Source organism: Globicephala melas, chromosome 4 (genome assembly GCF_963455315.2).
Source record: "Globicephala melas chromosome 4, mGloMel1.2, whole genome shotgun sequence".
Classification (NCBI taxonomy): Eukaryota; Metazoa; Chordata; class Mammalia; order Artiodactyla; family Delphinidae; genus Globicephala; species Globicephala melas.
This window is the reverse complement of record NC_083317.1, coordinates 135,819,849-135,883,801: the sequence shown is the minus strand read 5'-3', so window position 1 is coordinate 135,883,801 and position 63,953 is coordinate 135,819,849. Positions and strand designations below refer to the sequence as shown.

General features: G+C 47.3%; 1 protein-coding gene across 1 annotated transcript; it reads right to left on the bottom strand.

The window, feature by feature from the left end:
- Window positions 1–7,794: 7,794 nt before the first annotated feature.
- Window positions 7,795–47,265, bottom strand: GALNT15 (polypeptide N-acetylgalactosaminyltransferase 15). Its single transcript, XM_030876370.3, is given in 11 exon segments — window positions 7,795–8,222; window positions 8,224–8,313; window positions 10,913–11,056; window positions 14,951–15,055; window positions 15,646–15,777; window positions 16,512–16,706; window positions 17,995–18,112; window positions 24,508–24,675; window positions 28,677–28,881; window positions 30,287–30,453; window positions 46,046–47,265. Coding segments are annotated over 11 exon segments (2,250 nt in total). The 5' UTR covers window positions 46,723–47,265; the 3' UTR covers window positions 7,795–7,973.
- Window positions 47,266–63,953: the final 16,688 nt, after the last annotated feature.

Sequence of the window (63,953 nt, the reverse complement as noted above, 5' to 3'; positions counted from 1 at the left end):
ACCCTCCCTATCCCACCCCTCCAGGCGGTCACAAAGCACCGAGCTGATCTCCCTGTGCTATGCGGCTGCTTCCCACTAGCTATCTACCTTACGTTTGGTAGTGTATATATGTCCATGCCTCTCTTTCACTTTGTCGCAGCTCACCCTTCCCCCTCCCCATATCCTCAAGTCCGTTCTCTAGTAGATCTGTGTCTTTATTCCTGTCTTACCCCTAGGTTCTTCATGACATTTTTTTTCTTAAATTCCATATATACGTGTTAGCATATGGTATTTGTCTTTCTCTTTCTGACTTACTTCACTCTGTATGACAGACTCTATGTCTATCCACCTCATTACAAATAGCTCAATTTCGTTTCTTTTTATGGCTGAGTAATATTCCATTGTATATATGTGCCACATCTTCTTTATCCATTCATCCGATGATGGGCACTTAGGTTGTTTCCATCTCCGGGCTATTGTAAATAGAGCTGCAATGAACATTTTGGTACATGACTCTTTGAATTATGGTCTTCTCAGGGTATATGCCCTGTAGTGGGATTGCTGGGTCATATGGTAGTTCTATTTTTAGTTTTTTAAGGACCCTCCATACTGTTCTCCATAGTGGCTGTATCAATTTACATTCCCACCAACAGTGCAGGAGGGGTCCCTTTTCACCACACCCTCTCTAGCATTTACTGTTTGTAGATTTTTTGATGATGGCCATTCTGACCGGTGTGAGGTGATACCCCATTGTAGTTTTGATTTGTATTTCTCTAATAATTAGTGATGTTGAGCATCTTTTCTTTTTCTTTTCTCTTTACTACTTTTTTTTGAATTTTTGAATTTTACTTATCTTTTTATACAGCAAGTTCTTATTAGTCATCAATTTTTTTACACATCAGTGTATACATGTCAATCCCAATTTCCCAATTCATCACACCACCACTCCCACCCCCACCCCCCCACTTTCCCCCTTTGGTGTCCATACGTTTGTTCTCTACATCTGTGTCTCTGTTTCTGCCCTGCAAACTGGTTTGTCTGTACCATTTTCTAGGTTCCACATATATGCATTAATATACAATATTTGTTTTTCTCTTTCTGACTTACTTCACTCTGTATGATAGTCTCTATATCCATCCACATCCCTATAAATGACCAATTTCATTCCTTTTTATGGCTGAGTAATATTCCATTGTATACATGTACCGCATCTTCTTTATCCATTCATCTGTCGATGGGCATTGAGGTTGCTTCCACGACCTGGTTATTGTAAATAGAGCTGCAATGAACATTGGGATGCATGTGTCTTTTTGAATTATGGTTTTCTCTGGGTATATGCACAGTAGTGGGATTGCTGGGTCATATGGTAATTTTAATTTTAGTATTTTAAGGAACCTCCATACTGTTCTCCATAGTGGTTGTATCAATTTACATTCCCATGAACAGTGTAAGAGGGTTCCCTTTTCTCCACACCCTCTCCAGCATTTGTTCTTTGTAGATTTTCTCATGATGCCCATTCTAACTGGTGTCAGGTGATACCTCACTGTGGTTTTGATGTGCATTTCTCTAATAATTAGTGATGTGGAGCAGCTTTTCATGTGCTTCTTGGCCATCTGTATGTCTTCTTTGGAGAAATGTCTATTTAGGTCTTCTGCCCATTTTTGGATTGGGATGTTTGTTTTTTTAATATTGAGCTGCATGAGCTGTTTATATATTTTGGAAATTACTCCTTTGTCCATTGATTCGTTTGCAAATATTTTCTCCCATTCTGAGGGTTGTCTTTTCATCTTGTTTGTAGTTTCCTTTGCTTTGCACAAGCTTTTAAGTTTCATTAGGTCCCATTTGTTTATTTTTGTTTTTATTTCCATTACTCTAGGAGGTGGATCAAAAAAGATCTTGCTGTGATTTATGTCAAAGAGTGTTCTTCCTATGTTTTCCTCTAAGAGTTTTATAGTGTATGGTCTTACATTTAGGTCTCTAATCCATTTTGAGTTTATTTTTGTGTATGGTGTTAGGGAGTGTTCAAATTTCATTCTTTTACATGTAGTTGTCCAGTTCTCCCAGCACCACTTATTGAAGAGACTGTCTTTTCTCCATTGTATATCCTTGCCTTCCTTTGTCATAGATCAGTTGACCATAGGTGCCTCGGTTTATCTCTTGGCTTTCTATCGTGTTCCATTGATCTATATTTCTGTTTTTATCAGTACCATACTATCTTGATTACTGTAGCTTTGTAGTATAGTTTGAAGTCAGAGAGACTGATTCCTCCATTCCGTTTTTCTCTCTCAAGATTGCTTTGGCTTTTTGGGGTCTTTTGTGTTTCCATATGAAGTGTAAATTTTTTTGTTCTAATTCTGTGAAGAATGCCATTGATAGTTTGATAGGGTTTGCACTGAATCTGTAGATTGCTTTGGGTAGTATAGTCATTTTCACAACATTGATTCTTCCAATCCAAGAACATGGTGTATTTCTCCATCTGTTTATATCATCTTTGATTCCTTTCACCAGTATTTTATAGTTTTCTGAGTACTAATCTTTCATCTCCTTAGGTAGGTTTATTCCTAGGTATTTTATTCTTTTTGTTGCAATGGTAAATGGGATTGTTTCCTTAATTTCTCTTTCTGATTTTTCATTGTTAGTGTATAGGAATGCAAGAGCTTTCTGTGTATTAATTTTGTATCCTGCAACCTTACCAAATTCATTAATTAGTTCTAATAGTTTTCTGGTGGCATCTTTAGGATTTTCTATATATAATATCATGTCATCTGCAAACAGTGACAGTTTTACTTCTTCTTTTCCAATTTGTGTTCCTTTTTTTGCCTTTTCTTCTCTGATTGCCATGGCTAGGACTTCCAAAACCATGTTGAATAAGAGTGGTAAGTGGACACCCTTGTCTTGTTCCTGATCTTAGTAGAAATGCTTTCAGTTTTTCACCATTGAGAATGATGTTTGCTGTGGGTTTGTCATATATGGCCTTCATTATGTTGAGGTAGGTTCCCTCTATTCCCATTTTCTGGATAGTTTTTATCATAAATGGGTGTTGAATTTTGTTGAAAGCTTTTTCCGCATCTATTGAGATGATCATATGGTTTTTCTTCTTCAATTTGTTAATATGGTGTATCACATTGATTGATTTGTGTATACTGAAGAATCCTTGAATCCCTGGGATAAATCCCACTTGATCATGGTGTATGATCCTTTTAATATGTTGTTGGATTCTGTTTGCTAGTATTTGTTCAGGATTTTTGCATCTATGTTCATCAGTGATATTGGTCTATAATTTTCTTTTTTTGTGATATCTTTTTCTGGTTTGGGTATCAGGGTGATGGTGGCTTTGTAGAATGAATTTGGGAGTGTTCGTCCCTCTGCAATTTTTTGGATGAGTTTGAGAAGGAATGGTGTTAGCTCTTCTCTAAATATTTAATAGAATTCGTCTGTGAAGCCCTCTGGTCCTGGACCTTGGTTTGTTGGAAGATTTTTAATTACAGTTTCAATTTCATTACTAGTGATAGGTCCGTTTATATTTTCTAATTATTCCTGGTTCAGCCTTGGGAAATTGCACCTTTCAAAGAATTTGTCCATTTCTTCGTGGTTGTCCATTTTATTAGCATATAGTTGTTTGTAGTAGTCTTTTGTAATCCTTTGTATTTCTGTGGTGTCAGTTGTGATTTCTCCTTTTTCATTTCCAATTTTATTGATTTGTGTCCTCTCCGTTTTTTTTCTTGATGAGGCTGGCTAAGGGTTTATCAGTTTTGTTTATCTTCTCAAAGAACCAGCTTTTAGATTTATTGATCTTTGCTATTGTTTTCTTCATATTCTATTTCATTTATTTCTGCTCTGATATTTATGATTTCTTTCCTTCTACTGACTTTGGGTTTTCTTTACTCTTCGTTCTCTAGTTGCTTTAGGTGTACAGTTAGATTGTTTATTTAAGATTTTTCTTGTTTCTTGAGGTGAGGTTGAATTGCTATAAACTTCTCTCTTAGAACTGCTTTTGCTGCATCCCATAGATTTTGGGTTGTTGTGTTTTCATTGTCATTAGTTTCTATGTTTTTTAAAATTTCTTCTTTGCTTTCTTCAGTGATCTCTTGGTTATTTAGTAATGCACTGTTAGCCTCCATGTACTTGTGGTTTTTACAGGTTTTTTTCCTGTAATTGATTTCCAATCTCATAGCATTGTGATCAGAAAAGCTGCTTGATATGATTTCAATTTTCTTAAATTTTCTGAGGCTTGATTTGTGACCCAAGATGTGATCTATCCTGAAGAAATTTCCATGTGCACTTGAAAAGAAAGAAGTGTATTCTGCCACTTTTGGGTGGAATGTTGCATAAATATCAATTAAATGTAACTGGTCTATTGTGTCATTTAAAGCTTGTGTTTCCTTATTTATTTTCTCTTTGGATGATCTGTCCATTGGTGTAAGTGGGATGTTAAAGTCCCCTACTATTATTGTGTTACTGTCGATTTCCCCTTTCATGGTTGTTAGCATGCCTCATATACTGAAGTGCTCCTATGTTGGGTCCATAAACATTTATAATTGTTATATCTTCTTGGATTGATCCCTTGATCATTATGTAGTGTCCTTCTTTATCTCTTGTCTTTGTTTATCTCTTGTAGCAGTCTTTATTTTAAAGTCTATTTTATCTGATATGAGTATTGCTACTCCAGCTTTCTTTTGATTTCCATTTGCATGGAATATCTTTTTCTATCCCTTCACTTTCAGTCATATGTGTCCCTAGGTCTGAAGTGGGTCTCTTATAGACAGCATATATATGGCTCTTGTTTTTGTATCCATTCAGCCAGTCTGTGTCTTTTGGTTGGGGCATTTAATCCATTTACATTCAAGGCTATTATCGATATGTATGTTCCTATTACCATTTTCTTAATTGTCTGGGGTATGTTTTTGTGGGTCTTTTTCTCCTCTTGTGTTTCCCGCCTAGAGAAATTTCTTTAACATTTGTTGTAAAGCTGGTTTTGTGGTGCTGAATTCTCTTAGCTTTTGCTGGTCTGAAAAGCTTTTGATTTCTCCATTGAATCTGAATGAGATCCCTGCTGGGTAGAGTAATGTTGGTTGTAGGTTTTTCTCTTTCATCACTTTAAGTATATCCTGCCACTCCCTTCTGGCCTGCAGATTTTCTGCTGAAAAGTCAGGTGATAACCTTATGGGGCTTCCTTTGTATGTTATTTTTCCCTTGCTGCTTTTAATATTATTTCTCTGAATTTAATTTTTGTTAGTTTGATTAATATGTGTCTTTGTGTATTTCTCCTAGGTTTTATACTGTATGGGACTCTCTGAGCTTCCTGGACTTGGGTGACTATTTCCTTTCCCATGTTAGGGAAGTTTTTGACTATAATCTCTTCAAATATTTTCTCAGACCCTTTGTTTTTCTCTTCTTCCTCTGGGACCCCTATTATTCGAATGTTGTTGCATTTAGTGTTGTCCCAATGGTCTCTGAGATTGTCTTCAATTCTTTTCAGTCTTTTTTCTTTATTCTGCTCCTCAGCAGTTATTTCCACCATTTTGTCTTCCAGCTCACTTATTCATTCTTCTGCCTCAGTTATTCTGTTATTGATTCCTTCTAGTGTATTTTTCATTTCAGTTATTGTGCTGTTCATCTCTGTTTGTTCTTTAGTTCTTCTAGATCTTTGTTAAATATTTCTTCTATTTTCTCAATCTGTGCCTCCAATCTATTTCTGAGATTCTGGATCATCTTTTCCGTCAGTACTCTGAATTCTTTATCAGGTAGATTGACTATTTCCTCTTCATTTTTTTGGTCTTGTAGATTTTTACTTTGTTCCTTCATCTGTGACATATTTTTTTCCCATCTCATTTTTTTTTCCTTTTCTTATGAGTGGGGTTGTGCTCCTGTCTTTCTGGTTGTTTGGCCTGAGGCTTCCAACACTGGAGTTTGTAGGCTGTTGGGTAGAGTTGGGTCTTGGTGCTGAGATGAGGACCTCACTCCAATGAATATTCCCTGGATTCTGAGGTTCTCTGTTAGTCCAGTGGTTTGGACTTGGAGCTCCCACCGCAGGAGCTTTGGCCTGACCCCCGGCTTATGAACCAAGATCCTGCAAGCTGCGTCGGGTGGTTAAAAAAAAAAAATGGAGAACCATAACAAAGTAAAAAATAAAATTAGACTAGGAAACTAACAGCTGTGTTAGTTTCCTAGACTAAAAATAAAAATATAGATGAAACAACAACTGGAAAGTAAAACAGAACCACAATAGTAAAAAAGAGGAAGAGAAAAAAGAAAAGGTGGAAAAGGCCTTGGCTGTGGAGGGCAGGGCCTGAGCAGGGGTGAGGTTTGAGCAGTGAGTGGGGCCTATGCTTAGGATCCATGGGGCTGGAAAAGGCGTGGGGGTGTGGTGGGTGGGACTTAGGCTCAACAGAACAGAAGGGCCCAGGTGTGCCCCTGCCTCTGGTCTCAGAGGGTGGGGGACCTCACCTGGGAACCCAGCAGGTTTCCTGGGCTTGAGTGGGTGGGGCAAATGCCCTCCACTCCTCCGGTCCCAGAGGGCTTGTCCCGCCTGCCTCTCCTGATCTCCCCAGCCTCCCTCCTATGCACCCAGGACCCACACACCCAGAGGGGACTTTGGAGGTTGGGAGACTGGCCTGGGAGCTCAGCAGGCTCCCTGTGCCTGAGTGGGTGGGGCAAACCCTCTCTGCTCCTTTCCTACTCCTCTGGTCCTGAAGGGTCCCTCCCGTCTGCCTCTCCTGTTCTCTCCCGGCCTTGCTCCTATGTCCCCAGGACCAACTCAGCCCAGAGGGGACCTCTGAGGGCATAGGACCCAGCCTGAGAGCCCAGCAGATTTCCCCGGCCGATTGGGCAGGGGAAATGCTGGGCCCCTGATCTGAGCCCCTGAGGTCCCTCCAGGAGTGGGAACCCCTCCCCCCTCTCAGCCACCCTTCAAGGGTGCCAGTCCTGTCTAGCGTCCACTTCTCCTTCCCCCTCAGTCCCCCCATATCCTACTGGTTCGCTTGGGGGTTCTTCCCATCTCCTTGGGTGTCGGGGTCCCTCACCCAGCACCATGTCTTCTCAATCACAGAACCACCCCCACTCAGCAACTCTTACAGCCCAACTGGGTGGGCCAAGTCACAACAAGAGGGCCATTCAGCTTTTGCTAGCATGGGCTCTGCCCTGATGGAGATGTGTTCTTCTATGACTGAATGTTCAGGTGTGGGCATATTTGAGGGTCCCAGACATTTCCTACCGGCTCAGAGTCAGCCCTTTCATGGACATTAACACCCACCTCTAGTTCCTCTCATAAGAATTTTGGCTCAGACGCTGGCATTTCCCTCCCAGGGAGGTTTACCTTTTTGCAAATGTTGCTCATTCTGATCCAATCAGCGCAAACCCTGTAACAGGGCATCAGGAGAGTTTCTGAACTGTACACGCTTCTGTTAGTGGGAGTGTTCAATCTAAGCTGACCCAACACCAATGATTAAAGAAAAGAATATTGCATGAGAATCCGATTGTGGTTAATCTAGATAGAGAACAGCAAGGGCAGGGTGAATGGAGATAGAAAGTTCTGAGGAAATTCTCATTAACATGAGAACATCTTATTCCAGGTCTACTGACTCTTTTCAGCTACTAGGCTGAGCTGAAGAATTGGGTCAGAGCTCTCTCCAACCCTATTTTCTCTCAGTAGCTTACTTCCCTTCCTTCCTCTGAGCTATGCCTCAACCAATGAACATGAAATGTGTCCTCATAAGCCTATTGCAATGGTTTTTGGATGTCAGGACTTTGCACTTTCTTCATGCTTTAATTTTCATGGCTGGTGACACAGACAATCCAAGATAAGGCCATTTGAAATAAACTGATCAATCAGAATTGTGTATCCTGAAGGTGTTGCCAGGCTCTTTCCTTAGTCAGAGATAAAAGCAATTATTTACTGCTCAATGGAAAAAAAACCCCAAGAATCTTATGTACCATGTAATGATCATCTACCAGTGATGAAGACATTGAGACAATGGGTCCATGTTTTTCTTTTTCTAAAACAGCCAGTGGTCAATGAAGTAAGGTACGGGAAGGAAAGACTTCCCATATTCATTTGTGGAGTTTTTGTTTCTACTATCACCACTGCACAAATACAAAGGGTCTCCTTCATGATATGCACATGCTCCTGTTGTTCCCTTAAGTTGAACCTCTATGGTCACATTTCTCTTTTCCTTCTGTTGGTAGCATTCATTGTTCATCCACGGTGCTGACATTGTCAAATCGCCACAGCTGGCTGGCTTTTCCATCACACTCACGTAAATACAAATCTTTATTGTTTTCCTGCATCACAGCTTCTATGCATTTCCCAGAAAGAATGTGAACAATCATTCCATTCTGAAAAGAGAGAAGAAAAGAAAAAAAAAAAAGAAAATGAGTTGGTCCCCCACAATCAGTCAGCAAAGAAGGAAATTTCTAAGATTTGTGCTAATCATTAAGAGAATAATAAAGGTGATATGAACTGGCCTGGTAAGGAATTGGAGTATTTTGGTTACTATATAATATAATTTAGGTAACCCTAAAATTTAAATATCATACAGAGCCTTGGGGTCATTAATTCAATTATTATTATTGTGGTTGGGTAATTATGCCATTTCTTGGAGAGTTCTGGCTAGTAAAATGCCAGTGTAAAGATCATGTTCAATCATTATACTGTATTGTTGACATTCATTGTTATCACTGTACTTGTAAATTTCTGCTTTCAAAAGGATTTAATTTAATCTCTGCCCTCTGTTAATCCTGCAATTTAGTACTGCTGCCACCAGGCTGCAGTATACAGTAAGACTTTAAGGATACACTGAAGGCCTGAGTCAGCCATGTTTGGAAGACCATAGCTGCTTCCTGCCCAAAATCTACCAAACTTAATACTGAATGTAGCCATCCCCTTTTCAAGAAGAAAATCAATTTCTTTATGAAAAGTTAAACAACCTTAACCAACAGTGCAGATAATGTCCATTTATTTATTTAGAGATATAATTCACATGCCCTAAATACAACTCAGCGGATTTTAGTATATTCACAAAGTATATGCAACCATCACCTCTATCTAATTGCAGAAAATTTCATCACTGTAAAAAGAAATGTACTATCCATTAGCAGTCACTTCCCATTCCTGCTTCCTTCCAGCCACTGGAAATCATTAATCTAGTTTCTGTGTTTATGGATTTGTCTCTTCTTGACATTTCATATAAATCGAATCATATAATATGTGGCCTTTTGTGACTGACTTCTTTCACTTTGCATGGTATTTTCAAGTTTCATCCATATTGTAGCACAAAATAGTACCCAATTGCTTCCTTTCTTTCTTTCTTTTTAGTGGTAAAAATATGTAACATAAAACTTTCTACCTTAACCATTTTTAAGTGTAAAATTTAGTAATGTTAAGTATATTCACTTTGTTGTGAAACAGATCTCCTTTTCTGAATGAAGAACTTTTTCTTCATTCAAAACAAACTCTATACCCATTAAACAACAACTTCCCTCTCCTCACTTCCCCTCGTGCCTGGTAACCACCATTCTATTTTCTGTTTTTATGAATATGACTTCTCTATATATTTCATATAAGTTTAACCATACAGTATTTGTCTTTTTGTGACTGGCTTATTTCACTTAGCATAATGTCCTCAAGCTTCATCCATGTTGAAGCAAATGACAGGATTTCCTTCTTTCTTAAGGTGGGAAAATAGTCCATTGTATGTATATAGCACATTTTGTTTATTCATTCATCAATCACTGAACCCTTGGGTTGCTTCCACCTATTGACTATTGTGAATACTGCTGCTATGAACAGTATCTTGCTCCTTTTTATGGCTGAATGAGAATACTTTTTTAAAGCCTTATTTTTTAATGCCTGAAAGATGCTGGGTGTATCTTAGTCACTAATACTTTACATATTATTTTTAAATGCTGTTTCTAAATCTATCTTATCCAGAGGACTTGCTTAGAATGATCCTTTATGATCATTCATAAAGGGCCTTAACTTGGTTTCTAAGAATTCTTTGAGCATGTGTGGGCCCCCTGAGGCCTAGGTTCACTTGTCACCAAAGCCCCAAGAGCTTTGTTCTCAACTGTTTATCGTGAGCTCAGCTTAAGTTTTACACTATACGATTTTCCTCTTTCACAGCCTGCTTTAAGAGTACCGATGCATGGAGTTCTGCTTAGTTATTTAATCCCCCCCCCCCATTATTCCCAAGCAAAAGTTGAAGAAAAGCATGTTTAAAAAAAAAAAAGTTGAAGAAAAGCATGTTTAAAAGATGTGTGTATTAATCTGTTTGTTTGTATACTTGTACCCTAACTCATTTCAGAAGGGATTTGAGGTGATGGACAGTTATTGTTGATACTGTCACCTTCCAATCCCAATCCTGTAAACGGCTCACTCTCCCTAAATACTTACACTCCTCCTATTTCCTAATACTTACACTCCTATTTCCTCTTTATTGATGCATAACCTCTGGAAAGGATCTCAAGCTTCTCTCTGGAGTCATGGGAATCAAAGCCTTACTAAACTGATGAAATGCTCAGAGTGGAATTTGCAAAGGAAGAAAGAACGATCTACATCCTCATCTATCTGGTTGTGGAACAGGAGGCAGGCCTTTCCATTGCCCCTAAAACCACACCACCAACGTGGTTGACTGCTTCTGTAACACGCTCCATGGTCCTACTTGTGACCTAAGCTAATAAACTTTAAAAAGAGGCTGTCTCCTCTCTCCACCATATCAAGACCAGAGCTATACAGAAACCTGGCAAATCAGTACATTTCAAGATGCTGGTGGTTAACTTTGCTGCAAGGTTGGCTTCCCCCTGAGGCCTTAGTGCCAAGCCACTCAGTTCAACAGCAGGGACACAGGCTTGTATGGTAATACTTGACCTCTTGGAAGAGCCTGAGACACGCACCAGCCAGCCGCCCCGCTGAATCCTTCCTAGCTGGGTTACTTACCTCCTGGTAGTCCCAGTGCTGCCGATGGATGTCAGGGCCTCCCTTGGTGCAGTTCTGCAGAATCACCTGCTCTCGCCTGACATCGAAGCACAGGCGGTGGGGGCTGCCATAGTGGATCTCCTTCCTGCCCATGTGATCCAGGTGCTGGGACAGAGGGAAATGGCTGTTAGCACAGCTAGAAGGAGATCCTCTCCAAAGCTGGAGGTAAAGGAAGGAGAGCTCATTGCAATAGGGCTGAGGTCTGGGGGCAACCTTCAGATTCTACTGGGGTCAGCAAGACCCTATCTCATAGTCAAGTCCACAGATATGATGCTGGACTAGCCCTGGCCTCTGAAATCTCCACATTCCATCTACTTTTGCATTCATATTTATACATTCTGGAAAGTTCCTCCATTATTCTATTTACTGTATCATAGGTGAGGCCATAAAGGATGCTGTGTGTTTTGTGAGGGTACAGTTGGAAGGGCAGATGAGGAAACTCCTGAGGCCCGAGTGGATCTCTTTCTGGAGACGTCTGTGCTGGCCCTGCAAGTGATTTTCCTTCTGTCTTTTGTATCTGCTGACTCTCGCTCATGGTTTGCATTTCCTCCTGGGTTCCGTAGGACTGGATCATGCATTCCTTTGCAGAGGGGCTTTAGCTGCGGGAAGCTCGTGGGCCCAGGTTGGAAACACATCCCGATAAAACCATTTTCCGTTTGTTCCTGCTAAATGCAGCCTGAACTAATTTTTACGCTAACTTTGTGGCTGGGAGACGGGGTTGGCTTCATGGGCATGTGACCTGTGTAACTGCAGGGGCCTCATGCTTAGAAGGGTTTAATGTTCTTGGTGTAATATATTTGGTTTAATGCTGATACTGTCTAGGAATTCTTAATAATTGTTGAGTGATAGGTCTCACCATCTTCATGTGCACTGAGCCCAAGAAGTTAGGTAGCCAGTCCCACCTGAGGATTCCCAGACAACCCAGTTCCTATAAATTTGAACCCTAAATCCACGTCGGACACAAGCTTGTGGTTAAAAATTTTCAGGGAAGAGTCATTTTCTCCAGCGCAAAGACCTGTCTACAGACCTGCTTCCTTGTCATCTTCTGGTGGCAATAGGTAGTCTTTTCTAATCCCGGTTTTCACAGATAGGTTACTCTGTGAAGGTCAAAGCTGGCTTTGTATGGGTGTCCCATTTCCAACCCCTCATCTGTCATGGGCTGAAGATGGGCTTTTGTCACTATCTCCTGCTTGGAACCAATGCCTCTGGGTTCCTGAGGTTTGACAGAAACTGTCCCCTTCACCCTGCAGGAGAGCTTGGCCATGGCCCTATGACTCTATTTCAGTTGCCTCTGGATTCGGGGCCCCTGGAGATTTCCCTTTGTTATAAACATAGTTACTTATGCATAAAAGAGGGTGTTTCTTCTTTTTTATATGGCATATGGTGCTTTCAGCTTAGCAAGTTCACAATTTTTCTGGATACAGAAGCCCTTGCTAATCCCCACCTCCCCACCAAGAATGTAAATAAATAAATAAATCCAAAAGCTAACATTCTTTTTGCACCATTATCCCCAGTTGCAGATGAGGAAACCAAGACTCAGAGAGGTTAAGAGGCCTGCCTGATGTCACACAGCTAGAAGGTGAGCTATTTCCACCATCACAGAGCTATCTCTCTGTCCTCCTGTGCCAGGTGTGAGTGCCCATTGGGGTGTTCTAGAACATTGGTAAAAGGGCAAAACTGAAAGGGGACAAATGGATACTGAGAACTTGCTTCCCCGGGTGTCCTCCAGGCCCAGGGCCTTCCCCTAGGGTCCCAGAGCCTCGCCAGTCCTGCCTGCAGGGCTGGACCCTCCAAGACTTGTTCTGCCTTTCACCCCAGGCTCTTGGGGCCTCACCTGACTCGTTTGATCAATATCTCCAGGAAGTTACACTTTGTTGTTTGTTTTTTAATACAGGCCTTTGGGGTAGGACAACTTATGCAAAGGCCCCATCACAGGCTGAAAAGAGAAAGATTTGGGGGGCGGGCTAGACTTTCCAGGTTGTCATCCAAGTTTTGATAAGAAGTGGACACACCAACCTTCATCCGGCATCATGGGGACGTCTCACGACCTGGGCAGTTATTCCTGAGATGGAAATTTGAAGAGAAGAAATACCCTAACATAGAAGGAGACCTTCCTGATATCCAAGGAGCCCACATGGTGCCGGAAGGACCCTCTGTCTCTAGATTCTTCCCCTGACTCAGTGTGGATTTCAGACCTGATTCAGGTCCCTTCTGGCCATATGTACCCACGAGCAGGACCTCTGGCTCAAGGAGAGACTCTCCCTGTGGTCAGTGCCTGCCAGTCACTTTCAGTGTCGCCCTTTGGGCCATAAACTTTTGTTGTCACAGGGCAACCCCGCCCTTCCTCGGTACCGAAGGGTCCAGCCATGCTGCAGAGTGAGGCCCCGGGAAATCCATGGAGTTGGTCTCCAGTGCGCCCCAGGAGAGCTCATGTGCTCTTTCCCTCCCATCCCCAGGGGCGTTTGTACCCTCTGCCTTCCTCCTGACCATGCAGTGGAAGCCTTTCTCCCTGTGGAAGGAGTTTCACAAACCACATTGCTCTGTGTGTGGGAAACGTTCCGAATGAGGCCACCGCTCTGAAACCCGATGACCCCATCTGTGTGTAAGGTCTCCTCTGACAAGTGAGGCAGAGGGTCACCAGAGGCCATGAGCCTTGTCTACCCAGATCCAGCCCTCTCCCCACTTCACACACACACACACACACCCCAGGCTCCTGTGATGCCCTAAAGTTCCCCCTCTGGCCCAGAAGTATTGGCCCCCATAGATCCCCATTAAATGCCCGAAAGACACAGCATAGCTACTCTGGGCAGGACTCGGCGTCAGAAGCCTGGAGTCTTAGGAACACAGTCACGAGCTATGGGTTTGAGGCACTGCTGCAAATGGGTAACATTTTCCAGGGTCCCCTCGATTCCTCAGTGTTTCTGTGCCTATAGTGCCTGCTCGGTGACCCACTTTCTCCATCTCTGTTTCTAGTTGGCTAACGATCTTGAGCTGGTCCAGATGTTTCAGAAAGGTGCCCTGGTGGAAATTTGCCTGCACACAGGTTTTCTTTGACCTCTGTTTATAGATTTTTAATTTAAATGGGGAGCTTTTCCATTTTATAAATAAGTTCATTTGTATCATTTTTTTAGATTCCACATATAAGAGATATGTTAGGATATTTGTCTTTCTCTGTCTGACTTACTTCACTTAGGATATTCACAGAACAGAAACAGACTCAGACATAGAAAACAAACTTATGGTTACCAAAGGGGAAAAGAGGGGAGGGATAAATTACGAGTTTGGGATTAGCAGATACAAACTACTATATATAAAATAGATAATCAACAAGGTCCAACTGTATAGCACAGGGAACTATATTCAATATCCAGTAATAAGGTATAATGGAAAAGAATCTGAGAAAAATTATATATATATATTTATATATGTATAACTGAATCACTGTGCTGTACACCAGAAACTAACACAACATTGTAAATCAACTATACTTCGATAAAAAGAAAAGAAAAAGAAAAAAATGGGGATCTTTTCCATAAACTCTGTATTTCCAGTGTCTTTTAAATTTTTGGATGATCTTGTAATACTGGATCTGGTTTCATACAAAACGAAAGACATTTACTGAGGCTGGGGCAGGCGCTCCTCTGTGACAACAGCCTCTGCCCAGCTCCCCGTGTTTGTTTCCTTTATCCACTTAAACCCTGGAGACACACCTGAGTTTGAAGCCCCTGGACTAGCCACTCTCCAAGCCTTGGTTTCCTCATCTGTCAGATGAAGACATTGGCTAAACAGCCTCGCCATGTCCCTCGAGCTCAGATGCTCATATTCTCTGATGGGTCCACATTTGGGCTTGGGGCTGGGGCAGGTTGGGGAATGGGTCGTCAGAGTGGGGGACCATGCACAGTCAAGGGACATGGAACCACTGAAAGGAGATGCCCCACAGGGAAGGGAGGGCCATCCCAGCAAAGACCCCTTGCAGGTCTGAGAACACTGACCACCCACCTGCTGCTGCTGGCTGTCACTGCAAGGAGCTAGCATCATGGCACAGCCCAGGACGTCCCCTTCTGCCAAGCAGTCTGCACAGAAGCCAAGTCCGGTGTTGTGGAGCTGTAAGCAACGTTCACAGAAGTGAATCCCGCCCTCTGCTGCAAAGATGCCCTCTGTCGGCCACTCCTTCACCCTCTGCAGTGTAGCTCAAGGTTCCATGCTCAGATCATAAAAATGATCGAGGTCAAGCTGAAGCCAGTGACCCTAAGGACAGGCCTCCTGAAGGAGGTGACAGCACCTGTCCTGGTGAAGGGGCCCTGGGACGGGTTATGGGGCAGCCCAGCCACCCCCCGCAAGGAGGCCCTGCTGAGCTGGGACTGGGTGGCCAGGGTCATGGAAGAGCATCTGAACTTCAGCTCCTATCCTGGGAGACCACCCAACCCCTTCTCTTCCTCTCTCTCTGCACTTTGTTTTTGTTTGTTTTTTTTTTGCGGTACGCAGGCCTCTCACTGCTGTGGCCTCTCCCGTTGCGGAGCACAGGCTCCGGACGTGCAGGCTCAGTGGTTATGGCTCACGGGCCCAACCGCTCCGCGGCATGTGGGATCTTCCCGGACCGGGGCACGAACCCGTGTCCCCTGCATCGGCAGGCGGACTCTCAACCACTGCGCCACCAGGGAAGCCCTCTGCACTTTGTTTTTATCGTGACTTGCCTTTCCAGAGAACCTGGGCCTGCGTTCAGATGGGTAGAGCTCGGGATAGATGTTGGCCAGAAACCAGTGGAAGGTCCGACAGCCCAGCCTCCTCTGCAGCTGCTGGCGTTCAGTGCAGTCCGGCTTCCCAGCCTGGGGAGGAGAGAGACACAGGTGGCAGGACAGAGAAAGCTGGTTTTACATCACAGTTCATGTGCTGGGAAGCACAGAGGTGTCTGGGAGCAAGCTGAAGGAGGGGGACAGCAAGCATCACTGTGAACCACGTCCCACATTAAATAGCATTTACATGTCACACCATCAGAATGGTGCTGAGTGGTAGTGGACCAGGTGAAAATGCACTGTTTGCAGACATTTCATTAAATGTTTAAAATGTTTATTTTTCTGTGCCTTTTTGGGGATGTCCTTTATGTTTATATTTTATAGTAAAAAATATTTATATTTGTTTCACGTCTAGGGTAATTTTACACAACACTGTAAATCAATGTTATATTTGTTTCACATCTTAGGTAATTTCACAGCCTTGAGCACTTTGCCTGGGATGAAAGGGCCCTTGGAGACCCACTGCAGCGCTCACTCCTCACCCAGCCTCTCCTCCGGCCACGGGATGAAGGGTCACACCCCTTAGATGTGATGACAGAACCCCTACAGACATCAGGGGGTTCCAGGCCATGATGCCCCTGGGAGATGCTGGAAGAGACAGAGGACAACCCCGCCAGGTAGAGGAGCCACTTGACAGGGGCCACTGATGGAAGTACTAGCCAGAAGCTTCTATCTGCCCTTCCAGGCGGGAGGGGAGGTGGTCCTGCACAGCCTCCACCTGGTGGCCCTGGGTGGGCACAGAAGACCCTGCCGGTCTCTCCCCTTACCTTGCTCAAGGAGAAGGCCTCCGGGCTGTGCCTGTAGAAGGTTTCTTTGAACGCACCCAGCCAGGTCTCAGCAATGCGAACCTTGTTCCGCAGGGTGGCCTCCCAGTCAAAAGGGGAGTGGGCATCCTGATTTCGGTAGACGTGCCCCACCCGAGAGCAGGGAAGGATTTCGACGGAGCCCCTACAGAGCCAGGTCTGCAGTGAAAGGAGAAGATCAACACCTCTGTACTCCTCTCCAGCAACGTTGGGAGTGAGGGGCTGGCAAAATGCACCAGAAATCATGAGCACAGAAGAGAACGATGGTTCTTGTTCTCAGGATGGAGCAGGGTTTCCAGATCTGAGGGTTCTGGGCTGGGGAGGGACAAGGTGGGGAGAATGAGGGCGGTTGTCCTGGGTCAGAACTCGTGGTGTGAGGGGCTCACACCCCTTGCCACTACCTGTGGTTCCCCACCCCTACTGAAACACGTGACCAGATTCAGCACTTAGAGGATGCAGCCATGCCGTAGTTAGCGCCTGGATTCTCCCAAGGCTGCTTCCTCGGGGAAAGGGGTATACCTAGTGGCCAGGGAATTTCTAAAAGCTTGTGAAGTCTCCTGCTGCAAAGGCACCAGAAGCCATCTGTGTGGAGGTCAAAGCAAGCTTTCCTCAACCAGAATCTTTCTACTTCTGGAAATTTCTCTACTCTCCACTCCCTCCCTCCTACTCCCAAATGCCTGAAGTTCATTTGACAGGAAGCCTTTTATTCCCCACTTGGGAATAAAGAGGAAAGTGAAAACATGCCTAGGATAGGCAGTACATGAAGCAAAACACACCAAGAACCCAAACCGATGGGGTTCCCAAACTGGGTGCCAAGGCACCGCAGGGTGCTGCAGCAAACTCAAAAGGCCACGTGGGATATTTTCATTGTTCAGGAGAAACACGGTGACATCTGTGTTCTGAAAAGTACAAGTTCAAGGCAATTCATCGTTTCAACCTTAGATCACTGCCCTTTTAGCGATATATGCCTTTGTTGGGCTGGGTTTTCAGTGGTTGCTGCATCAGGTTAAAAATCAACATGGAACAGGAAATGAGGGTGAGAAACTGTCTGGCGCCCAGTGGGTGCTAAGCTGTTCGGACAAATACTAAGTTCTTTGGACCAAACTACTCAATGCACAGAACTGCTTGGTATTTGCTTTGGCCAGTGGGTGCTGTGAAAACTGTCAAGATGCTAAGGGTGCCGGGAATGGAGAACGTAGGGGAAGCTTTGCACTCAGGTGGAGATGACTGAAAACTCGCCCTTTCCTAAGGGCAGGTTTGACAGGCAAGTTCAAGAAAGAGGCTGGGATGAAATCAAGAGAGATGAAAAAGGAGGAGAAATGAGGGTTTGACACACTACGTATAATGACTCTGTAATTTGCCCGAAGCCTTGGCCCTGAGCTCCAAGCTGTGACCGGACACAGGGCTCCAAAGAACCCACCTGGGCCTCCCTTGGCCCAGGAAGTACCTTGAGAGACAGTTCGAGGTTTTCGCCACCCCTCAGTGACATGAGAGGGTCATACGCTCCAGTGTTTTGGAAGTAATGTCTGTCCATGGCCACGACCCCGCCGGGCAGCACAGGGCTCCTGGAGAGAGAAGGTGAGACTATGTAGAAAGGTTCAGAACCTGGAGCATCTGCTGAGCGGTGGGGGGGATGGCAGGTAGGGGGCGCTCCAGTGGCCCAGAGAGTGGACTCAGGGCTCAGACAGATCTCAAGACTGGAGCCAAGCAAGCATGTCAGAAATCCCAGTATTTCATGAAAAGAGAGCTCTATGGGCTTCCCTGGTGGCACAGTGGTTGAGAGTCCGCCTGCCGATGCAGGGGACAAGAGTTTGTGCCCCGGTCTGGGAAGATCCCACATGCCGCGGAGCTGCTGGGCCCGTGAGCCATGGCCTCTGAGCCTGCGCGTCCGGAGCCTGTGCTCCGCAACAGGAGAGGCCACAGCACTGAGAGGCCCGCGTACCGCAAAAAAAAAAAAAGAGAGAGAGAGAGAGAGTTCTGGTTGCCTGGGCCTTTTATACCCCATCCTCCGGTACTGCTCCTTCAGGGAGAGGCCCCCCTGGCGAGATTTTGGGAAGAAGACCTTGGTTAAATAAGATGCCCTAAGGCCGGCAGCACCAGGCATGGACCAAGGAAACCGGCAGTCCTCTTTCTTCCCTCACCCCTGATCTCACCCTCTTGTTTGCTTCGTGACCATTCACCCCCTCCCCAATTCTAAGATGAATCCCCCAGGGACTCTGGAAGTAGATAGGTCCCCATCTGCTCTGGGGGAAATACACATGAATTAAAAACACAGAAAACTGGAATCCCGAGTGAGGGAATGAAGATGGCAACAGCATCCCTCAGAAGGGTTTAACTGGGGAGGATGGAGCCAGAGGCTTTTGAACCACAATCTCTTTATTCAAAAGAGAACAAATTTTCATTGTTGTTGTTTTTGGGGGGTTTTTTGGTTTTTAAAAAAATTAAAAAAAATTTTTTTATACAGCAGGTTCTTATTAGTTATCCATTTTATACATATTAGTGTCTATATGTCAATCCCAATCTCCTAATCCATCACACCACCGCCTGCCTCCCCCCCACTTTCCCCCCTTGGTATCCATACGTTTGTTCTCTACATCTGTGTCTCCATTTCTGCCCTGCAAACCGGTTCATCTGTACCATTTCTCTACATACATGCGTTCCACATATATGCATTAATATACGACATTTGTTTTTCTCTTTCTGACTTACTTCACTCTGTATGACAGTCTCTAGATCCATCCAGATCTCTACAAGTGACCCAATTTCATTCCTTTTTATGGCTGAGTAATATTCCATTGTATATATGTACCACATCTTCTTTATCCATTCGTCTGTCGATGGACACTTAGCTTGCTTCCATGACCTGGCTATTGTAAATAGAGCTGCAATGAACATTGGGGTGCATGTGTCTTTTTGAATTATGGTTTTCTCTGGGTATAAGCCCAGTAGTGGGATTGCTGGGTCATACGGTAATTTTATTTTTAGTTTTTTAAGGAACCTCCATAAAAGAACAAATTTTAATGCAGCCAAACTCTGGGTATGCCTCAAGGAGTGAGTGACTCAGAGTTCAGATTTTTTTTTAATTACTAAGAAAATAGTCTTACATTAACAAAACTACTGACCTTTAGGTTATTAAATATACTAAGTTATACCACAATACTGAAAACCAGTAGTGTAGTTATTACTTGATACAATTTCCAAGTCTACCACTCACAGTTTGTAAGATCTTGGATGATACAGATAACCTGTCTGGTCTCAATTTCCTTACCTCTAATCGGGTACAGTAATAGTGGTTCATAATAGGGTTTTGTGGGGATTAAAAGAAATGTCATGTAAAGCACATGTGCATGCCAAAATCCAAAGATCTCTGAAAATCAAGTGCTTTTTCATGATGCATCTGGCAGTAAACCGTGTCCTGAACTGACGTGGGTATCTGGGGATGACAGACTGTATTTAAAACTTGTATTTAAAACACAGCAGAGGGGATTTCCCTGGTGGCATAGTGGTTAAGAATACACCTGCCAATGCAGGGGACACGGGTTCGAGCCCTGGTCCAGGAAGATCCCACATGCTGTGGAGCAACTAAGCCCATGTGCCACAACTACTGAGCCTGTGCTCTAGAGCCCATAAGCCACAACTACTGAGCCCATGCACTGCAACTACTGAAGCCGGTGTGCCTAGAGCCTGTGCTCCACAACAAGAGAAGCCACCACAACGAGAAGCCCACGCACCACAACAAAGAGTAGCCGCTGCTTGCCACAACTAGAGAAAGCCTACACACAGCAATGAAGACCAACGCAACCAAAAATAAATAAACAAGTAAATAAATTAAAACAAAAAAACAAAAAAACACAGCAGATCAGAGCCGTGAAGAGCGATGTGTCAGGAGGCTGGCCATAAGGGTTTTTTTGGTTTGGGGGGTTTTTTTTTGCAGTACGCAGGCCTCTCACTGTTGTGGCCTCTCCCGTTGCGGAGCACAGGCTCCGGATGCGCAAGCTCAGTGGCCATGGCTCACGGGCCCAGCCGCTCCGCGGCATGTGGGATCTTCCCGGACCGGGGCACGAACCTGTGTCCCCTGCATCGGCAGGCGGACTCTCAACCACTGCGCCACCAGGAAAGCCCCAGGCCATAAGGGTTTTAACCCTGGATCTACCTTTTAACAACCTTATGGAACTGGGCAACCTCTGGGGGTTTCATCTGTAATTTAATCTCTATATACCTCACTTTTCACACGTGTAAATGGGATTAATAACAGTAATTAGTAACAATAACTGCTTTACAGAATTATGGTAAGGTTTGAGTTAATATGTATACTATGTTTACAGCATTAGCTAAGCACATAATATATGTTCAGTAAATATTCCTTAATACTATCATTTGCAAGTATACAAATGATGATACCCTTTCTGGAATTTTCTTAACATCTGTATAGAGTCTGTACCAAACCTTGTCCTAATTCCTCGTTTCGTGCTCTCTCACCAGACTGATGAGGGAAGCCATGAAGTCAGAGTATTCAGAGTGGGGAAGACATGGGTAGAAAAGTATGAATGTGTGTGAGGAGGGATCTGGGCCCTGGATAGGGAGGCTGAGGCCTCCGTGGGGCCCCAGGTAGCAGCCGGGTCTCAGGGAAGGACTGGCTGCTGAGGGCAAAGGTGGCTGGGCTCTCTCTGGTGCTGACTTTGGCCGATGGTAGGTCAAGGTGACCTACAGTGACCTTGGCCATCAGAGAGGCCCTGAGGCTTAGAAGGTTCCAGAGAGGATTGATGCCTGGGGTCAAAGTGCCTTTGCCTCAGGTTGGGTAAAGGTCCTCTGAGAAGTCTGTTCTCTTCAATAGAATCCCTTTGCTTCGGCTGGAGCAGAATAAATTGTTCCCTCAAGCGAGCACCTCTCTTAACTCCCTGTGGGCCCCTCTGTACGGTACCCCTCATACTGCTCACCAATCTACTACCCTCCCCACACCATAAATCGAAGAGGTCTGGAAACTTCTCTTTCAATTCTTTGTGTCCACAGCCCTTAGAGTGTCTGGCATAAAACAGGTGCTCAGAAGAGGCTGATGGACCAGGAAAGAGGTTAGAAAGCATTCAAAGCTCTCTGCACTTTCAGGATTCATACCTATGATGGAAGGAGGTGAAATCTATCTGGCTCTGCACCCCGACCCCTCATAGTTACATCTTAATACCATGAAACTTCCCCATTGGGTATACAAGGCCCAAGGTTGGTATTGGCCTGTTACAGACTGAATGTATGTGTCCCTCCCAAATTCACATGGCAAAGCCCTATCTCCCAGCGTATATTGTATTTGGAGATGGGGCCTCTGAGGAAGTAATTAAGGATACATGAGGTCATAAGGGGGGAGCCTTGATCTGATAGACTCGGTGCCCTTAGAAGAGGAAGAGACCCCAGGACCCCCTCTCTGTCCTGTGGGGACACAGGGAGAGGTGGCTGTGTGCAAGTCAGGAAGAGAATTCTCACCAAAAACCAAATTGGCCAGAAACTTGTTCTTGGGCTTCTACCCTCCAGGACTGTGAGAAAATAAATTTAATGTGGGTTAAGCCACCCAACATGCAGTATTTTCTTATGACCACTGAGCTGACTACAACATGGCCCAACAGCCAAGAACGAAGACACCAGACTCTGAGCTTTAAAGTTCGAGTGACAAAGCCGCCGCCTATGCCTAAGCTGAGGGATCACCCTCACAGAGCCAGTATTTTCTATGTCCAACTAGATAAGATCCTCCACCCTGAGGAGAGAAGAGAGAGCCCGTGGGGAGACCAAGAGACAAAGGTGCAGGTAGATCCCTGAGAAGGACCTCGTGTCCACCTTTACATCTTCGGGGTTAATTCCTGGAAGAAGAGGATCCCGTGCTTGTTGTTTGGGAATCAGAGAGCAGGGGGCATGTTGCCCACCTCCCATCTGGCTGCCCTGGGAGTTCAGGAACCCCCTGACCACCTTCGGTCCCGGGAGACCCTGGGGACCCAGGCAGAAGGTCATGGGGGCCCTGGGGATCCAGGCAGAAGGTGGTGGGTGCAGTTCCATGGAGACCCCTAGCCCATCAGCACACCAGCGTGTGCTGTGCTATGGGGGCCAGGAGAAGATGTGGGACTTCAGCAGATGCCACGTGGAAGGTGCAGGCCACTGGGGACAGCGTGCCAGCCCCGCATCAGAGGCCACGACCAGTGAAAGTGCATCGTGGTGAACACCGATGCAGGACAGCTAAAGCCCGAGGTGGGGCACTCCCTCCCCACCCACCTCCCCGACAGAAGCCTGGAGCTCAAAGTCAACCCCGGGGGGACGGGAGGGTGGACAAGCATGGATGACAGATTTAAAGATGAGATGACTAAGCTATCACTGAATTTGTCTAATTTGTCTGGAAGGTTTCTGCCATTAGGAAGCAGGGGTCGAGACAGAAATTGCCTAAGTCCAGTTAGTAGAAAATAAAAAGAAATGTTTTTTGCGTATCTAAGCTCATGGTTTATCACATGTCAGCTGTGAGAGTTGCACACCCTCGGGCAGACCCTTGGAAGTCCTGTTTGTGCCTAATGCCTTCACTTCGTGTCCCTGGACTAGGCATTTGGAAACAACTTGGGTAACTGCTTGGCACTGGGCAGGTCAGCTGTGGCAGATTCCTTATCCCACGGGCTTTTCTTACAACATGACATTGACATTGACACCCCTGAGAGGTGGGTCCATGTCTCCTTCCTGTGGACCTGGGTGGGCCTGTGACTTTGGAGGAAGTGACCTTAGGTGACTTCTGAGACTTAGTTATAAAAGGGGATGCATGCTCTAAGACATCACAGTAAGTGAGAGAAGACACATAAAGGTTAACCATTGTACGATTCCATTGATATGAAACACCCAGATTTGATCAATCCGTAGAGACAGACAGTAGATTGGGCATTGCCAGAGGCTGGGGAAAGGGGACAGCTGGAGACACTAAGGAAGGGATTTTCCTTTGGAATCATGGAAATGTTTTGGAACTAAAAAGAGGTGGTGGTTGCCCAATATTGTGAATGTACTGAATGCTACTGAATTGTTCACTTTGAAATGGTTCATTTTATGTTATATGAGTTTCACCTCAATAGATTATTTTTTTAATCGGTCGGGGGATACAGCTTGGTTTGCCTGGCTCCTTTTGGGTACTTGCTCTCCGAACCCTATGCCGGGGTGTAGGAAACCCCAACTAACCTGCCTTCAGTGACTTCAAGGAGAGAATGGGGAAGAAGCTCCCGCTGGGTCCCAGCGACGGCCAGCGTCAAACTCCAGGGGATTCCTGCCCGGAGCTGTTGAGTCATTTCCAGCCAGTCTAGTCTAGTAAAGGATAGTCCTGCGGAGGCCCCAGACACCACGGAGCAGAGACAGCCAACGCCAATGCTCTCTTTCAGAATTCACAACCCAGAGTCCATGCTCTTAATAAAACAGCTGTTTCACGCCTTTAAGTTTGGGTGGTTTGTTATAAAGCAGAAGGTATCTAGAACTTTGACTTAAATAGAATAGTTGTCCAAAAACCAAACACATGAGAAGCAAACCATAAAGTTGGACATATTTTGAGACTTATGGTGTCCTAGCATTCACCCGGCTGAATTCTTCCTTTTTACCAAGAAAGCACCCCAGGCAGGGAAACTCCAATGTTACCTGGTTAGACAGAGCTGGATTGAGGCCCCAGACAAGGTGCTTCCACTTTCCACTCCAGTATCTGGAAGCTTCGCTGGACTCCATCCATATAACATTGTAAGAATAATAACACCTATAGCTGCGTGTCTGGCACTTTCCGAATGTTTTTCCTATATTAGCTCATTCAAACCTCACAACAACCCTATAAGGTAAGTACCGTTACTATCCCCAATTTATTGATTAAGTAACTTGCTAGGAAACTAGGAGAACCGGGATTAGCCCAGGCAGTCTGGTGCTGAGTCCACCCTGAGGAAGTAAAAGCAAAGCAGGCTGAGTGAAGGAGCCTCACCTGATGGGGCTGATGGGGGACAGGAGGGCCTTCCTCTCTCGCTTCGGCAAAGGCTCCCAGTGGAAATCCAGCTTCCAGTCCAATACCCCGCGCTGCAGGTCCTTGGAGGGGTAATACTGGAAAGTCTTCCAGTCAATCACATCTAGGACTGGAGACACCACCCTGCTCCTGGAAAGAATCGTGGAATCAGATTAGGGATACACACCCTCCACTTGCTGGGGGACAGAAACATAATCCAGACACGTGCTGCCCAATAGGGCAGCTACCAGCCACACGCGGTTACCGGGCACCTAAAATAGCATCTGTCCGAACTGAGATGTGGTGTAAGTGTAAAATATGCCCTGGATTTAGAAGACTTAGTTTGAAAAAAAAGATGTACAAATCGCAGATTGCATATTGAAATGATAATATTCTGGACATATTGGGTTTACTAAAATATTTTGTTAAAATTAATGTCATCTGTCTCTTTTTCTTTTGTAATGAGACTACTAGAAATGTTTAAATTATATCTGTGGCTCATGTTCTATTTCTACTGAACAGTACTCTCCTAGAAAATATATTTTTCCATAAGGAATCAGGGGCCTATTTCATTAAAAAGCATGCCTGCCCCTTTCTTTAAAAACCTCTCAGGATAGGGCTTCCCTGGTGGCGCAGCGGTTGAGAGTCCGCCTGCCGAGGCAGGGGGCACTGGTTCGTGCCCCGGTCCGGGAAGATCCCACATGCCGCGGAGCGGCTGGGCCCGTGAGCCATGGCCGCTGAGCCTGCACATCCGGAGCCTGTGCTCCGCAACGGGAGAGGCCGCGGCAGTGAGAGGCCGGCGTACCGCAAAACAAAAACAGAAACAAAAAACTCGCAGGATAAAACTGAGACACAGGGGAATAGGGACCTAGGCTCAGCTCTGCCGCTAATGTGCTGTATGATCTTGAGATAGCTGTTGCACCTCTCTGGGCCTCAGCTTCCTCATTCATAAAATGGGAGGATGAACTACTTCTCACAAAGGTCTTTCTCAGCTGTAATGCTCTAGGACTGTGGCTCTTGACTTCTTTGGGGGTCTTTGATCTCTTTGAGAATCAGGGGAAATCTATGGACCCCTCCCCAGAAAATAATCATATGCACATATACAAAATATCGTGCATAGCTGCAGAGGGTTCACGGGCCCCTGCTCTAGGGTCTAGTTCTTGTTCCTCCCTGGATCATACAACTTCATTGGCTTGAGGAATCAGGCTTGTCAAGCCCCCAAAGGGTCCTCATTGTTAAAGTGTGTGTATGTATGAGTACGTGGTGTCCGTCAGCAAAGTCGTGAGTCTAGGTTGATTCGCTCATTTACTGTTGCTGTTGGTAATTGTATTTTATCCCAATTTTTTTGCACAGCCTGGGATTACGTGACCTCAGAGAGGGTAATGTGGGAAATTGGTACAGGTTGGAAACTCTGCCTTTTAATTAAACAAGTAATCACTTAGGTGTAGCAGGAGCTGCCCTCTACCTAGTCAGTATCTCACTCACATTTTTTTTCTGACCTCTCACAATAGTTTCTTCTAAAATCCGTACCATGCAATGAATCAGGCCTGAACTCAGGGGTGCTGGAAGTTACCATTCTAAGAAAAGGAAGATTCCTGGAAAAGAGATGCCAGCCATGCTGTTCGTACTCCCATCAATTTCCATCCACCTCAGAGACAGCCAGGGCTGGCACGAGCCCAGCGCTTATGCAGAGGGCCAGGGTGGTCCTGGGATTCAATGATCTGCTTTAGTCTGTGGCCTCAAGTGACTGGCCTTGGCATGAAGAGTCATGGGGTTTATATTTACAGCAAGGATCTTGATACGCTTGTCCTGCGCTTTTCACATTGTTCCCTCTGGAAGGTAAGGGGAAGTTAATCTCTCTGGCCTCCACTATTTTGGGACACCTCGCGTTGACCTAAGAAAAGTGAGAAGCAAGGTCAAGGAGGAAAGGAGGGCACCGTCCCAAGTCTCCGCTTACTGTGGAATGAGCTGAGCCATCGAGATGTATTTGGCTACTGGCAAAGCATTTTGTGGAATTTCAGAATCAAGAGGCAGGGAAGCTGTGCGCCTGAATTCTGAAGAACCCCATCAAGTTTGTGCCATCTCAGTAATGGTAACAGGACAAGAAAGGAAACTGCATTCAAGCGTCCACACAATCAATTCATCCCAGACCTCTGAGCTGTGTCCTTCTTGATAAAAGGTGTACATCCCTTTTCATCAGAAAACGATCACCCTAAAATTCATCAACTTTCTTTTTACTCTGTCTTGCTGGAGGCTCAGTCATACGTAAAGCTCACTTCTAATAACTGTATTATCCCCGATTTCTTTCTTTTCTTTTTAAACTTAAATTTGCCAGATTTCCCTGTATGTTTTATTTTTTTTTAAATAAATTTCTTTATTTATTTTTTGGCTGTGTTGGGTCTTTGTTGCTGCGTGCGGCCTTTCTCTAGTTGCAGCGAGCAGGGGCTACTCTTCGTTGCAGTGCGCAGGCTTCTCATTGTGGTGGCTTCTCTTGTTGCGGAGCACGGGCTCTAGGCGTGCGGGCTTCAGTAGTTGTGGCGCACGGGCTTGGTAGCTGTGGCTCGGGGGCTCTAGAGAGCAAGCTCAGTAGTTGTGGCGCATGGGCTTAGTTACCCCACAACATGTGGGATCTTCCCAGACCCGGGCTCGAACCCGTGTCCCTGCATTGGCAGGCGGGTTCTTAACCACTGCACCACCACGGAAGTAAGTCCCTATCCCCGATTTCTAACACTATCTTTTCCTTTCTGAAATCTCCTTTCCCTTCTATTTTAGCCAGATACATAAGTGATTCATCATAAGCCTCTTTGAGTACATTTTGGATAGAGATAAAGAATAAAGTGTCAATGAATGAAGTGAAAGATGTTTCCTTGTTTTGGTTTTCATTCCCATGGACCATAGCGGCTGCCCAACCAGAGCTGAATTAGGAAGTAACTACAGTCTCGGGACTCGAAAAAAGGTGGTTTAAAAAAAAATCTTATATTTAGCTTTGTGTTTCGAATCTACAGATGTAGCTGGTGCTCCTGGACTTCACTTAAAACAAAATAGCAAAGCTTCCCTGTCTGACTTGGAAGGAGCTAGGAGAGGGCTCACTCCATCATCCTGTCACTTATGAACTGAGTTTTAACTCTCAGGCAGACACGAGATCGATCCTCTCTTAAGCCTTTCTAAGCTCCAGGAGGTCAAGCGTTTGGGTTTCAATGGAGCCATCAACAAACACCAGCTAACTGAAATACGTGAGGTCAACCAAGGCGCCACTGTCCAGAGAGCCAAAAGCTACCTGCAGTTGCAAACTTCCCAACCAAACTTTTTACCGCAAGGAAGAATGAACCCTAGTTCATCTCACCCACTCTTTATTTTCCCCAGGCCTGGATGTTCCTCCAGCTCTACAACGTATAAAGTCATTTTGGAAGTTCACACAAATTCTCCGTGTTTGTGAGAAGTATCTTATACTGAGAAGCAAAAAGCTCTGAATTCCCTCTTCCCAGAGCTCTGCTGCTCAGGTGTGACCCCAAGACTGACGCTGGCCCTTCCAGGACTCTGCCTGCTGAGGGGAGTGGAGAAGGATGGAGGCTGGAGAGTTTCCTGTGGGCATCGGACAGGAGGAAGGCTGCTCCCTCTGCAGGGCTGGAGGCATCTTGATCCCCTCGCTGCTCTTCAACACACACACGCACTCACGCACGCACGCACACACGCACGCACGCACGCGCACGCACACACGCACACACGCGCACGCACACACACACACAGGATTCCTCAGACTGCCTTCCATCATTTACGCCCTCGAACGGAAGTGCTCTGTTCCCTGCCCCACCTTGCTTCTCCCTGTGGAGCAGGCCTAGCCCCGGCTGAGAACTAGGTAACCTTAAGAACTAGGTGTTGCTAGGACAGGAGCCCAGACCAGTCTTCGAGTGGGAAACAGCTCTTGAGCCTCTTGACAGCCTCTGGAGCCAGGAATACCTCTAAGAGAGTGTTGCCCATTTCCCCTTGGAAATTCTCCTTTTTCTCTGGCCATGACTCTTATTCCTTGGCTTGGGCCCTAGAGCTGGTAGTCAGCACAGGCAGCGACGTGTGGGTGTTCTCTGAGCGGCTGAGGCTGTGGACTGTTTCCCCCTCTCCCACCTCCTGCTCTGCAGCCCCTGGGGGTGAGTTACCTGTCACCAGCTATTCTGGCCAGGAGGGGCTCCAGCCAGCCCGGATGGCACTCGCAGTGGGCGTCCATGAAGACCAGCACGTCCCCGGTGGCCCTGGCGGCGCCCAGCATCCGGGCCCTGGCGGCGCCCAGCCTCCTGTTGCTCCTGAGCAGCTTCACCCCCTCCAGCCGGGCCACGTACTCGCTGAGAGCCGACTTGAGCTGTCCTGGAAGCAACAGGACAGTGGGGTCACGGATGCCACAGCCCGCGAGATTGCAATGACCCTCACTAGGAACACTGTCAACAGGTCTATCTTGGGAGCTGTGGTGAGCACGAGAGTCCCGAGCAGCACGTACATGGTGGTGGTTGTGAAGGTGTAAAACGCTTCGTTAGTTTCGGTGGGTCAGGATTCTCTCCACTAAACACTAAAGGAAATGGTGTCGTAAAACTAAGAGAGGAGAGAACCCGCTCACATTCTCTAAATGCAGCAATGAGGTTGAAGCAGATACGGCTGGTGCCCTACTCAGAAGCCCTGAGACCCCTTTTACTGATCTGGTTTGCTTTGCGTGTGCCCAGCTGCTGTGGGCTGGCTGCTAACGGCAATCAGCAGCCTTCCCTGGAGATGTGCCCTAGAGTATGGGAACCACCTGTCCTGCAAGTGGCAGGGAGTCATGCAGGATGATACCCCTCACCCCAGGTGCCAGAGTCAATGACCGGCCATTGCCGGGGTACAAAGCCCGCTCCCTTGCCTCAAGGCAAGACAGATGCTGAGGTGCAGTTTACACTGCAGAGCTCCCCCTGGGATCAGGCTGTGGCTGAACTTCGTCTGACACCACATCTAAGTTCAGCTCCTTCCTCTGCCTCTCCGGCTTTCCCCACTCCCCTACAGTGTTCCCCGGAGGGCACCGCCCCCGCCAAATCACATGCACATGAGGCCCCATCTCAGGCTCTGCTTCTAGGGTACCTGAGCTGAGACACAGTGGTCAAGGAAGTCAAAGACAGAGGGTCCATTTCATATGACTGCCAGTAGGTCGTTGGTGGCCCTGGCCAAAGCGGTCTCACTGCAGTGGTAGCGGTGACTGGGCAAAATGCAGTGGGTCAAAGAGAAAATGGGAGGTAGGAAATTGAGACCAAAAGTCTAAACGTTCTTTTAGGAATGACAATCTATAGAGTTGACAGGATGAGACAAGCTTGTTAGGCTTTGTACTCAAGATCAGAAATGCTGTGTATGGGCATGCTGAGTACACCCAGATAAGCAAACTAGGGGAGATGGAAAGAACAAGGTATAGTCGTTCCTCAGTATCTGGGTGAGGGGATTGGTTCCAGGACCCGCCCCCGTAGATACCAAAATCTGCAGATGTTCAAGTGCCTTATATAAAAGGACAGCGTAGTCAGCCCTTTGTGTCTGAGGGTTCTGCATCTGAGGATTCAATGAGCAGAATACGTCTTTGGTATTCACAGAGAAGCAGTGCCCCTGGGGCTCTTCACTAATGAGTTACCTGCGCCTGCATCCCATCTGCAGGTCTGCTTTGGGGAACCTTGCCTGCACAGGTTCCAAACCCCAGTCTGTGCACGGGAACCCCCCAGGGTCCAGACCCTCCCCAGGGAACCTGGAGGAAGCCCGCGGGCACCTTGCGGGCTGAGGTCGTCCACCAGGATGATCTCCTTCAGGTAGGCCCTGGGCGCTGTGTCCAGGATGCTATGCACGGTTCTCAGGAGGGTGGACCAGGCCTCATCGTGGAAACAGAGGATGACGCTGGCTGTGGGCAGGCTGTCTCCGGGATGCTGCTGCAGACACCTGCAGGGAAGAGAAGCAGGGCGCTGAGGGGAAGGGCAGGCCCTGGCTGGGGCTTCTTCAGCCAATGGCTCTCCTCCCAACTCACCGGCTCTCTCTGGGTTTTCTCAGAATTTCCACATAAACAGAACCCATTACACCCTGACAGAAGTGCTGTCCACTATCTCCCAGGACTCGGGTTCCGAGAGCTTCTTTACAGCGTTAACCCATGCCTCTCCCATAGAAGTTGAGCGGTATTACCACCATTCTCAGCAGACGACTGTCCTAATCTGTAAAGTGGGAATGAATGACAATATCACCAACCTCTTAGAGCTGTTGTGAGGCTTAAACAGGACGAGGTACATAGTAAGTGTCCTGCGAACATGAAAGATCATCGGTTTAGGAGTAGGGACACTATTTTCTTTATTTTTGTATTTCTATAATCTAGTACAGCATCTGACACATAATACATGTTAATCAACATTTCAATCTATGCGTGTCCTTTGCCCTAAGGTGGGTCTCTTGTAGGCAGCATACTGTAGGATTTTTTTTTTTTTTTGTAATCCAATCTGCCACTCTGTGTCCTTTTTTTTTCGAGACTGTCATTTTTTTTTTTAAATTTATTTTTGCTGTGTTGGGTCTTCGTTTCTGTGTGAGGGCTTTCTCTAGTTACGGCGAGCGGGGACCACTCTTCATCGCGGTGCACGGGCCTCTCACTATCGTGGCCTCTCTTGTTGCGGAGCACAGGCTCCAGATGTGCAGGCTCAGTAGTTGTGGCTCAGAGGCCCAGCTGCTCTGCAGCATGTGGGATCCTCCCAGACCAGGGCTCGAACCCGTGTCCCCTGCATTAGCAGGCAGATTCTCAACCACTGCGCCACCAGGGAAGCCCGACTCTGTGTCTTTTGATTGGAGTGTTTAATCCATTGACATTTAAGGTAATTATTCATAGATATGTATTTATTGCCAATTTTAACCTTGTTTTCCCATTGATTTTAAATTTCTTCTTTGTCCCTTTGTTTTTCTTTTTCCTTTTCTGGTTTGATGATTTTCTTTGTATTATGCTTATGTTCTTTTCTTTTTGGTTTTTGTGACTCTATTGTATATTTTTGATTTGTGGTTATCCTGTTTTTCAAGTATGTTAACTCATCTTCCTATATCTAATTGCTTTAGACTGGTAGTCATATAGACTCAAACACATTCTAGAAAAAAATCTATATTTCTTTACTCTCCTCCTCCATATTTTATGATTTTGATGATTTTATGATTTTCCATCTTCATTTTCATTCTTTTGCTGTTCATTGTGGTTATGATCGCTTTAACAGAAAATTTTTAAAAAATCTGTACTGGCTTATTTAAATGATTTACTTTCCAACTGTGATTTTCTCTTTCCTATAGATTCTTACTTCTTTTCTATTTAGAGAAGACCTTTCAAAATTTCCTTTAGGATAGGTTTAGTATTGCTGTATTCTTTTAGCTTTTGCTTGCCTGAGAAATTCTTTCTCTCTCTTTCTATTCTAAATGATAATATTGCTGGGAAGAGTATCCTAGGTTGCAGATTTTTCCCCTTGAGGACTCTGAATATATCTTGTCATTCCTTCTGGCCTGAACGTTTCTGTAGAGAAATCAACTGACAGCCTTATGGGGGTTCCCTTGTAAGGAACTCTGTTTTTCTCTTTCTGCCTTTAGAATCCTCTCTTTATCTTTTAACCTGTGGGGCGGTGTGGTGCGTGGTGTGGCCTCTGCCCAGAGGCTGTCAGGTCCCACTTTCCTCTCCAGGTGAATGGGATGCTCTATATTTGTTGTGCCTCGGGTCTGTTGAGAGCTCTGAGCGAATCCACAGTGGAATGAATTCTAATAACAAGCTGGTCCATGGAGCAGTGTGTGGCTCACATTGTCCACAAAAGGCACTTTCCTAAACTGCACTTCCAGAGTGCTCCTTTCTAGGCTGCAGCGCTGAAACCACTGGTCCCTCCTCAGAGGAGTATTTGCATTTGAATTGGGGCTGTCCCAAGGACCTCAAACTTCCAGCATCTAAAGGCATCTGTGCTGGTGGGACTGCACACAGAGGGATGATCAGAGGAGGCTGGCCCTGCTCGGGGGAGATGCCACATGAAGGGTCAGCCCGAGCTGCTCACCAGCTGGACATCCCTCTGCCAGGTGCGTCCCAGCCAAAGCTGGAGCTCTCAACACTCTGGAAACCTGCCCGTGACTCTCTGGGCAAAATCCTATGTGGTGGGGGATTGATACTAGGTAAGTGCTTTAACTTAACGGTAAAACAGAAATCTTAGATAATTAAACAAAAAAGCGCATGAACATCTCATAAGGTAGCTGTGACAACTGTCTTATTGTTTCTGTATTTATACACTATTTCTTTTCATAAAGTATTTAAAGTCACTCTCAAGAAATAAGTACCATAAAATAATGGTAAAAGAAAAAATAAGGCTGAAAAGTCAAGAGTAGGGAAATAGAAGTAAGAGTGTGTGGACAAAGAATGTCGCCTGCCATTCCAGTAAAAAGAAAAGAACGTTGTAGCCATCAAGCCAACAGCCAGTGCACCCCTCACCCACAATGCACCCTGAGGGGATTCAGGATGCAGAAAAAGAGGATACTTAAGATACTTATCTAAGGAATAATTTCAGTGAGCCCAGACTTTTGCATCTTCCCTTACGTAGAAAAGCACTAAAATCATTAACTTGAGATACCTGTGTTTTGTGATTAGCAGTTATCTTTTGATGTTCAGCTCCATGGTTTGTCTGTTTATTTGTTTGTTTGTTTTCAGCAAAACCTCCTATATATCCTCCCCTACCTCTTTGGAGCAGTTCCTCAGAGCTATTTGAGAGCCGGTCTCCCCGGCTATGGTCCTCAGTAAGGCTCCCAAATAAAACATAACTGGCAACTCTTAGGTTGTGCATTTTTCTTTAGCTGACAAGTAGAAAGTCAACATCTGGAGAAAGAACATACATTCATAGGTCAAAAGGGCCTTGGTATTTCTAGAGAGAATCTAAAATTTGACTTTGAGCTTCCTGGTAGCCAAAGTAAAATGGGAGGTGTATTCTGCAATAGAATTATTAACATCAGAAAAGTTACATACCAGATATTTTAGGGAAAGCAATGTTATTTCTAGACTGTTGTTTTTTTTTTTACAATTTATAACTTTTTCATTTGAAATCATTTAAGACTCAAAAGAAGTTGCAAAAATAGTACAGACAGTCCCCGTGTTATCTTCACCCAGCTTTGCCGAATGATCCACAATGATCCAAACCAGGAATCTGACATTGTTCCATACTATTAACTCAAATACAGACCTCATTTAGATTTCCCTAGTTTTTACACCTAGCACTAATTTCTAAAAGAAATTCCTAAGGACTTTAGAAAGAATTCCCTCAAGAGATGACAGTGTCCTTAGAAGCATCCCTAAGATGAATAAAATAATGAACTATACTATACATGAACCTTTACAGCTTGATTTCAGGGATGGTCAAATAACACATCCAAAGTGGAACCAGTTCCCATGACGTTTTGGGACGATAACGGAGAGGACCTAGCGCACGCTGCGCTCTTGGCTGAGTCTCTGACCCCCTCTACCCTCCCTCTCTCCCACCCTGCAGCCCCTCCTCTCACCCCAGGCCCTGGTGGAGTTTTCCTCCTGCAGTCTATCCGAGTTCCAGAAGTTCCACTCTGCCCCCAGAACTGCTCTAGATCTGCTCACAAACAAACAGGTTCCAATTTTCCTTTGTGTGTTCTCCATTTCCTGTGTGGTTGTACGTATTGGCGGATCCAGGGGTTCTAGAGATGGGGACCTCCAATGGCTGTTGAAAAGAAATCTTGCCTCAGTGGACTCAGTGAGTACAGAAAACCACAAAAACATTACTTGGGCGATTGCTCGGAGGCTGGCTGTTTTCCAAGTCAGACAGGAGAGGAGTTTGGGGACAAGGAGGTCTGCAGATGGGATGCCCATGGGTGCAGATTCAGAGGAAATGAAGTTCATCACCTCAGGGCAGAACACAGCCATACCTTCCCCGGGGCCTGGCCCCTTCTCCACCCCAATCTATAGAATATGTGGACAGGAAACAACACTTCTGTGTGTGTGTGTCTTTGTCTGTGTGCACCCATGTGTCCTTGTAGGATGGTGGTCAAAAGAGCTTGGACTTGGAATCAGAAAAATTTTGATTTGAATTTCCCCCCTGCTGCTCCCTGAGTTTCTCTGGGTAATATACTCAATATTTAACTCTCCTCAAGTCAGGAGACGGGGGAGCTTCCTGCCGGGCTACAGAGCTGGGGATCCCGGGCAACCGACTTTCTCTCCTTGGCCTCACAGGACATTCCCTGCAGAGGTGATTCAGCTGTGGACGCGGGAGCCCCGCTACTTCCTAGCTGTGTAAACGACCCTGGACAAGTAATGTGGCTTCCTGGGGCCTTGGTTTCTGCAGGCGGGTGACAGTAGCCCCTGTGTTGCAGGGCTGCTGTGAAGATGAGATGGCTTTTTCACGAAGCACTAAGAACGGTGCTGGCACTGAGCGCTGTGTAAGTATTCGCTGCCATGATCAGAGGATGTATTATCACTGCAGGATGGATCACGAAGGCTCTTCCAGCCTTGAAATTCTGTGTTCCTGACTCTTCTATGCATAGGAGAGGGGGAAGGGAAGAGGACAAACCAGGGGAGCAGGGGTTTCAAAGAGAATCTCAGAGGACTCCTCTCTTCTCCCTCCACTAGGGTTTTCTAGGTTTTATGCATAGATAGAACTGTGTTCTCTCTTCCTGGTGAGAGAGGTGGGTGAAGAGATGACAGGCAAGGCTGGGATGAGCTCAATAGGCTGCGAGGACTTTGAAAGGCAAATGGGCTTCTGGAAGCTCTTCCAAGGCCAAGGGCAGTACCTCCCTGAGCCGCAGAGGCAGGTGTCCTGGCACCAGCTCCGAGAGGACCCTTCACCTGCCGCGTGGAAAGATGCTCACACGGCCTCCAAGACATAAACAGGTGGTGCTGGAACACCTCTTCAGGCAACCGCAGAACTGCCCGGAGCCGTGAACTGGAAATAGCCGTGGCGGTACCGTGGTCTTTCAGGGCTGAGCGCCGTGGGCTCCTGCGGGAAGGCCAGTGCTCTCACCGTAGTCTGAGCGCGGTGCTAAGTATTATCAACAGAGGGTGGTGAGGCCTGTGTCTCGGGGCCAGGGAGATACTCTTCAGAGGAACCAGGATTGATTCTTTTGTTTCTGGGGGGCGGGGTGAGGAGGCGCAGGGGCCTGTGGGCAGGGCAGGCTGTGTAGAGCCCCGTGGAAGGAAGGGCTCTGGATACATGCCTGGGCTTCTGCGGTCGGTGGTCATCAGCCCGTGGGCAGCACCGGGTCTCGTAGGGATGGGCAGACGGGCCCATGTGGTAGCATAGTGTGGAGAAGGGGGCTGTGGCATGCGATACCCTGAGAGCTCAAACACCGTGACAGTTCAGGGCATCTTAGGAAGAGTCCGTATGTGTCATCAAGCTTTGGCATTGAGTTCAAATCCTGGATCTGTCCTTGTGTGACTCGGACAAACGACATAAGCTCTCTGATAACCATCTTTCCTTTCAACAATTTCCAGATCCGCAGAACCAGTCACATCTGTAGTAATCAATTGTTATTTTTCGAAATACTTTTGATTCCAGTATGCCCTTTTTGAGCATGCATTTTACTTAACCTCAGTATTTTTCATTTGTGAAATGGATTTGTTGGAAGGATCAAATGAGTTAATTCATACAAAGTACTTAGAGCAGTGCCTTACTCATAAGTAACAGTTCAATACATGCTAGTTATTATTATTTCTTGCAAGCCTCCCAAAGGCCTGAATACCTCTCTAGGTCTCAGTTTCTTCATCTGTAAAATGAGGATAAGAAGTAGAGTTATTTTAGAGGACTACTTAAAGATTATAAACTTCATATAAATGGAATCACATAACATGCAGCCTTTTGTGTCTGGCTTCTTTCACTTAATATAATGTTTTCAAGGTTCATCGTGTTGAAGCATGTATCAGTACTTCATTCCTTTTTACTGATGAATAATGTTCCATTGTTTGAATAGACTGTATTTTTATTTATCCATTCATCAGTTGACGGACATTTGAGTATTTCCAGTTTTGGCTATTATGAGTAATGCTGCTGTGAACATTCATGTATAAGTTTTTGTGTGAACATGTTTTCAATTCTCTTGGGTATAGAGCTAGGACTGGCATTGCTGAGTCATGTGGTAAATCTGTGTTTAATATTTTGAGGAACTGCCAAACTGTTTTCCAAAGCAGCTGCACCATTCTACATTCCACCAACAACTTCTTCACATCCCTGTCAACACTTGTTATTGTCTGGGTTTTTTTTTAGCCATTCCAGTGTGGGTGAAATGGTACCTCACTGTGATTTTGATTTACATTTCCCTACTGACTAATGATTTGAGGATCATTTCATGTGCTTTTTGGCTATTTTCTATGTATTCTTTGGAGAAATGTCTATTCTAATCCTTTGCCTATTTTTAAGTTGGATATCTTTTTATTGTTATTGTAAGGGTTCTTTATATATTCTGATATAAATCCCTAATCAGATATATGATTTGCAAATATTTTCTACCATTTCTGGGATTGTGTCTTCACTTTCTTCAAGCACAAAATTAAAAATTTTATGACATCCAATTTTTAAGCCACTAAATTTTGAGGTCGTGTGTATGCAGCACTAGATAATGGATACACTGTCCCATTTTAAAGATGAGGAAATTAGAGTCCAGAGAGCTTAAGTGACTTGCTTAAAGCTGCACAGCAAATTGCTGATGGTCAGTGTGACTCTAAACCTTGTGCTCTTGACCAGTATATACATATCCCCATCTTGGACTGAAGTGCTAATAGAATGTTCTGGATTCAGAGTCATAAGGCTTGGGTTCTGATGTCCAGATCACAGTGACTGTGATGGGGGGGGCGTTATTTGAAGAACATGCAATCCATTGGTTTCATCACAAGCTCTGGACTGTCTACACTGATTCAGTAAAGTCCTCAGAAAGCAACTTACTTTGATCCCACTGTCTTGGCTGCCTTAGAAATTTGCTTCTGTGGAGTTCTGCTTGACACCATGCTCTCAGCTTTGATCAGAGAACAGTACATGAAGGCATTTCAGGACACCTGCTCTGCATTACAGTCTCTGTAACAACTGTGGAGGGGAATTGTCTCCTCCAGCACTTTCTATCCCCTCCATGCAGCTTTAGAGGGAAATTCCTGGCAGATAGAAGTGCCAGGAAAAGCTTTTCCTCCTCTGAGGACCTGGCATGTTTCCTGTTCCTGAGCAATAAGGATCATGATACTTATTGAGTTTCCTTTTTCACTTTGGCTGCCAGGAAGCTCAGAGTAAGGAATTAGGATATTTAGTCATTGGTTGCTTATTTTCATTCTAATTTTCTCTTTGATCTTGATCTTCCATCTCTCCATCCAGTCATTTAACTGATATTGACTGACAACCTACTATGTGTGAGGACTGGAAGATGAATTTAGTAGATAAAATCCCTGAAGCAGAATCTGTGGTGTCCTGCCCATATCCCCTCGGGGATATCACATAATACAGCACAGCCTGACTTCCAATTGCCTGAGCATTTTCTCTGACTGCCAGAGATGCTCTCCTTAAGCACCAGCGGCCTGAAGAGGTGGAGAGTAACCTCCCTCCACCCCTGGGAGCTGCCCTCAGTCAGTGACTAAAATGAGTTGGTGTATTAATATCCAGCAACCCAGACCCTAAGGGTGGGGGTGGGTAACAACGAGATGCTGTCTCCCAGGGTCCCCCCTGGGCTGAGCTCTAGCTGCCTGCAGAGGTAACTGCCTGCAAACCCACTTTTCATTGGCTGCTCCCTACCAGGGCTCCCAGGCATCACCTGCAAAACAACTCTTTATCCTTAGGGTCTGCTTTGGGGGAACCCAAACTCAGATAGTCTCTGATATCATGGAGTTTATATCCTATTAAACAGAAAACCGAAGAATTATTCAACAACTGAGAGGGGAGAGGTGTTCTTGGCAGAGGTCACAGCCTCTGCTAAGGCCTGGAGGTGGGAAGGGGCTTGGCCTGTACCAGGAAAGGAAGGAAAGATTTTCTAAAGTGTGCTTCCCTTTATCTTGACTAAACATGATATTAATAGCAATTTTGTATTTCATAATGTATCTTCAAATCCTTTGAGGGAATAAAGTACGTAGGTAAACAAAGAAGAGAGCAAAAGGTAAGTGGTCCACACAGGGGCCCTGGGCAAGTCGCTTCCCTCCCCTGGTGACCTGGGTTCTTTCTGTCAAGTGGGGATGTTTTTCCTGCTCTGTCTGTGCCACGGCTTTGCTGGGGGGCGTGAATGAGGCAGGGCAGAGAAACAGTTCTTGTGCATTGCGAAGCAGTGTCCAAATGTCACCAGGTACTCATGAAGCGATCCAAGAAGAAATCCTTGTTTTCATTATTAAATAATGGAGGCATTTTCTTTGTCCTTCAACCATATACCTGGTGAATATTTTACTGTCCCAGTTTGTACGTATCACACAAGTATCCGAAAGCCCACCCTGACCTCATTTGTCCATCTTCTGAGTGGCAGCAGGTGGGGAAGGAAAGACCCAGGGCTTTGGAATCAAATCAATGTGGCTTTGAATCTTGGCTCTGTTATTTATTTATATCCCTTAATTAGCCAGCACAGGGAGCCTGAGACCTTTCTCCAGCCCACGGCTGCTGCCTGGATTAAAAGGGATCATTCAGGCCCAGGAGAGCCGCTCAATGAGTGCAAACTTTATGTCTTCACACTCCAAGATCAGGAGAGCCTGCGTCTGTGTTTACACAAAGATGCACGCCCTCACTTCATGCAGCTCCAGGGTCCCCCGTGAACTCAGAACGTGAATTTGGAGGCTGATTCTGAAGAGGATGAGTCACGGCAGTGCACCAGATGGCCTGGCTGTGACACAAACCCTCTCCTGCCCTTCCCTTGCCTGGCCAGAGTAGAAAGGTTTCTGCCGGGTTTTCTAAAGCTGGTTTGGAGTGACTGACCCCCTGCTCCTACCAAATCAGCAGAGGCCCCCCCACTGAGATGGGCTTCCCTGTCTCAGCCCTGAGCCCAGTGATGTAACAGCTGGTTACTTGTCTGCATCCCTCAGTGTACCCTGAGCTCTTTGGGGGTGGGGCTGGGGCTTGCTCACCTTCTCACTTTCAATAGTCGCTAAACAAATAATTATTCAGTGAATGAAGGTGGACACTGTTCTTGCTTTCAAGGGGTGTATAGGCTGGCTGTCTATAGACACAGGACAATAATACCAATTTCTTGCATTCTGGGAAAACCCCGAGGTTCAGCCCATTGTGCCTCTAATTGGTAGAGCTCATCTTGGGGACACCAATTTCCAGGGCAGACCTGGGGATAGAGCGGCTGGAGATACAGCCTGCAGACAATGCCTTAGAAGGATGGACAAAGGAGCTTACAGATGAGAGAGAAATGTGGAAGGGCTGGAGCCTGTAGGTGAGGCTGAGGCTGCCAGCATGTCACTCGCCACAGTGGAGACAAGTCACACAAGGTGCGTGCAATCCCCTTCTCTTTGTGGGAGTCCTCTGAATTCTCCCAGCCTCCTTCTGAGGGGCTCCAGGCACCCTTGGCTTTGCCCTGATCCTGGCTCCCTAGTCCTGGACTAAAGATGGGTACCGACTAGGAGTCTCTGGTCTGAACACTGAAGGCTCCTGGTGCAAGAGCTCCGCCTAACAGGGACAGCTGCCCTAAGAATGGCCAGCTGCCCCAGACCGATCCTTGGTCGCAAGGTGATATTCAGACACACGGTGAGGGTCAGCAGCTGGTAGCAGGTCACAGAATGGGCAGTAAGCCAACGATGAGGCAGCAGAAGCCAAGAGGTAGCCCAGCGCTTCTCAGATATTAACAGGTACCCACATCACCCGGCATCTCCACAAATGCAGATTTGGGGTCCAGGAGGTCTGGGGTGGGGCCTGAGAGTCTGCGTCTCTAGTGAGCAAGCTCCCGGGTGATGCTGATACAAGTGGGTGCTAGACGACAGCTTGAGTAGAGGACAAGACATCAGCAGGGAAGTTGCAACAGGAGTGAGTGCCGGGCCTCCAGCTGCCAGAGGACATCAGGAAGGCACAATCCCAGAAGCACTGTGACCCGTGAGTCCCCTTCCTGCACTGCCTGCAGTCTTCCCTGGGCAGTCCCTGCTCCTTACTTCCCTGGGAAGACTCGAAGCCACCCTGCCACCTGCAGTCACATGAGTGTCTCTGCTCCTTTTCACCTAAGAGGACATAGATCAGTAGCTCCCGGCCTGGCTGCACACAAGAATCACTTAGAGAGCAAGTCCCGGTCAGTTGTATTTTGCTTGGTTGGTCTGCGGGTGGGGAGCCTGGCCGTGATGATTCACAAAACGCTCACATGCAGGCAGGGCTGTGAACCCTCATCAGCTTACTCAAACTTTAACACGAGCATAAACCACCTGCGGATCTTGTTAAAAACAGAGTTTCTCAAGCAGTAGGTCTGAGTGGGCCTGAGACTCTGCATTTCTGATGCTGCGGGTCTGAGGCCCACACTTTGAGTGGCACTGCAGTAAATAACACCAGCTTTCCCCAGTAATTAAAAAAAGATTAGATGCAGGTGGATCACTTCTGATCTAACCCCCGAGGCTGGCCCGAAGCACAAGACAAGACCCCACTGCACTGGGCACCATAAGTGCATTCGATCTCAAAGAGTCACACTCAGCTCTGTCTACACCACAACCCCACTGTGGGGGCCGGATCCAGGGTGGTGGTCCAGGGAGGCGCCGCTCCTGGCCGTGGCTACGCTGGCCTCGGGGGCTTGGTGCTTGTGGGTTCCCTTCGACACCTGGCTGGCCAAGTCCCACACATACTGGGTTGTTTTCCCTCTCTTGTTGCCAGAGGGGGATGAGCTGGGCTCCAGCCCCCAGTCTCTGCCCCAGGCTACTAACCCCTCCCCAAGGGGCATGCCCACTCCCCCAGATTTACTGGTGATGCCCTGTCAGCTGCCTCTCCTCTCTTTTGCAGCCCAGGTGCCAAAGCCATCCTGGGGTGTCTCACTGCCCACCAGGAACTGACCTGACCCTGTGGCCTGCAGCACCCCTCCTCCTTGACAACAAAGCTCCTGCCAAAGGGGCCTCTGGGGCAGGAGGGGGCGGGGTGAGCAGAGGAGGAGATGCTCCTTCCTACCTCCCCCACTGGCGGGGGAGTGCCTGGTGCCTCGCAGCCCTGGTTCTCAGCCCTGGCTGCACGTTGGAACTACCAGGGGACACCCAGGCCTCACCCCAGACCAACTAAATAAGAATCCCTGAAAGTGGGACCCGCGCAGGAGTCCTTCTTATGACTTCCCAGGTAATTCCGATGTGCTGCCAAATTTGTGATGACTTAGCAGCTGGAGGGGCAGAAAATAACCCATCGGTCAGAGAAAGGACAGTGGTGTGAGGCCCACAGCTGCCCGCTCCAATCTTCCTCCGTCTTTACAACTCACTCCTAGGGCCTATGCTAGAGAATACAATAAGGGCATCTTCTGTTTGGACTTGAACACTGGGTGGGGGGGGGGTTGGCGGGGGGGAATCAGCACACACTTCATCTCATTTGATCCACAACCCTACGCAAGGGTGTTATTATCATCGCCATTTTACAGTTGGAGAAACCGAGGCTCAGAGAGGTTGAATGATTACACAAGGTCACACAGTAAGGGTTGGTGTCTAGAATTCAACCCCAGGTCCACTGTTCTACGGGCGTATGATTTAGTCACAGTTGCGGGCATATAAACCAGGGAAACATGGGCCAAACGGTAAACACAAGTTATAAGTTGGCACAGGCAGGTAGCGTGCAGCCAGCTACGGCTGACCTGACATTTGCGTTTAAGTGTAAAACCCTGGGCCATGAAGGGGACTGTGTTCCTTTCTGCCTCTCTTCTCTGTTCTCCAATCCCAGAACTACCTCCTCCATGGAAACTTCCAGAACCCTACTACCTCTCCACTCACCATCTATACCAGTGGTTCCCCAAACTGTCTAGTATCAGCTTGTAAAAATTCAGATCGCTGGGTTCCAACTCAGAGCCACCGATAGTCTCTAGCGATGCAGTCTGAAAAATCTACATTTTTTTTTTTTTTTTTTTTGCGGTACGCGGGCCTCTCCCATTGCGGAGCACAGGCTCCGGACGCGCAGACTCAGCGGCCATGGCTCATGGGCCCAGCCGCTCCGCGGCATGTGGGACCTTCCTGGACTGGGGCACAAACCCGTGTCCCCTGCATCAGCAGGCGGACTCTCAACCACTGCGCCACCAGGGAAACCCTGAAAAATCTACGTTTTAAACAATCTGCAGGAATCTAACATGCACATACGTTTGGGAACCAATGATGTAGTCCCTTGCTGCTCAAAACTGTGGTCTCTGGACCATCAGTGCTGGGGGACCTGATAGAAATGTCGCATCTGGGGCTGCACCCCTGGCCAACTACCAACATACTCTGCATTGTCACAAGATGCCTGGGGCGATTTGCATACATGTTGAAATTTGAGAAACAGGCTCTATGCAATCTGCTGGGCATAAAGAGTGTGCTCAGACACAAAGGGTAGGTGCTTGAGAAATGGCTGTTCTTTTATGGGTTGTATTTGGGCCCAGTTTTAAATCTAGAAAAATGGTACAGATGAACCTATTTGCAGGGCAGGAATAGAGACGGAGAAGTGGAGGACGGACATGTGGACACGGAGGGCGGGGGTGGGGGGTGGGGAAGGGGAGGGTGGGATGAATTGGGAGATAAGGATTGAAATATATACACTACCATGCATAAAATAGACAGCTAGCAGGAACATGCTATAAAGCACAGGAAGCTCAGCTCGGTGCTCTGTGATGACCTAGATGGGTGGGGTGGGGGGGAGGGAGGTCCAAGAGGGAGGGGATATATGTATACATATAGCGGATTTCTGTACAGCAGAAACTAACACAACATTGTAAAGCAATTATGCTCCAATAAAAAAAAAATTTTAATAAATATAGTGATGGGAGAAGGAGAGTCCTGGCACCCTGGAGGGAGGGTTGTGGCCTTACTTTGCAGAGAATCCCTTGTGCATCCTGGAGCCTGCCAGGAAGGCGCGGCGCCAGTGCCTGTGCGCTTCTGGGGGAGGGGAGTCTGGGGTCTCAGGCCGGGCGCACAGGCTGCAGGGACAGGCTGCGGCCAGAAGAGGGCGCCACATCCTGCCGGACAGAACCAAGCTGTGGGCGGGGAGACCTACCGGCCCGGTTAGCCTGGGACGGAGGGGTTACTGCGATGGGAAAGTCCAGGCAAACTGAAACTAGTTGGTCACTCTGGCTGGAAGAAGCACACACAGAAGTGGTGCACACATGCACATCACACGCATGACACAGTGTACCCACACATGCACAACACTCACCCATGCACTTCACACCACAAGCACAACACAGACAACACACTTGCAAAAGTACACACGCGCCGCTTGCACAACACATTTATAACACAAGGAGCACACACCACGCAATGCACATGTGCAGCACACTCACAACAAATACGCATGTACGCAGACCACACAAACACGCCGAACAAGCCGTACATCACAGCACACACACAGGCACACAAGCACAGTAGGGGTGCCCATCACGCCACGTGCACAGCATACACACATGAACCACACACACACAATACACCCGTGCCCTTCACACCACTTACACAACGCATGGGAAAACACACAACACACACAAGCACATCATACATATCACACACGTGCACACAGTCATGACACACGTACCACAAAAACACAAGCACCACATAACAACACACACAGGCACCATGCCATGTGCACCACATACATGATACGTGCACGTGTCACGCAATCACGATGCATACACGCATGAACATTGACACAGCAACAACACACATGCACACATGACAAGACACCACACAGCTTGCACCCGTGCACATCACATCACAGCATACACAGGCACCAGGCACACGGGCACCACTAACACACTACACACAACACACATGCACAGCATCCATTTGACACACGCACAACACAATGCACCCACACTTGCACGATGCGGACACACAGAGACACACACACTCACAGCTTTGGGAGCCAGAGACTCTTGATCGAGGCCGTGTGTCTGGTTGGTAAAACGTCCTTGCTCCAGGCCAATGAAAAGATGTATCAAAAGAATTGGAAAACGATATATTGATTCATTCAGCAATTGTTTCTTTACTGTGTGCTGGGACTACAGGTTCACTGCATGGCAAGGGAAGCAGGCACCGAATAAACGGATACATCAATGACCATTTAGTTTCGGTTGTCATGAGTGTTACGAATTAAGGCTGCAGAGAGCACAAACCTGTGATGAGGGGGCGGGGCCTGGATGGGTCTGGGAGTTGCCTGAAAAGAGCTGTTGCAGCCAAGACCTGGAGTCGGAGCATCAGGGCTGGGGCTTTGGTGACATGGGTGAGACTCTGAGGTACACAGTCTAAGGAGGCTTCACCCTCCAGGCGACTGCATCTGCACGCCCCTGAGGGCGAGTGGCTGAGTGGCCAGGCTCAGAGGAGCCCCATCAGGGATCTGAGAAGTAAGTGGTCCGGCTCCCAACTGCTGCTTCACTCCAATCCTCCCGCCCAGAGGGCTGGAGGATGGGTTTGCTTCCCGGGAAACTTTGGGCTCTGGGAAAAGCAGTGCTTATAGGGAAGGGACCTAGTCACCCAACTACCCAGCTGCCCTGCTCCTGGATGCTGGTAACCAGACCCCTCCTCTGCACCCGCCATGGTAATGGTGGGGACGGCAGGGGGTCCAGGACGAGCCCACCGTTTCCCTGGGCACAGCCTGTATGTCATCCTACTTCCCAGCTTGCCTCCTGGGGGCGGGGGCACCCTGCCAGGTCAGGCTGCATGAGTGCAGTGTTCTAGATCCTGGGTCCTGGACCTGTCCCCTTAGTTTCACTGACTAAGGAAGGGGGCGTAGAGTGGGGGGCTCAGGCAATTTGGAGCAAATCCCTGCTTTGGCACCTACTAGCTGTGTTACTGTGGGTAAGTCACTTGGCTTCTCTGTGCGTCATTTTCATACGCATAAAATAGGCATGATCGTAGTGCTAGCACCCATCCTTATAAGTTGTAAGGATTTTTGAGTCAATACATGAAAAGCTCTTTGATTAAAGTCAGGCACATGGCAAGAGCCACATAAAGGTTAGCTGCAATTGTTACCTTCATCCAAAATAAAAGTAAACCCAACAATCATACTATTAAAATGTGCTGGAACTGGAAGCGTCTTGGAGAACATCCACCCTAGGCCCCTCTGGGTTATAGAGATAAAGCTGTTTGACAATCCACAGAGACAGAAGGACTAGAACCCAGGACGGGAAGAGAAGGGACAAGGAGGGGTTCCTCCTTTTCTGTCTCTAGGACGGTGGTTCTCCCCTGGAGGGCTGGTTAAAGACAGATCGCTGGACCCCACCCAGGGTTTCTGCCTCTGCATCTCTAACACGTCCTCAGGGGATGCCACCGCTGGTCCAGGGACCACACGTGGAGAAGCGCTGCCCTGAGGCAGTGGAAGCAGAATGCAGAAAGTCTGCATCCCTGAGTATGCTGGTTGCCCTCCAGGAACGGGGAAAGGAGAAGCAAGGGCCTACTTACAGTGGATGCCGTACCTCCGGCAGCGCCCTCTGCAGGGGGATGCGGGCACTGAGCGCCTCCTCCAGGCTGAGCGAGGTCAGCGCCTCTTCTTCAGATGCCCCCGCGTCCTCCTCCTCGGCCGCCCAGTCCCTCTCGGGGGCGTCCTCGTCCGGCCTCCTGCTCAGCTGCTTGATGAGCTGGTAGCTGCCACCTCTCTTGCCCTGGCTCTGGTTCCCTCTCGCCCTGGGAGAGGCCACAGCCACCAGGAGCTGATCCTCCCGCAGTGAGATGAAGGGCGGCAGACCCTCCAGAGGGCCGTACTCTTGGTCCTCGTCCTTGGACTCCAGCACCCACTCCTGGGATTCCCCAAAGTCCAGGCGGTACCCGGCTTCGGGGCCGTGCTTGGCGACCTGAGCTGGGACAGCCTGGGGCAGGGCAGGCAGGGGAGGGTGCAGCACGGCCAGCATCAGCAACACACATCCCAGCAGCAGGAATTGCAGCCTGCAAGGTCCACGCCTGCATCGCTTCCTTACCAGCATGTGGCTGGAACTTGCCAAACGCAACAGGTCATGTTCAAATTCACTGTTTCCTCCTGCTCCGGGTTCCTCCAAGCTGGCAGCAGAACCTGGCGTCCTGGGTCCACCTGGAAGGTTTTTCTGCCGGTCACTTAACCTGCTCCTTTTTTCCCCCGCTGACATTTGCCAGCAGCGTGTGTAAGACCGGCTTCCACTTACAATAAGAAAGCCACGGACCCAAGTCCCAGCCCAGGTCCCCTCTGAGCGGACGTCTTTAACTGCCTTCCAAAAGCCCGTTCACAGGGACTTCAGACTGAACTGTTTGCGCCTCCCTCCACCCCCACCTTTTGATGCCCTTTTCCTCTTTGGGAAAAATAATGTTTCCTTTCTGCTCAGGGGTCCTAGTCCCACGTGTTTCGCTTCCCCCCCTTGCACGAATTGTCAGGCTGCTATGAGATGTCTGGGGGTAGCCGGTGGGTCCTCAGTCTGGCAAAGCTGACAGCCGTCCTCTTTTGGACCCTGCAAGTCGGGTCAGCTCAACAGATGTGAAGCCGGCAGCAGGCTAATTTCCTTTCACACATTGCTCCCCGCGCAGCCGGCCCGAGAAGCTCTGCCAGACGCCGCAGGCGTGCGCCTCGCTCATGGTCCTAATGCCCTCACTGTTCCCAGGCTTTGTGCAACCGGAGGAACCCGACTCCGGGGAAAACAAACGCCGTCACCGCTAGGACCAAACCCAACAGGAACACCCTAGGAGTTCTGATTCAAATCTCCTTCACAGGAAGGCTTCTTTCCCCACCCAAAGGGGCGGGAAAGAATATGCCCTCCTAATTTCCGGAAGGCTGTACCTGGGATGGAAATGCAGGGAGCTCGCTGCCTATTTGCACACTCAGCCTCCGACAGGTCTGAGGACCACCGTCCTCAACCTTCTGAAAAGGAGTGGAGCTGGGGGAGATGCTTTTGTCACAAGCCCCTCCTGCCCACAACAGCACCTGAATGCCTGCTCTGCGCTGGCCTCTGAGCAGGCTGGGGGTGGGGGGTGGGGAGTCAGAAGAAGAGGGGCATGCTCCTTCAGTTGTAAATGTCCTTCATTCAACCAATGAATATTGATGAGCACCCACCATGTGCCAAAACTATCCCGGAGACTGGGGTATAGCAACGAATAAAACAGCAAAATGTGCACCTCGTGGAACTTACATTCTAGTGGGAAAGACAGACAGACAGATAATTAAAATATACAGTGGGAGGCACTTCCCTGGCGGCGCAATGGTTAAGACGCCACACTCCCAATGCAGGGGGCCTGGGTTCGATCCCTGGTCAGGGAACTAGATCCCACATCCATGCCTCAACTAAGGAGCCTAAAAGCCACAACTAAGGAGCCTGCCTGTCGCAGCTAGGACCCGGTGCAACCAAATAAACAAATGAATATGTTTAAAAAATAATAATAAAAAAATAAAATATACAGTGGGAGAGACAGTGATACAGGCTAAGGAGAAAAATAAAGCAGGGAAAGGGGCTGGGGAACAAGGGCTGGGCTTGACAATTGACACTGAGTGAGGGAAGGGCTCTCAGAAGCATTTGTGAACGAGGAGGCCTGGGCAGCTCAGTGGGGTGAGCATTTGGGGCAGAGAGCACAGCAAGTACAAAGGTCTTGCGACCAAGAGCATGCCTGGCCTTTTGAGGACCTGCAGAGGGCCCGTGTGGCTGGAACAGAGTGGGCAGGGTGAGAATGGAATGAGAGAGGTAAGAGGGGGGATTACTTAGGACCTTGGGGGGCTAAGGTCGGGATTTTGGCTTTTCCTCTGAGTAAGATGAGAGCCCTTGGAGGGTTGTAAGCAGAAGACAGACACAGTCAACTCGGACGTTAACTGGTCCACTCTGGCTGCTATGCTGAGGTTAGACAGTTGGGGAGAACAGGGCAGAAGCGGGGAGACCCACTGAGGTGTTACTGCGGTGAGACGTGATAAGGGCATCACTGGAGGTGGGGCAGTGTTCAGCTTCTGGACGCATTTTAAGGAAAAACCTATACGATTGGTTGGTGAATTAACGTCCAGTGTGAGAGAAAGATGAGTCAAGGATGATTACAAGTTTTTGGTCTGAGCAGTTGGAAGAATCAAGTTGCCGTCAAGGGAGATGGGGAAGGCTGGGAGCATGGAGAGGGCAGTGAAAGCAGTGGTTCCGTTGGGGACACGCATAGTTGGAGATGGCGTTTCAACAGCCAAGGGGAGGGGAAGGGTGGGCAGCTGGATATATGGATGCATGGGGATATATGATAGCTGGAGGTCAGAGGACAGGTCTGGCCTGAAGATAAACAGCCAGACGCCAGCAGCACATAGATGGTGCCTGAAGATCCTGGAGGGAGTGATGGAGACGGGAGAGACGAGGGGAGCCAGCGAGCTCAGAGGCCTCAGGCGTCAGGCGGACCGGATTGATGGAGGGTGGGTAGCTGGCACCATGAGATGCCACCATCCTGATGTCTGAAGAGGAACCAGGGGTGGGGTGGGGAGGGCTGTCAGTGCAGGGTTCCTGGATGAATTGCTCATTGTTTCTGATTTGATTTTAATCTTAAATTGTGAGCATAAACATCTCATGGGAAAAAAAATGTTTTTCCTTTGGATTCAGTTGCTGCTTCCAGCCTGTGTGTGTGTGTGTGCGTGTGTGTGTGTTCACATTTGTTTTCCCTGAAGCCACTCGGAGTCAGAGGTGAAAGAGTGGGTCCTAAACGATTGTTCTCGACAGCCCAGCGCGGCGCCCAATGGACAGCTCATAGGAATTGCCATATTGGACTGTATTTTCCAAATCCCACATCAGGATGTCCTGGGGATGGGAATTGTATGACTTCCAGGTTTAAGAGGCAGGTGTTCTGGGAGATGTGGTTTAGAATGTAAGGACATTTGGGGGTTAACGAGGATGATAGAATGGAGAGTTTTGATTCCAGGAAGCTTTCGGAGATCTAAGGGTGCACATCTCCACCCTCGGGCAGAGCGCCCTCCTCCATCCTCTCCAGTAACACTGGCCTCCAACTTGCCAGCCTCGTCCCACCTCAGGGCCTTTACCTGGCCTTCCTTCTGCTTGATGGCCCTTTCCCCAGAAGTCCAGCCACATGGTTCACTTCCCCACTTTGATGTCAACTCCAAGATCGCCTATTCAGGGAGAGCTCCCCAACCCACCTCTTCCCATCAGAACCCCTCCATCCACGTGTGGCATTGTCTGTCTGCTTCCCCTCTGCTTTCTCCGTGTCTCCATGGCTCTTCTCAATACTCGGTGAGTAAGATACTCAACCGTGTCACTTCTTGATCTGTTTCTATTCATTTTGCTCATTATGGGTCATCTTTCACTGGCTCTTTGCATGCCTAGTCATTTTAACTTTGATGCCAGATGCTGTGAATTTTATCTTGTTGGATATTGGATATGTCCGTATTTCTATACATATTTTGAGCTTTTTCTCTGGAAGGTCAAATGGTTTGATCTTTGAGCCGTCTTTAGCTAAGGGCCCATTTCCCCCCACTTACTGAAGCAAGACCTTCTGAGTACTCGGCCTGACGCCCCATGAATGACGAGTTTCCACTCTCGCCGGTGGGAGCACTGACTATTCCCCGCCCTGTGTGAGCTCTGAGGAGTCTTCCCTCTGCTCCTGTAGCTGGTTCCTTCTCTGGCCTTGAGTTGTTTTCCCACAGGCATGTTCTGATCAGAGCTCCTGTGAAGACTTGGGCTCCTTGCAAATCTCCGGAGCTCTCTGTGTGTAGCTCTCTGCTCCCCAGGCCTCTGCTTTGCATGCTCTAACCCCCTTGGCCTCCCCAGTCTCCCAGTTCTATCTCCTCAAGTCAGGGCCACACCCCGCTCCACCTGGGATCCCCTTCCTGCACTGTAGCCTGGAAACGGTCTCCAGGCAACACACTCACAGGTCTCACCTCATTTGTTTCCCCTCTCTCAGGGATGCTCTCCCTGTTACCTAAGGACAATTCCTGAAACTATTGTTTTATACTTCTTCCAGGGCTTTCAGTTGCCTCTGAATTACTTGAGGAGGAAAGCACTTCTGTGATGTTGTCTTCATTTGGAGTCCCCTAGTAGCAGGCTCTGGGGTATAGTTCATCCTGATGCGTTCTGGTTGTGTGAATTTGCCTACTTGCTACAATTTATTTGTAACCTCGAAATTAACACTTGTGTCACTTTCACAATCATTTGTGGACGAGTGCGGAGTGGCAGAAATGTTGACTTATGTGATGTGCACATTCCCAGCTGAGGTCACACAGGTGACACTCTGACCTTGTTCCAGCTCTCGTATTATAAACAAGTAACCTGTTCTATCTAGTGCTATGTTTACACATTTTTTGTGCTTTATGTTGGTGATTTTGCTGTTTAAAATGGCCCCCAAGCCTAGTGCTGAAGTGCTGTCTAGGGTCGTAAGCGTAGAAGGCTGTGATGAGCCTTACGGGGAAAATGCATGTGTTAGATGAGCTTCATTCCGGCATAAGTTCTAGTGCTGTTGGCCGTGAGTTCAATGTTAGTGAATCCACTATATATATTAAATATATTAAGGTGTCTTTGAATATAAACATATAGAACAAGGTTATGTATTGATTGGTTGACCAGAAGACCAGGGAGCAGTGGTTCTGTATTTGCTAATTCAGTATTCATAGCAACTTTGTAGAACATCACTCCTACGAAGTCTTGTTACTGTACAAAAAAACTGAACAAGTAGTTTATTCGTGGAGGGGAGAGAGGAAGAGAGAGAGGGAAGGGAAGGCAGCCTTTGAAGAGCATGTCATCAGGGCAGCTATTACTGTGGGGACCTAAAGCTTAATATCATTGGGGTTGTTTGGGAGCCACAGTAGAGCACGCCTCAGGGTGATCACAATCAAGGGAGAGGGGGTTGGGGTATTTATGCACCAACCCCCCATCAGCTGAGGTCTGCTGGGGAGGGGCACTCAGGGCCTGCTGGGGAGCAGACAGAGGTACTGAATGCCAAAGGAAGTCCTCAGAGAAAGAGGTACAGACGCTGGTGATTGAAGTCCAGCCTGGGTTTCTACTACAGGGGGAGAGGATCCAAGCATCTGCTGCAGATGGCATGACCAGGGCTTGTAAACTCAGATGCTTCCAGAAGCCAGGCAGGTAATATAAGCAAGAGCAGTAGGCCGAGGGGGGCTGCAGGACCCGAGAGTTTCTCTTCCTGTCTAACAAGAACAGCTGTTCCTCAGCTATGGCCAATTTTTGCCATGCAGGAAAATAGGCCGAGACTTGCCAAATCTTCTGGTTTTTCAAGAAAAGTGGGAAATTCAGATTTTTAAAAATGTGAAATCCTAAATTTGTAAAAGCTGGCAGTGAATTTAAAAACTTTTAAATACACCATGAAGGCCAAACAAAACATGGCGGCAGGCCAACTTCAGCCCACGCACCACCAATCTGCAATCTCTCTGGTAGAAGGTGCGCGAAACCCCACCTGTTGGGTATGAGGCTGGAGAAAATGGATCGTCATCTCCTGTGCACGCTAAGCCTTCTGGGAGTGCCAAGAGATGCCTAGAAGTCTGCCCTGACATCCATGTGGCTAGGCGTCCCTGTGTCTGTCCGGTGAGCTCACCTGACTCTCCTGCTTCAAGGTTTATTAGAAGTCCAAGGACCACCATTCCTCGTGGCTACAGGAGTTCTCCAGCGATTTCTTGTCACTGTTTTGGCATTTTTCCTCCTGTGAGAAATTAGCTGAGCCTCCTGGGCTATTCGTCTGGCATCTGCTCATCTGCACAGCCGGTCAGCCCACTCCATCACTAAGAACAGGGCTGCCTGCCCAGCCTTCCACCTGCACACAGACTAGAGATTGTCAGAGGAGCTTGCAAGTCGAGTGGTAGTGTGTGGGGAAGCAGGGCCCAGGGAATTGGCCACCATCTGGCATTTTCTGCAACTCAGAGGGAGGGAGAAGCCAATGGCTGTGCTCCCAGGGAATGGCAGAGCACCTGTCAGCCAGGGGTCAGGAGTCAGCCAGGGAAACAGATCCACCAAGAGACATAAATGGGAGATATATGACTTGTTACAGAGATATGATCTCACGTAATCTTGGGAGCTGGCAAGCGGTCTCTGCAAAGCTGTTGTCTTCACATCTGATGCTGAAGCCTGAAGTCCACAAGACAGGCAGCTACGAAGGAAAGATAGATGCAAAGTGGCGGAAATCAAGACCAAGCTGGAACCCCAGTGTGAGATGGAACCCCACACTGATGGACTAAAACCCGTGTCAATCCTTGCTGCCTCTATGTAAGTGGTGTGGGTATCCTGCAGAAGCAGGGGTCCTTTGGTGTGGAGCTAAACGCAGACCCCTGGCCCAGACACAGGAGCGGAAGAGCTGAAGGAGGATTCAGGGGAAGTTCTACCGCTTCCCGCCAATGACGTGAGTCAGCAGATTAGCAACATTATGTAGTATGAGCTACATTAATGTCTGTTGCTTCCCTTCTGCCCTTCCAGATTTCCCAAGAATCACTCTTGTGCCCCACTGTGGAGATACTAGACCAGCTCTGTCTTCACTTCTGGGGGTGCCTGAATGTCTGACTTTTGACATATGACCGAGATAAAGGCAATGGGATGTGTGGTATGCTGTGTGAGGTCTGAACCTCTCCCGACAAGCGCAGGGTTATCTTCTTTACCAGCGGTTTGCAATGGCCTCCCCAGTTTGAGAAGCCTGGCTGGATGACTTAAGAGCCACTTGGTTGGCTGTGTCCCCTCCTTACTCATGCCCACCCATAAATCCTACTTTCCTGTCAAAGAAAAAAAAAGCCACCTGGCTCTTTTCAGTGAGTTCTCCTAAAGCCAAGGTTCCTCACACAGATCTTGGCCCTTCAATCCAGAGATTCAGTGTGGCCTGTGTGGACAAATGTTGGGCCCCGATGCACAAATTTTGTCTCTCAGAAACGACACTGTTCCCTTGCATTCTCTTTCTCTCCCTCCATTGGATCTTTCATCTTTAAATAAAAGTCTTAACGTAAGTATACTCTGTGGAGTCTGGAGAATCCATTCAAATATCTGAACTGGGGAAAACAATATAACCAACCCCACTGAAAATGTGTAAAAATGAGCATTCTGGGAAATGTAGGTCAGTCAAGCTAATTGATACCTTATGAAGTCATCAAAATGTCCATGGGCTTCAGTGCTCTGTGGCCACTATCTTGGTATAGGGAAGTTTGCTCTTGGTGTCAGGAACAAGCTTGGCAGACCTAGGTCTTTCCAAAGAAATCATTCCACAGCTGCCTGGGGAACCAGAACAGACAAATTCTACGAGGAAACAAAGACTTGTTGATTTCTTAAAATCCTCCCTTCTTGTGATTCTGTGGCTAAAACCTTATGTGGTTTCTTGCTAGTTTTCCAATGCTAACAGAAAGAGAATGCAGGAGGGAAGGTCTGATTCCTTTTGGGAAGGATGCTCTAGAAAGATCCAGGAAGACATAGATGAAAAAACTAGAACTGCCAAGAGCGAGTTACAACATGGCAGATTTGGGCTCCATCAGTGGGAGGACTTTATAACATTTGGTGTAAATGTCCGATAGCTGAAGGGATTGCCCTGTGAGGACCTGAGTCCAACTCCTTGACTTGTTAGCTTTAGGCAGAGATTTAATAACATCCTTCCTTCCTCCTTCCCTCCCTCCCCCGTCCCTCTCTTCCTTACTTCTTCCTTCTTTTCTTCCTTCCTTCCATGCATCTGTCCATCCAGTAAATTTTCTCTGAATGAAATCAGTCAACCAACATTTATTGAATACCTATTATACGCCAGGTGCTGTGTTGGGCTCTGGAATCACAGCCCAACAGGGAAGGCAGTTGGGGTTATTGACCACCTGCTGTGTGCTGGGCACTGCTTGAGGTGCTAGAGATTAGAACCTAGGAGAGCAGGCAGTCTGAGACTGGTGTTGAGATTCAATTCTAAGCCATGACTCTTAAGTGGATCCCCCAATTTGTGAGTCCCAGTCTGGTTGGCACTACCAGCCATGATTCCCTGACTCACAGTGACCCACGGGGCTTCTGTTGCCACTAAGACTGTTTTGGTTTGGCTGGGTCTAGTGGGGCTGGGATGTTCTGGTCTGTGACCTCATTGTTTATTATCATTTTTCAAAGCTTCTGCCTCCCTTCTGTAGGCTGGACCAGAGCCAGAGACAACAGAGTGGCTATGTGAAATAAACTCCAGCCAGCATTACTATCATCTTGAACACCCAAACAATGGGTCACATGCCTACAGCTCGTGATGTCTTGGCAGCATGGCCGAGGCTGAGCTCTTCCATTTTTATATGCCATTTGAGATGGGAAGGCATTGGAAATGGCTGATCTGTGAACGTTTACAGGGTGAAATCCATGCAGATAGAGAGGAGATGAATTTACGAGTAGTCCAATCTCAGCCCTCAGGGAAAGACTAGGAAATACATTTAGCCTGACATTTAAAGATCTGATGTGATCCAGATGCTGTCACTTTAGCACCCAACTCTCCCCAAACACTGTGCAAGACCTGACAGGGGAGGGTGGCATGTGGGAGGACACGTGGGTGGAGGAAGGCCATGAGGTCAACAGTTCCCAAGATGGCGGCTGGGCTTTACCCCTTGGATGTGCCCTGTGCTGTGTCCCAATTTGCAAGGGTGGGACTGTCTCTAAAAGAGCCTTTTGAAAACCTTGTGCAGTCTCTTTGCAAACATGATATGATCCCTGAGAAAGAGAGTGTATACGAAGCTGGAGATGGCTCTTGACAAAAGTGGTTTGCTAATAAGCAAGAGTGGGACAGATAGAAATGTAGGCCTTTGCTGGCTGTGGAGGGAAGGCAGGGCTGGATTCCTGACAGAGAACTCTCATGGTCTATGGTGCTTTCCATCAGGACCCGTGCTCAGTTATGTGTTCAGAAGGCTGCTCATGCAGATGGTTGGGGGCATAGATGCTCCAGGCAACTCTGCAATGCTTGGAGGATGGGCATCTTTGTGAATGTACCTTGAATATTGAGTAGATTGGAGGTAGGGCTTGGAGGAAGTCTATGAAGTTTGTCTTAAGAAGTTAGAACTGAATTTTTTTAATACTTTATTATTTTTTAATTTTATTGAAATATAATTGATTTACAAAGTTGTACTAGTTTCAGATGTACAGCATAATGGTTCAGTTATACATATATATATATATAAATATATATATATTCTTTTCCATTATAGGTTATTATAAGATATTGAATATAGTTCCCTGTGCTATACAGTAGGTCCTTGTTGATTATCTGTTTTATATATAATAGTGTGTATATTTCAATCTCAAACTCCTAATTTATCCCTAAACCTTAGAACTGAAGGTAATGCACCTGATTCTGGGGTGGTCACAGGTGTGATAGACGTTGGATCCCAGTCCAAATTCTGCAACCTATTCTCCGTGTGAACTTGCAAGTCCCTATATATTCACGGAAGGAAAGGGCTGGCTTAAATGTTCTCCAGAGATTTTTCGGCACTATGATGGAAACTGAACATGCATTATAAAATGGAGATCGTGCCTGAGCCATTTATACAGAATCTCCCAATAGTCACGCAGCTGGAGGAAAATGAAGAAACCTTAAATATTCTACCCAGCCTCCCTGCCTTCTGAGCAAAAGCATTCTTGGAATAACCAACTTCCTGGCCTCTACAAATATAACCCCACAGAGAACCAAGTCTTCAGCCACAAAGAGCTTTACTTCAGGTGTTTAAGACGACCCTGCATTCCCGATAAAAAGGCCCATGCTCTTGGCTCAAAATATCGCTGCAGGTTTTAAGTGACACTTGCATATTGATTTCAAAAGGTCCTGCGGCAACTCTGTAAATGAATTCATTAGAATAACTGACTCTGGTAGCTCTCCGACCCAGCAGTGACATCACCCCTACAGAGCACAGAGTTGAGCTTATGAACCAATCAAGATAATTGTGCCCTTGATTGGGAAGGATAAGTGTGCTGTTGAAGGCATTTGTCAGCTCTACAGCGGGGACTGTGTGGAGAGGCCAGGAGACAGTTTCAGAGAGAAGGCCGTGGGGAATTCCCTGGGTCGGGTGTTTGAGCGTTAATACTTCTTTCTCCATGAGGTAGAGGCGGCGGTGGGGCAGAAGCATGCATCCGAGATTGGAAGCCTTGCATCGTGAGAGTCAGCATGACCTGCCTTGTAGAGTCTACAGTGCTTTTTGTGCTCTGCTTCTTCCTAATCATAGCAGTTACCATTTGCACTTTGTTTTTATCAATATATTAGTCTCCTTTTTTGGAAAGGATTTGTGGTGGCTTGAGTGTACATTCAATTCAATAGGACAGAATAAATAGCTAAGGACACTGGGTCAAAGGAAAAGTAAGCTTAGGTAGTAAGATGAAACCAGAAGTAAAGTTAACACACAAAGTATGCAAGCAATTGCAAAAGTGAGCCACTCTGAGCTTCCTAGCAGCCAATGTAAGGAAGGGAACACGGTTGATCATCAGGTTCACAGTACCCAAAGAATAAGAATGTTCCAACTGGACAATCAATAGATCCTCCTGGTCATTGCCCAAGAAACCTGGAGTTCAGGATTTTCATCTTTAAATGACAGGTACCTGGAGATAAAATGTCTGCATTGATCAGAAAGGACAGTGCCAAATGCTTTGATAATCTAGAAAATGTTATATAGGGCAGATGTTCTTTTTGGTTTAAAAAAAATTGCTTAAACCAGGACTTATGCCTGAGTGGAGGCCCGTTCCACAGCTGCAGAAAGGTGAGCTGAAGGAGACCCCTCGCAGAGCCAAGAGTGTCCTGAAAAAAACTGTTTGGGACAAAGGGGAAAATTTTTTTTTTTAACATCTTTATTGGAGTATAATTGCTTTACAATGGTGTGTTAGTTTCTGCTTTATAACAAAGTGAATCACTGTACGTATACATATATCCCCATATCTCCTCCCACTTGCATCTCCCTCCCTCCCACCCTCCCTATCCCACCCCTCTAGTTGGTCACAAAGCACCAAGGTGATCTCCCTGTGCCATGCAGCTGCTTCCCATTAGCTATCTACCTTACATTTTGTAGTGTATATATGTCCATGCCTCTCTCTTACTTCGTCCCAGCTTACCCTTCCCCCTCCCCATGTCCTCAAGTCCATTCTCTATGTCTGCGTCTTTATTCCTGTCCTGCCCCTAGGTCCTTCAGAACCTTTTTTTTTTTTTTTAGGTTCCATATATGTGCATTAGCATACAGTATTTGTTTTTCTTTTTCTGACTTACTTCACTCTGTATAACAGACTCTAGGTCCATCCACCTCACTACAAATAGCTCAATTTCGTTTCTCTTTATGGCTGAGTAATGTTCCATTGTATATATGTGCCACATCTTCTTTATCCATTCATCTGTCAATGGACACTTAGGTTGCTTCCATGTCCTGACTATTGTAAATAGAGCTGCAGTGAACATTGTGGTACCTGATTCTTTCTGAATTATAGTTTTCTCAGGGTATATGCCCAGTAGTGGGATTTCTGGGTCATATGGTAGCTCTATTTTAAGTTTTTTAAGGAACCTCCATACTGTTCCCCATAGTGGCTGTATCAATTTACATTCCCACCAACAGTGAAAGAGGGCTCCCTACAGAGGGAAAATTAAGTGCCCAGTGTTCTAGGTACTGTGGGTCTTTCACCTTGGCTACACATCAGAATAACCTTAGAGCTTTTTTAAAAAAATTTTATTTATTATTTTATTTATTTTTGGCTGCGCTGGGTCTTCGTTGCTGCGCACGGGCTTTCTCTAGTTGCCGTGAGCGGCGGCTACTCTTCGTTGCGGTGCACGTGCTTCTCATTGTGGTGGCTTCTCTTGTCGCGGAGCACAGGCTCTAGGTGTGTGGGCTTCAGTAGTTGTGGCACGTGGGCTCAGAAGTTGTGGCTCACGGGTTTAGTTGCTCCGCAGCATGTGGGATCTTCCCAGACCGGGGCTCAAACCCGTGTCCCCTGCATTGGCAGGCGGATTCTTAACCACTGAGCCACCAGGGAAGCCCCAACCTTGGAGGTCTGAACAACACTGAAGTCCAGTCCTCCAGGGGATTCTAAGTTGTCCCCAGAGATGGGGACCACTGCTCGGAGCATGGGGTTGTTTTGGGTGGAAAACCCCAAAGCAGCTTGCTACCAATCACTGGCCATAGCCACAGTTAATAAGCTGTCCTTGCTGGATCTGGTTGTGAGTGATGGAAAATCCTGGTGAACACAGAGGAAATATGAACCTGCAGGTAGTGAAGCTGTTGACCTGCTGCATCAGATTGTGGGAACTTAGCCAATGAGTTTTGGAGGATACCTGCCCACAGGAATACCCGAGCCCTTGCATACAGGACCCCTGTGGGCATTTGTTGTGACTTTGATTTACAGAGGCTGATTAGCCAACCCGGTTCACCGAGGCTAACTGGGTCACAGGACTTGCGTTGCTAAAACTAGGAAAGCCCCAGGCAAACTGGGATGAGTGGGTCACCCCAATGGTTTGGTCTCTTCTCAAGACAGGATCAGAGAGTGGAACGGGTGAGTCAGGCCTGAAGCCGAGCGGGTTTGACCCTCTGTGGATGTTTAACTGTGTCTTCCTTTCTACCTGGGCTGCCAGATGCAGGGTCCTCTCCCCCACACCTCTGTTCCCATCTCCCTGAGACATTTCTGTGTCCGTCCCGGATTCCAGCAGGGGCCCAGCCAGAGCTCTGGGGCCTCTGGGGCCTGGGAGGAAGTGGAACTTCCCCAAACTCTGAAGATCTGCTCTGTCAGACGCTGTAGGACCATGGTTTTTCTCCAAAGTCAAGACACAGGGCTTCGAGACTCACTGTCTTTTGCCTGGAGCCTTTGTCCTGGAAAGCCAGTGGGCAGCCCCTGGGGTACGAATGAAACAGGCCGGGACCTGGGACCTGGGGCCCTTTGCTGCAATGCTTGCACCTGGACAAACGTCTCCTTCAGCAACAAAATACAAAGAAACTCTAAGGGACTAAAAATAACTGCCCACATGCACAGTTGGGGGCAATTATGGACAACAAGATACAAAAAGACCAAAACCACAACTGCCACTTCTGAAGAGCCAGGAGCAAAAGCAGGGTGTCAGGAGAAAAAGCAGGGTGCTGTGCATGCCCCCTGCACACAACACCACCAAAGAGGTGGGCAAACCACCTAAGTCACCCTTCTGGCCCGACCCCTGGACACACCGCTACCCTCACCCCATGTAAGGAACCATCTTGCCCCTGCCTGAGGAGTGAGTGAGCAAGGAAACCTGTTACTTGTTCTCGATCCTTCCTGCTGCAGCAGGGGCCCCAGTAAAGCCTTCCCTGAATTTCTTATCTGCTCTCTGATCAACTTCTATTGATTAAGGAGGCCAAGAACCGTGGTCAGTAACACAAACACTTAGATGACACAGGAACCCCACAGGCAAATGGTGCCCTGCTACCAGGGCTGGTTTCAGGGACACTCACTCATTAAGGCCCCTGCCCAGAAGGATCCAGGCTTGGTTTAACAGTTCTGCTGTCATCATCTTGAGCTCCTTAATAATTTTTGAACAAGGGACCCTGCATTTTACTTTACGCCAGGCCCTGCAAATTCCGCGGCCAGATCTGCCTGCCACCCAGCCCAAAGGCAACCCCTCCACCTTCGTTCCACCCAAACAGATTCACTTATGCTGCTTTTGCCAGGGGTGCCGTTATGGAAAAAACTGAAATTAAAATGGGAAATTTTACCCGAGGGACTCACAACCTGGCTAATTCCTGGCCTAATTCCGGAATCTCTCAATCACATTTCCAAGGGGCACAGCCCCCAAATCTGCATTTTAGGAAAGGTACCTGGGTGATTCTGATGCATGGCGAAGATTGGGCTCCAGTATTTTAGAGCAGGATTTTAAGTCAAAATAAGTAAGGGGGGAAAAAAGAAAGGGAGGGCTTCCTTGGTGGCGCAGTGGTTGAGAGTCCGCCTGCTGATGCAACGGACACGGGTTCATGCCCCGGTCCGGGAGGATCCCACATGCCGCGGAGCGGCTAAGCCCGTGAGCCATGGCCGCTGAGCCTGCGCGTCCGGAGCCTGTGCTCTGCAACGGGGGAGGCCGCAACCGTGAGAGGCCCGCGTACTGCAAAAACAAAAAAAAAACAAAAAAAAAAAACAAAAAAAAAAAAAAAAGAAAGGGAATAAGCTGTGAGAGGTAAGCACTTGTTGGAGTCACTGAGTCAGGCAGACTTTCAGGCTCCTACACTTATCCATAGTGCCCTCGTTTGGCCCCGACTGTGGGGATGTTTCCCCTTTGTGGGTTTCACTGCCTGAAATAAGAAAAAAGTATCTCTGTTACAATTCTGTGAGCAAGTTCCTTGAGGCCTGGGCCTGCTCTCTGCCCATGTTTTAGCCCCTGCTACCCCTTGTGGCCAAGCCAGGCTGCCCAGCAAGAACCCCCAGATCAGCTCTCTGGAGCCTCACACCCCTGCCTGCACCACTCTCCGGTTTCACGGCTTCCCAAATGCCCTCCTTCTGACCAGCCTCTCCAACTGCTACACCCCGTGTTTGCTTCTGATTTTGACTGACCTTGGCCCGTGGCCCTTGGCTGACTCCTTCTGGCACTCTCATGGAAGACTCCAGGGCAAACAATTACCTGTCCCCTCCTGGTCTAAGCTGTGTGTCTTTGTGAGAGTGAGAAAACAATGCCCCTAGTCAAGTCTCACATGAGTAAGAAATGTAGCAGATCTGGCTGGCTTCAGGCATGGCTGGATCTACTGACTCTCTCCATCTCTTTGCTTCGACTTCCTCTATGAGTGCTCAGAGTTGTATCTTTCGATTCTAAAGGAAAGGCATGGTGACCAACACTCCTTCCCCCATCACAGGCAGCAGGAGTTTGGTTGGCTCAGTCTGCCTCCTCTGGGGTCTCTCATCATCTGACGTTGACATCCAATGGTGGTGTGCTGGTAGATGTTTAACAACTGGCTCTTGCCAGGGGAGTGGGAAGGATGCCTTGACTTGTAGGATTTGCTGGTTTCTGTGATGTAAATACTATTATGGTGACATATTTCAAGCTACGGATATTATATCTGTCAACACAGAGTTGGGAAGAGATGTACAGTAGAATGCCATCATGTAGTATTGCCAGATACCATATTTGTAAGTAACCTCAGGCACACAGATAATAATAAAATGTGACAAGACAATTAGGAAGGGATGAATTTTGAGTAGCCATTACTTTTTCTTTTAATATAATTCATTTACGTATAAACTTATATCATTTAAGTTTTAATAATGAATATGCTTAACAAGCAGCTAGCAAGATTCCTGAATTTCTTTTTCTTTTTTTTTTTTTTGCGTTACGCGGGCCTCTCACTGTTGTGGCCTCTCCCGTTGCGGAGCACAGGCTCCGGACCCGCAGGCTCAGTGGCCATGGCTCACGGGCCCAGCCGCTCCACGGCATGTGGGATCCTCCCGGACCGGGGCACGAACCCGTGTCCCCTGCATCGGCAGGCGGACTCTCAACCACTGCGCCACCAGGGAAGCCCCGTGAATTTTTTTTTTTTAATGTTTTGGATTGCTCCACACAGCATGCAGGATCTTAGTTCCCTGACCAGGGATCAAATCCATGCCCCCTGCATTGGGGGCTCAGAGTCTTAACTACTGGACCACCAGGGAAGTCCCAAGATTCCTGAAATTTAACCATCGGCTCTCATGAGCTGGTACCAGCGGCTCCAACACATCACTGCTTCTAGAACTGGGCTCAGTGACAAATGGTGAACAACATTCAATTAAGAACATCTGCTAAGGACTCCGGGTGGAAGATGGGTGGCAGGCATGCCTCGGGTTTACCTTTTCTAGAATGTCAGCGATTTTATGAAAAGAACGTTTGTTTTTTTCAATTGCAAAGAACCTAGGATCCCCAAGTGAAATGGCACAATTTTCCCTGGGGAGGAACACGTAGATTTTGTTCCTGTTTATGATGCTTCTGCGGTGGGGTCTGACTGCATCTCATCGGCGTTGCCAAAGTCAGGAAAGAAGGGAGTGGGAGCCACCTGGGGGGGCATTTCTCATTTCTGTGCCAAGGTGCTAACAGATCTGTTAATTCTGCACACCATGGAAAAGCTAACTGCTGGAATGTGGGCATAGGTTGTTTTTCAGGTTCTTTTGCTTGAGTAGAGGGAGTCTTTACGGTCAGAATTTCACAGTTTAATATCTCATTAAGACTTCCTGCATCAGCTTTCCCGTTTCCCTCTTGTTTTCCCTGGTGGAATTTGCCAGCAGCTGAGCAGATCTGGGGGCTGGCTGGTTCTCGAAGGAACCAGGCAACAGCTGCCTCTGTGGAAGCATGACAGGTTAACGTGGCTTCCCGGGTGTCAAAAAGTCTCTTAAATAAGAAGCTGTTAGTTCTGGGTCCAATTTGGCTCAGTGGCTGTGGCTTGAGGAATTCCAGGTATTGATTCTGGAGCTGGAGAAGTGTCCCTGGGAACCAGGGTCCAGGGTGGCTCCCCTGCACCCCCACCCCCTCCCCTTTTGCTACACCAGTGATTAGTGCAAGAATCTGTATACAGTAGGTGCTTGTCAAACCTTCATCCCAAATTGATCAGTTGGAGGGTATGAATCACAGTGAAGAGATAATCATTCTTAGCAACAGATTTAATTTTCACTTCTTTATTGAGTTATAATTTAGATAGAGTAAAATACATACGTCTGAAGTATACAGCTCAAACCTTTTCTGCATATACATATGTAAATATTCATGTGACCGCCATCCTATAAGATGTAGGTAATTTCCTTCACCCTAGAAAGTTCTCTGTGTCCTTTTCCAGTCAATGCCTCCCCCAGAGGCATCCACTATTCTGGTTTTGTCTTAGCTTGGGCTGCCATAGTAAAATACCATAGGCTGGGTGGCTTAAACAACAGAAAGTTACTTTCCCATGGTTCTGGAGGCTGGAAGTCCAAGAGGAAGGTTCCAGTCGATTCAGATGGCTGCCTTCTCACCCTGTTCCAGCATGACCTCGTCTTTGTATCTGGAGATAATGAGACCTCTGTTATCTCTTCTTAAAAGGACACTAATCTTGTAGGATCAGGGCCCCTCTCTTATGATCTCATTTAACCTTAATTACTTCTGTAGAGGCCCCATCTCCAAATACAGCCACACTGAGGGTTAAGGATTCAGCATAACAATGGGGACAGGGGTACAAGCATCAGTCCACACAAATTAGCATTGCTGGCTCTAGAGCTTCAAACAGATGTGATCATACGGTACACGCTCCTCTGTGTCTGGCTGCCTTTGCTCAGTGTAATGTTTTCAAGATTCATCCACGTTGTTGTATGCATCAGTGATTCTTTCCTTTTTATTGCTAAATAGTGTTCCATTGTATGAATAGACCATAATTTGTTTATCCACCCTCCTACTGATGAATGTTAGGATTGTTTCCAGGCTGCCAATAGATATTTATTCTGTGTAGGTCATTACGTTAGCTGCTAGGATGTTAAAAAATGTAAAATATGTCCCTGCC